General features: G+C 35.4%; 9 protein-coding genes across 15 annotated transcripts in view; 6 read left to right on the top strand and 3 right to left on the bottom strand.

The window, feature by feature from the left end:
• LOC117927252 (phosphoenolpyruvate carboxylase, housekeeping isozyme-like) overlaps nucleotides 1–721 on the bottom strand; it is a 7,399-nt gene extending 6,678 nt beyond the window's left edge. Inside the window, exons 1-2 of the mRNA XM_034846705.1 lie at nucleotides 528–721; nucleotides 114–319 (exon numbers count right to left, since the gene is read on the bottom strand). Of these exons, the coding sequence (XP_034702596.1) occupies nucleotides 114–281 (168 nt within the window). The 5' untranslated portion in view covers nucleotides 282–319; nucleotides 528–721. The remainder of the gene's footprint in view (nucleotides 1–113; nucleotides 320–527) is intronic.
• Nucleotides 722–6,600: 5,879 nt separating this feature from the next.
• On the top strand, nucleotides 6,601–8,121 carry LOC117926086. The gene has a single exon (XM_034845170.1). It carries the CDS (start codon nucleotides 6,601–6,603, stop codon nucleotides 8,119–8,121), a length of 1,521 nt encoding a protein of 506 aa, XP_034701061.1.
• Nucleotides 8,122–19,090: 10,969 nt separating this feature from the next.
• Nucleotides 19,091–20,035, top strand: LOC117927198 (heavy metal-associated isoprenylated plant protein 28-like). Of its 2 annotated transcripts, none has more exons than XM_034846637.1 (3): nucleotides 19,091–19,185; nucleotides 19,317–19,392; nucleotides 19,473–20,035. In XM_034846637.1, exons 1-3 carry the CDS (start codon nucleotides 19,180–19,182, stop codon nucleotides 19,829–19,831), a joined length of 441 nt encoding a protein of 146 aa, XP_034702528.1. In that variant the 5' UTR covers nucleotides 19,091–19,179; the 3' UTR covers nucleotides 19,832–20,035. The 2 variants fall into 2 exon arrangements, with proteins under 2 accessions (XP_034702528.1, XP_034702529.1); XM_034846638.1 differs by having other exon boundaries at nucleotides 19,277–19,392.
• A 1,956-nt stretch (nucleotides 20,036–21,991) lies between these two features.
• LOC117927325 (14-3-3 protein 9-like) lies at nucleotides 21,992–23,344 on the top strand. Its single transcript, XM_034846812.1, has 5 exons — nucleotides 21,992–22,131; nucleotides 22,305–22,611; nucleotides 22,716–22,803; nucleotides 22,922–23,028; nucleotides 23,115–23,344. Exons 1-5 carry the CDS (start codon nucleotides 22,059–22,061, stop codon nucleotides 23,305–23,307), a joined length of 768 nt encoding a protein of 255 aa, XP_034702703.1. The 5' UTR covers nucleotides 21,992–22,058; the 3' UTR covers nucleotides 23,308–23,344.
• A 4,007-nt stretch (nucleotides 23,345–27,351) lies between these two features.
• LOC117927266 (bifunctional riboflavin kinase/FMN phosphatase-like) lies at nucleotides 27,352–39,422 on the top strand. 5 transcript variants are annotated; one of them, XM_034846719.1, is made up of 10 exons: nucleotides 27,352–27,594; nucleotides 34,778–34,964; nucleotides 35,636–35,766; nucleotides 36,008–36,077; nucleotides 36,350–36,415; nucleotides 37,392–37,543; nucleotides 37,633–37,710; nucleotides 38,090–38,226; nucleotides 38,450–38,542; nucleotides 39,005–39,422. In XM_034846719.1, exons 1-10 carry the CDS (start codon nucleotides 27,432–27,434, stop codon nucleotides 39,110–39,112), a joined length of 1,185 nt encoding a protein of 394 aa, XP_034702610.1. In that variant the 5' UTR covers nucleotides 27,352–27,431; the 3' UTR covers nucleotides 39,113–39,422. The 5 variants fall into 5 exon arrangements, with proteins under 5 accessions (XP_034702610.1, XP_034702613.1, XP_034702614.1 ...); XM_034846720.1 differs by lacking the exons at nucleotides 34,778–34,964; nucleotides 35,636–35,766; nucleotides 36,008–36,077; ... (4 more) ...; nucleotides 38,450–38,542; nucleotides 39,005–39,422 and adding exons at nucleotides 27,803–27,989; nucleotides 28,205–28,335; nucleotides 28,593–28,662; ... (4 more) ...; nucleotides 31,181–31,270; nucleotides 31,596–32,020 and having other exon boundaries at nucleotides 27,355–27,594; XM_034846721.1 differs by lacking the exon at nucleotides 27,352–27,594 and adding an exon at nucleotides 34,332–34,561.
• Nucleotides 39,423–42,927: 3,505 nt separating this feature from the next.
• LOC117927047 (ubiquitin-conjugating enzyme E2 36) lies at nucleotides 42,928–48,276 on the top strand. The gene is made up of 8 exons (XM_034846417.1): nucleotides 42,928–43,035; nucleotides 43,183–43,210; nucleotides 43,988–44,074; nucleotides 46,041–46,099; nucleotides 47,383–47,424; nucleotides 47,518–47,591; nucleotides 47,748–47,845; nucleotides 47,959–48,276. Exons 1-8 carry the CDS (start codon nucleotides 43,000–43,002, stop codon nucleotides 47,994–47,996), a joined length of 462 nt encoding a protein of 153 aa, XP_034702308.1. The 5' UTR covers nucleotides 42,928–42,999; the 3' UTR covers nucleotides 47,997–48,276.
• A 144-nt stretch (nucleotides 48,277–48,420) lies between these two features.
• On the bottom strand, nucleotides 48,421–49,666 carry LOC117927046. Its single transcript, XM_034846416.1, has 3 exons — nucleotides 49,561–49,666; nucleotides 49,277–49,321; nucleotides 48,421–49,072 (listed from the first exon to the last, which is right to left on the bottom strand). The coding sequence occupies exons 1-3, from the start codon at nucleotides 49,654–49,656 to the stop codon at nucleotides 48,644–48,646; spliced, it is 570 nt and encodes a 189-aa protein (XP_034702307.1). The 5' UTR covers nucleotides 49,657–49,666; the 3' UTR covers nucleotides 48,421–48,643.
• A 777-nt stretch (nucleotides 49,667–50,443) lies between these two features.
• On the top strand, nucleotides 50,444–50,854 carry LOC117926085. The gene has a single exon (XM_034845169.1). The coding sequence runs from the start codon at nucleotides 50,444–50,446 to the stop codon at nucleotides 50,852–50,854; it is 411 nt and encodes a 136-aa protein (XP_034701060.1).
• Nucleotides 50,855–54,471: 3,617 nt separating this feature from the next.
• Nucleotides 54,472–59,012, bottom strand: LOC117927101 (inactive TPR repeat-containing thioredoxin TTL3-like). 2 transcript variants are annotated; one of them, XM_034846507.1, is made up of 7 exons: nucleotides 57,592–59,007; nucleotides 56,688–56,883; nucleotides 56,412–56,593; nucleotides 55,995–56,328; nucleotides 55,646–55,850; nucleotides 55,458–55,564; nucleotides 54,472–55,156 (listed from the first exon to the last, which is right to left on the bottom strand). In XM_034846507.1, the coding sequence occupies exons 1-7, from the start codon at nucleotides 58,569–58,571 to the stop codon at nucleotides 55,004–55,006; spliced, it is 2,157 nt and encodes a 718-aa protein (XP_034702398.1). In that variant the 5' UTR covers nucleotides 58,572–59,007; the 3' UTR covers nucleotides 54,472–55,003. The 2 variants fall into 2 exon arrangements, with proteins under 2 accessions (XP_034702398.1, XP_034702399.1); XM_034846508.1 differs by lacking the exons at nucleotides 54,472–55,156; nucleotides 55,458–55,564 and having other exon boundaries at nucleotides 55,731–55,850; nucleotides 55,963–56,328; nucleotides 57,592–59,012.
• Between the last annotated feature and the right edge of the window lie 10,760 nt (nucleotides 59,013–69,772).

Below are 69,772 nucleotides of genomic sequence, written 5' to 3'. Positions count from 1 at the left end.
GGTTTCCTATAAATTTTCAAGATACCCACTAAATTTTAATACATGACTCAATCAATCACCCAAATTGAAAACAAACCCTTATAAGAAAACAGAAAGAGATATGAACCCAGTACCGTTTCTTTGAGATCTTCCCCATGTATTTCCTGAAGAATGTCAAGAAACCTATCCAACAAGAGAGCATCATACTCCACCAACTTGTCATCCTCAGACACCTTGGCAGGCGCCAACAGCCTCAACTGAGCATCAATAGAGGCCATCTTCTCCAAGTTCCGAGCCGCCATTTCTCCTCTGATCTTGGTTCACCCTTGTTTCAACTTATCTACCAAAGACACCCATCATCAAGCACGAGAAGTTCACCAATTCGCAACCATAAAGATAAAAGCTCGAATAATTTAAACCCAATTACTCACTCAAAGCCAAGTAAATAAACACAATTCTAGAAAGAGACAAAAAAAAAAGCGGGTGGTGAAGTGAATCTCGTGATACCCATGTAGAAAAGATAGCATAGATTTGCAGAGAATGGGAACCTTATGATCTTCACACGAGAAAGAGAGAGGGAAGCAATGCTGTGATCCAGAGAAAGCTTTTCTCTAGCTTTAGCTTCAAAGAGAGTGTGTTTTTTTCTGTGATTTGCTCTCTTCCATACAACTTTTTTTCTTACATAGAGTCGAGACCCCCGTTTTTATTTCAGTTTATTTTTCTCCTCATGCTCTCAGTCAACATTTAACACTCCTGACTCCTGAGTCCCCGATGAGTGGAAAAGGAATATGCCATGCAGGGTTGGATCTCCCTTTCTTTTCTATCTTAATTATCTTTTTGTTCTTTCCAAAAAAGAAAAGAAAAATGCCTATATATAGATATTTTGTGGTGAAGGAATATTTATAATTTCTAATATCTTTTACCATCTTTTTAATTAAAATTAAATATCCATTCTTAGAGTTTCGATGACATTAGTCATCTCGTTTACTAGTTTTGATGGTAGTGTCTAAATAGTCATATTTGTGTAATACAAAAATTCAAATATGTCAAATATGACTTACTTATCAGATAATATATTATGTAACTCATTTAACCTAAATAGAATTACACTTAATGTAATTTAAATATTTTAATTACTTTCAAGTTTTATTTATAAATAAACGAATATCACGATACAATTTAACTAAAAATTACATAAAAAGCAAAATCTTGTAAAGAAAAGTAAAATCTCAAAAAGAAAAGAAAAGGGAAATAAATGATACTTTTAATGAAGAATCGTAAAAATTGTGAGACATGATTTGACTTCAACAATTTGTGTGATTATTCGGATGCTTATTATTTTAATTATATTTTAGTTTTTAATTACTGAGGGGAAAACTATTTGCTATTTGCATTATCATACGGCAAAAATAATAATAATGAATAAAAGGAAGAAAAGGACAGAGAGAGAAATTTTGGACCATGAAATTATTTAGGCGGTGTCTAGTAGCAGATATGGCATCATTTTATGGTCCACATGAAAAGGGCCCATTTTGGCTTTGCCTTCAACATTTTTATTTTTCCACATCATTTATAATGTACCATTCCTGCAGGTTTGTCCTTCTTTTAAATATTTTTAATTATTATAATTAAATCTTACCTAAATGCAATTTTAATAAAACCCTTGATATATAAAAACATGATCTTAAAACCCCTTTTTTTTTTGGTACAAAACATGGAGTTGCCATTAGTGGTGAAGAAGCAACCTGAGAGGAAAACAGAGGTGGTGGTGGTGGGAGTCATTGCCCTTACAACACTTTGAAAAGGCAATATTTTCTTCCTTTGGTAGATGAACAGCTTCTGATTTTTTGAAGAGGCAATTTGGTAAGAATAATGTTTTTGGTAGTTGGAAAAAAAGGCAAAAACAAAAGGGGGTATTCATGTGAGAGTAGTCATTCTTTTTTATTAATATTTATTATTTGAAAATATTTTAATTTTCATAACCCATAAAAGGTAAAATGTTATAGATTTTGATGCTAATATTTAAGAGCACACAATTTGAAAGAAAAATGGCCAATTTGTAGGGTTGTAGTGTAAATTATAGAGTAAGATGTGACAAGAAATTGAATGGCTTGTCTATGCAGTCATTTGGAGCTTCTCAACAGAAGTGAGGAGAATCCCTTTCACTCTTACCCTTTTTGAGAAAGGGGAATCATTTTCATTTCCCATGTCCATGTGGGAGAGATGCCTTCTGCCCAAGGGAGGACATCTATCTAATAAATGAGCAAGTCTACCTTCCATTCCAACCTTTTTTTTTTTTTTTTTTTTGTCCAATCTAATAATAGATTAAATAAGTCATCCTAAATATAATTCAAATAATTAGGTTCAAAGAATGCATTCAATGACAACTAAATTATTAGATGGACGGCATGACACGACATTTATAACCGATTTCATGATCGGACAAAGTTAAGAGTTTGTTTTAAATCAGTAAAAAAATGCATTTTTATTAATATATTTAGAACTCAATTGACTTATTTATTTAAAATAAAATTTTAAACAAATTGCATATGGATTAAATAAGATTTAAGTTATAATCAATTTTACTAATACAATTATTAAATAAATCTATTTGGCTAAAATTTAGATTATATAATTTGACTTAAAAATCTAGTTATTAAATGAGTTATACTAGATAAGAGTACCTTTCACAATTATTTTTTAGGAAATATTTCTAACATTTTTAATAGGGATGGGTTACGTCATTCCCACCCTACCCAAAATTATTTTATTTATAAATTTTTTAATTACATTAAAACAAATATATTTTATTAATAATTAAAATATTATAATTTTTTATAACTTATTTTAAAAGTATTTATTATTATTATATATTGAAAATAGAAAAGTAAAAAATTAATTTAATTTAATTTTTTTTAAATAGATATAATAGGGAACCAAGTAGAACAATATAATACTAGAACCCGCCTCAGGTTAAAATTAAAAATAAAAAATAAAAAATCTTAAATCTACTTCTAATCCATTTATTTAAATTTCAAAATCGTTATTTAAGAAACAAGACAAGATGAATAGCCAAAAAAAACTCCTATTGTCCTCTATAATTTTTAATACTTAAAAAATTGAAATACTTCTTAAAATTACCTTAAAACGCTCAAATTTAATATAAAAAATGTGTTGAACTCGAGACATGTTAATGAATTTAATAATATTAGTGTTAGAATATTAGCTGCTTTTAAATTTATTTAATATATAAAGTTAATTTCTCCTTACGAGAAGAATCAAGACTCAAGAGGTGACTGTAGCTTAAGACATGAGATAGACTATTTTTATTGGTTTGCTTAAAAGAATGAAGTGACACCTCATTGCTTTCATGGATTCGACCACTTGCCACCCTATTACTAAAATAATAATAATAATAATAATTAAAAAAGCACAGCCGACTCCAATTAATTATGCTAATAACTTTGAAAATTAATTATAAAATAAATAAATATAATATGCATGACTTTAGATTTTCTTACCTTATCTTATAAATTTTTTATGTGTCTTAATTCAAAATATCTTCTTTCCCTCTACTAGTGGAGTCTAATCATATCATAAAGGATTATTTTTATGTCATAGGTATATACATAAGAAGAAGAAATAAACAACCCATAGTGGGAGATATGTGTCTCGTGCTTATTTTGATATGTAGTTTATTTATATATTAGTTTATAGATTGACAAGTGAATAAAATTTGAAATCATGAAGAGGCTTTGTATATGATACCAAAGCAAAATACTAGGTAATAGATTTGGTAGTAATTGTACATATGATTTTGATAAAGTATATAATAAAATTTAATTCGTTCGATAATAAAATAAATGTAAATTTGAAATGTTATGATTGATTGTTCTTTTTAATCGATTTGATAGTGTATTGGAAATTTGGAACTAGTAACAAATATCAAAGTAACATTTCTGCATTTTAATATTTAAATTTTGATGATGATATACATCAAAACTTACCCAAAATTATGTATTAATAAAATCATTGGACTTCGATTTTATGGTAAGACTTTTAACTGATAAGGATTTAGAACTTTTTATCTTCTTTGTTTGCTTGTTTGTTTATTTCTCCTTGTGAAAAATTCAAACACATATTATATGATGGGCATAAGAATTTTCGAATTCAGTGATGTCATGTGAAGGGAGAATGCTAATTCACCAATGGTTAGTGAGTAATATTTATAAAATTTATGGTGTAATTTTATGGAGAATAATCATTAATATGAGTTAGATATCCTCTTTCTTTTTCTTTTTCATTTGCTTCAAAATGGAATTGTAATAGAAGTTTATGTGGGGTGTCAAACATATTTGGTAATCTTACTTAGGAGCTATTGCAACTATTTTGTAATTAGTTAAATGTATTTGATCCAAATTGAATATCAAGATTTGGGAATTGATATCATCTTTAACATATTGAACTCCCTTGGCCATATCTAAAATATTGCACCTTGCACATTAAGATAAATTTGTGATACAATAAAATATTTATTTATTTTTTGGTTATCATTTGAGTTTTGAGATAGCACATATATCAATTGATCACTTTTTATGTCTGTCAAGTTTAAATTTACAATTGCACCTATATCTATTTGTCACATTTAGTTGGTATTCACTTTTTTCTTAGTGTTAACATTTAAAGTCATATTTTCAGTTTTAGCATTCAGAACTCTTTTTTATATAGTTTAGATGTTCATAGCCGTTGTTTTTAAGTGATAAAACGAAGACAAAATTGTCATCCAACACAATATCTATTATTTTTTTGGTTAAGTGTTGAAATCATTTTTTCGAAAGTTATTAAAAGTAATTCTCAATTGCTGTTAAAATAAATATGACAGACAGTTTTCTCAATTTGTTTTCTATAATATTACTATATATTTTTATATAATACAATTATTATTCACAACACTCTATAAAAAGTAACTAAAAATATTTGAAATCTATTATAATTGTTAATCTATTTTTAAAATAAATTCTCGTAAAACCATTTCCACCAAAAGTTTGTCAAAGATACTTCCAAATCATAATTGATTTACATCTGAATTTGAAAAATAGTATCCTTAGAGCCAACCCCTGCCTTACCCTTTCTTGGTCACCTTCATATCTGAACTCATGATTGTAGGGACCCATCCCTGATGACACGTGGCACGCGTCCCCTGACGACACGTGGCACATGACCCTACCCGGAGTATCCACATCCGGATTTCCCCAAGAGTACACGTGGCGCGCTTCCCTATCCGGACCACCGCCATTATTCATCCGGCGACCTTTCATATTCCACCCGGATGTGTTCATCCGGATCACTGGCCAAACTAAGCGTGCCTCACTACGTCATTCTGACATCCTGTCACAAATCATATTCCGATACCTGCAGAGCGAAAAGACAGAAGTGACAGCTGGTCACTTCCCACGATCTCTGACAGCCGTTCGCAGGATAAGGATGTCCCTGCCACCATCTAGTGGCAATCATGGTAAACCAAAAAGCCTTCCATCATTTATGGAGGAGAGAGAGAGTTTCTAAATGGTATATATATGAACCTTCGCACAAAGCAGAAGGTAAGCTTCTCAATACCTAAAAAAAGGCCAACTGTGCCATCTGCTTTTATCTCTTTCTATGGCTGACAAAACCATCGGAGGGTGTGTCCGGACACCCCGTCCGGACGCCTTTTGCAGGAACAGCTGAATCAGGAATGTGTATTCGTTGAGATCGTATTTTTATCCACTTGGTAATCACGTGGATTGCAGAGAATACGAGGCCTCAACATTGGCGCCGTCTGTGGGAAGTTTTTTTCACTGATTCGGTAACTGGCAAAAATGGCCACGCCTTCCCGAAGCCATTCATCTGACAGAGGAGAGGAAGATAATTCCGAATGGCGCCGCGCCATCGAAAGAAGGCAGTTAGCAAGCGAGCGACAACTACAAACTCTCCTCCAGGAGACGACAAGGTTAAGAGAAGAAAATGCGATATTACGTATCCAGGCATCGTCGACAGGAATTCCCCGTCATCAGCACTCCAGGGGCCAAGTGGCCAACTCAAGGCCTCATCTAGAGTCAATTTACCCTGGAACAGCGGAAGCAATCCCTGAAACACGCAGCGCTAGGCCGCATGAGCCACGCACACATATGCCTCGAGCTCCCCGTGAGGAGAGCTCAGATTCCACCCACTTCTCGTCAAAAAAACGACGTGACAGAAGATCCCAGTTATCGGGCGCCATGCGTGCGAGACTGGGTCCCCAGCAAGTTGGCAGGCCCAAGCCACCAATGACCACCACAGGGGAGTGCACCATGGTCCTACGGTCACCCCCATACCGCAGAATGTTCTTTCGCATCGTGACCCCTTGGTCACCCCCATGATGCAGAACGTTCCACCACACCAAGCGGTACGAACCGTTGGGAAAAATCTCCTGAGCGAGCCGCCCATGGGCTCCATTAGCAAAAGGCTGGATGACATGCTCTCCACACCTTTCTGCTCTCATATCATCCATTACGAACCCCCAAGGGGTTCCTCGTACCAAAGTTCTCCACATACGATGGGTGCAGTGACCCCTTCGACCATATCATGCACTATCGACAGCTCATGACCCTTGATATAGGCAACGACCCGCTGCTGTGCAAAGTATTCCCTGCCAGTCTGCAAGGACAGGCTCTCTCATGGTTCCATCGCCTGCCTCCTAACTCGGTAGATACCTTCAGAGACCTTTCAGAAGCTTTCGTGGGACAATACCTGTGCTCCGCCAGACATAAGCAAAACATCAGCACCTTGCAAAATATAAAAATGAAGGACAATGAATCCTTGAGGGAGTTCGTGAAACGATTTGGCCAGGCTGTCCTGCAAGTAGAAGCTTGCAGCATGGACGCTGTCCTACAAATCTTCAAGCGATGTATTTGCCCAGGCACTCCATTTTTTGAGTCACTGGCTAAAAAGCCTCCCATGACGATGGACGACTTGTTTCGACGTGCAAACAAATACTCAATGCTCGAAGATGACGTACGGGCAGCTACCCAGCAAGTATTGGTTGCCGGACAATCGTCCAAGGGTAGCACAGAGGGAAGCACTAAACCTCCGGACAGGCCAAGACCATCCGATCGAAGGCAAGAGGGGCCAAGCCGCCCGGAGATGCCACCTCTCACACCACTCTCTATAACTTATGAGAAGCTTCTCCCTATGATCCAGAACTTGTCCGATTTCAGGTGGCCCAAACCCCTCGGATCGGATCCATCCAGGAGAGATCATAGCAAAAAATGTGCTTACCATAAGGAGCATGGCCATACAACGGAGACGTGCAGAAGCCTCCAATATTTGGTGGAAAGACTTATAAAGGCGGGTCATTTAAGGCAATACCTCCGTTCAGATGCTAGAGATGGGGATGCCTCCCGGGGTCGCGACTCTGGGGCCCCCACGGCTCCAGCCGCCCCCAAAGCCGTCATAAACTACATTAATGGAGGCCCGTCGGATGAAGAGCTCAATTCCAAGCGAAAAAGGCAGAAGTTGTTACGGGAAGCGATGGTGCGTGAGCGTATCAATTCCATCCGGCCAGGGATAACCGAAGGGGGCCCTCACCCCATAGACGGAACAATCATTTTTCCTCCAGTAGACCCCACGCGGATATTACGTCCGCACCGTGATGCCCTCATTCTATCCTTGGGGATAGACAACTTCGACGTAAGACGCATCCTGATTGACCCAGGAAGCTCAGCTGATCTGGTGCAGGCATCAGTCATAAGCCACATGGGACACAACTTAGTCGGCCTCGAAAACCCTGGAAGGATTTTATCCGGATTCAACGGGGCATCAACTATCTCGTTGGGAGACATCGTGCTGCCAGTCCAAACTGGCCCAGTCACTCTCAACGTTCAATTCTCGGTGGTACAAGATCTGTCACCCTTCAATGTTATCTTGGGACGCACATGGCTACACTGTATGAAAGCCATCCCCTCCACATATCATCAGATGGTAAGCTTTCTCACTGAAGATGGGCAAATCAATCTATATGGCAGCCAACTAGCCGCTCGCCAATGCTACCAGATAGCAAGAGAAGCAGGAACCAGTCGGGAGAATGAACCCCTCCCCGAATCCACCCATGCACGCGATCAATAGCAGTCACTGTGCCCGGCGGATAGAGATCCCCGGCAGCAGATCCCTTACAAACAATCCAAATTTCAGAGGAAGATTCTCATCTTACTCATATCAGTTCCCTTTTAACGCCCGAAGAAGCTCAGAATATTCAAGACGTCCTCCGGCAAAATCACGACGTTTTCGCATGGGCACACTCTGATATGAAGGGAATTCACCCCTCGATAGTCTCGTATAAGCTTAACATTTTACCAATGGCAAAACCCATCCGGCAAAAGGTTAGACGATTTCACCCGGATAGACAAAAAATCATCCGGACGGAGATTGACAAACTGCTAGAAGCCGGATTCATCAAAGAAGTGGAATATCCGGACTGGTTGGCAAATGTAGTAGTGGTACCCAAGAAAGAAGGCAAATGGCGCGTCTGCGTCGACTACACCAACCTCAATAAAGCATGCCCAAAAGACAGTTTCCCTTTACCACGAATAGATCAGATTGTGGATTCCACCGCTGGGCAAGGGATGCTCTCCTTTCTGGACGCTTTCTCCGGATATCACCAAATCCCCATGGCCCCAGATGATCAAGAAAAAACAGTCTTCATAACGCCACACGGACTTTACTGTTACAAAGTCATGCCATTTGGTCTCAAAAACGCTGGCGCCACTTATCAAAGACTGATGACAAGGATATTCAAACCTCTAATTGGCCGCACAGTAGAGGTATATATTGATGACATCGTGGTTAAAAGCAAAACTCGTGAAGAGCATGTTCTCCACTTACAAGAGGTTTTTCACCTCTTAAGGAAGTTTGACATGAAGTTGAATCCTTCCAAATGTGCCTTTGGCGTAAGTGCTGGAAAGTTCCTGGGCTTCATGGTCAGTCAAAGGGGGATAGAGGTGAGCCCAGAACAAGTCAAAGCAGTCGTAGAAACCTCACCCCCAGGAACAAGAAGGAATTGCAGCGCCTCACAGGCAAGCTCGTCGCCCTAGGGCGTTTCATAGCCCGTTTTACCGATGAGTTGCAACCCTTCTTCCTGGCAATCCGCAAAGCAGGACCAAGCGGATGGACAGACAGCTGTCAAAGCGCTTTTGAAAAAATCAAACAGCGCCTCATGCAACCACCCATCCTAAGCAGCCCCATCCCCAGAGAAAAATTGTATATGTACTTGGCTGTCTCAGAGTGGGCAATCAGCGCTGTCTTATTCCGCTGCCCATCGCCCAAAGAACAGAAACTCATCTACTACATCAGTAGAGCGTTAGCAGATGTAGAAACCAGATACTCAAAAATGGAGTTAACGGCCTTAGCTCTTCGAAGTGCCGCCCAGAAGCTCCGCCCCTATTTCCAAGCACACCCAGTGGTCGTACTAACTGACCAACCCCTTCGCAATATCTTACACAAGCCGGACCTAACCGGAAGGATGCTTCAATGGGCCATAGAATTGAGTGAATTTGGAATCGAGTTTCAGCCCAGATTATCCATCAAAGGCCAAGTAATGGCTGACTTCGTGTTGGAATACTCTCGAAGGCCCGTCCAACATGACGAAACAAGTGAAAAACAATGGTGGACATTGCGGGTTGATGGAGCCTCACGGTCATCCGGCTCCGGAGTAGGGCTCCTACTGCAATCCCCAACCGGAGAACAGCTGGAGCAAGCCATCCGGCTGGGATTCCACGCCTCCAACAATGAAGCAGAATATGAGGCCATCCTATCCGGATTGGACCTCGCCCTGGCTCTATCCGTCTCCAGGCTTCGAATCTATAGTGATTCCCAACTTGTGGTAAGACACGTTCAAAACGAATACGAAGCCAAAGATGAGCGTATGGCGCAATACTTAAACAAAGTAAAAGATACTTTGCAGCGGTTCACCGAGTGGACAATTGAAAAAATCAGACGGACTGAAAATGCGCGTGCCGACGCCCTGGCAGGTATAGCTGCCTCCCTCCCCACCAAGGAAGCAATACTACTGCCTATATATGTACAGGCCAAACCTTCCATCACGGAAGCCTCCACTTGTAACACCATTAAGGCAGACGAAACGGATGACGAGGGTTGGATGAAAGATATCATTGAATACCTCCGGACGGGCACCCTGCCCGAAGAATCTAAGCAAGCGCACAAGATCCGGGTGCAAGCCGCCCGCTTCACCCTGGTCGAAGGGCACCTGTACAAGCGATCCTTTACAGGCCCCTACCTCAGATGCCTGAAACATTCAGAAGTACATTATGTATTAGCTGAATTACATGAGGGTGTATGTGGAAATCATGCTGGAGGGCGATCACTGGCACACAGAGCCCATTCGCAAGGTTATTACTGGCCTACGATGAAAAAAGACGCGGCAGCATACGTCAAAAAATGCGACAAATGTCAAAGGCACGCCCCCATACCACACATTCCATCGGGAGAGTTGAAAACAATCTCAGGTCCCTGGCCCTTTGCACAGTGGGGCATGGACATAGTAGGACCTCTACCAGCCGCACCTGCCCAGAAGAGATTCCTGCTTGTCGCCACAGACTACTTCAGTAAATGGGTAGAAGCCGAAGCATATGCTAACATCAAAGACAAAGATGTCACCAAATTCGTATGGAAGAACATCATTTGTCGCTTCGGAATTCCCCAAACAATCATAGCAGACAACGGTCCACAGTTTGATAGCAAGATTTTCCGAAATTTCTGTTCAGAACTCAATATTCGGAACTCATATTCTACACCACGCTATCCTCAAAGTAATGGGCAAGCAGAGGCCACAAACAAGACTCTAGTCACGGCCTTGAAGAAAAGACTCGAGCAAGCCAAAGGGAAATGGGTGGAGGAGCTACCCGGCGTCCTGTGGGCTTATCGAACCACACCCGGACGTCCAACAGGAAATACTCCCTTCGCCCTCGCATATGGAATGGACGCGATCATTCCCACCGAAATTGGCCTACCCACTATCCGAACCGAAGCAGGAAGGCAGGATGATGCAAATGCAGAATTAGGAAGAAATTTGGACTGGGCGGATGAAATAAGAGAAACTGCAGCCATCCGGATGGCAGACTATCAGCAAAGGGCATCAGCTCACTACAATCGCAAAGTAAGGCCCAGAAGCTTCAAAAATGGTACGCTAGTACTTAGAAAAGTTTTTGAAAACACTGCTGATATAGGGGTAGGAAAGTTCCAAGCCAATTGGGAAGGCCCCTACATAGTATCTAAAACAAGTGAAAGAGGAGCCTATCATCTACAGAAGTTGGATGGAACCCCATTGCAGCGACCATGGAATGTATCTAATTTAAAGCAGTATTACCAGTGAAAGACGAGGCAAAAGATAGAAATACAAAATGAACAAATGTATTTTTATTGATATTTGGGGAATAAATCATATACAAAAAGGCCTCCGGACTACAAAAGTACAGAAAGAAGATAGCAGATTTTCTTTTACAAAAGGAAAAGGCTGTCATTGAGCAGGTTTGCTGTGCAGCTTCTCCAATTCACCCGGGGGAATTGAAGGAACGTCCGCTTGATGCCATGTTTCTTCATACAGCAGCGATAGCCGAACAAGTACATGTCATCAACTTGTTTCTGGTACTCCGCTTCAAGTTCCCCCCTCTCCGCAGCAAACTCACCCTCCAGCTCTTCCTTTTGCGTTGACAAACGCAACTGCAACTCTTCTCTCTGCCGTCTCTCAATAGACACCTCTGTCCGGAGGTGCCTCACCTCCCTCCTCAAAAGAGCCATTTCATTCTCCGCCTCAAACAGGCGAACTTCCATAGAGTCCTCCCGGTTCTTCGCCACAGCAACCTCCTCTCGAAGAGCCTCGTTCTCCTCTCGAAGAACCTTGTTCTCTTCTCGAGCAGTAGAGGAACTGGCTTCAGCCTGCTCCAGTCTCAAACGCAACTTCTCCTCATCACCTTTTCGCTGAGACACGAAGGATTTTGTGTACTCAGCAGTCTCCAACAGGTGAGAAAGAAGATTACGTTGAAGAGCCATACCGCGAAGGCCACTTACCAGCTGCAGGAAAGTACTCAAACAAAGAAAAACCAAGTTACAAATCATATGACCGGCGCATCAGTAGGACAAAAGAATCAAACGCAAAGTATACCGTCTCTACTGTCTCGAACATCAGGGCTGAAGGTACTCCAGCATCTTCGCCAGAAGGAATCTGATTTAGCTTCTCTTCCATCTCCGCGTAGCTGAAAGGGCTAGCAGGGATGAAAGTGGCATCATCAAAAGGACCCTCTCCCAAGGAAGCATTGGAGACTGATTCCTCCTCTGGAGCCGCACCTTCAGCATTCTCAACCGGCTGGGCTTCTTTGGGTGGAGCCTCAGCCGGCGCCAGCATTGGAACCTCAGCCGACGACAGCACTGGAGCCTCAGCCGGAGCCAGAATTGGAGCCTCAGCCGGCACCAGCGCTGGGACGGCCGGGCTCTCTTCCGCCATCTCCGCTGCATCCCCTTCCGGATGACCCTCCGGGACGGATGAACAGCTGACTTCGATGCCTTCCGTGAACCGGTCCTGAAGCCGCCCAGCGAGGCCAGACTTCAAGTCGCGTACCAGACGCAACCTTCTCCGAGTTGGCCCCTTCACAGTACAAAGGGACGGGGGCTTGGCCCATGCACAGGCAACTCCTGGCTGTCAGCCCCCATTTCTCCCGTTGGGGGTGCAACAGGAGCCAAGTCGGCAACCTCATCCGGGTGAGCTGAACCGGGTTGATTTATCGAAGCTGCTTCCTCGGCCAGAAGAGCCATCCGGACGTCTGTGCCACCGAGGGCCCTGAAAGATTAAGGCCCCTAATAAATTCAAAAGTGGTTGAGACAGAGGCCGGGAGAGGATTTTCCGGCTCTTCAATATAGCATTCCGCTTCATAACCAATGGGAGGCGGTACAAACTCCTTAGGGGGAGTTGGGATTTTAACGGCCTTACCCTTACTTTTCTTACTCAGCTTCTTCTTCTTCTTCGCTGGAGTACCAGCAGGTGGAGAGGATGCGGGCCGTTTCCCACCCGGAGCCTTCCGCAGAAGCCCTTCTTGTCTCTTCTTCTCCCGTTTGTTGAGACGGGCCTTGCGCGTCCGGGCATCCGCCTTTCGCACCCCCTCGTAGAAGGGAAGATCTTCCAGAATGAAATGCTCCCCAACTACCACTTCTTCAGGCAGCCGCCTGGGAAGTATGTTCAGCACGTATGACTGAGGCTGCTGGACGACCAAGCGGAGGTTCTGCGCAGAAAGAAGCAGTTCGCATCTCCGCTCGGCCGAAGTTATCTCGAAGAGCTTGTTCAAGCGGTCGAACGAAGCCTTCTCCACCCACTCCACCAGTTTTCCCCTCTTATCCTGGTCTGCACCCAAACAACCAAAATATGTCAGCCGCCTAAAAACAATGCTGACTTACGAACTATGCAAAAACATAAAGTAGCTTAGCTATACCTGGAATCTCCAGTGACTGATTGGGAACAAAGGGCCTATCCGGATGCTCAGACAAACCTGCCCATACGCCCTTGACCAGCACCTGCCCTTGGCGGCCTTCTTATTCGAATCCGGTAGGTTTGTCACCAGTTGCAGAGACGGAAGGCTGGCGACGAAGCTGAAGATGTTACTCTTCACCTTCTTGATCGAGTAAACGAAAAGAACCTCCAGTAATGAGAGGTCCAAATTAAACAACATGCTTAGGATGCTGCACCCCATCAGCACCCGGATCATGTTGGGATGTACGTACACTGGAGGAATTTGGGTGAAGTGCAGAAATTCCTTGAGCAGGGACGGGACAGGGAACCGGAGCCCAGCATTAAACTGCTCCTTGGTAAAGAGTATCGCGTTATTTTCCAGCTTCTTAGGCAACACGCCCTCTCCATCAAACAGTTCCACAGACACGCCATTAGGAACGCAAAACCGGTCGCAAAATTCCTTCGCATTCAACTTTTCCACAGACTTTTCAGCGCGAGCGTCACCAGACGGGCGAGATGAGGCAATTTCCTTAATAGCAGACATTTTCTAGCCCAAAGACAAAGCAGAATCTGCATGAAAGGAATCCAACAAGTCAAACAAACAGAATCGACCCCACAAAACCTCAAACCCTACCCCACAGGAGATTCGATGCCCCACCAAAAAAGCAAAAGCGCAGGGGGGCAACAGAAACCCCAAACACACCCAAAACGCAGAAAAAGCTAGCACCGAACAGTCAAAACGCCCAAAAGCTTCCTCAAGCAAACCAAAGGCAAACCAAGAAAAGAGGAAATGAGAAGGAAAGAAATCAGAATAGAGTTGCGTACCAAATGTAAACTCGAAAGCAGGGTCGGAAACCGCAAATACAGTCACCGTCACCACCTGAATGCTGCCGGTGCACTCACAAGCGAAGATAAACAGCAGGCAAATGAAGCGATTGCAAAGAAAATGCAGTAAGAAAAAATGCACAGGGAGGCCACAGGCTGCTATTTATAACAGACAGCCCCTCGGTATTCAAGCGTTCAGCAAAACGATATCATTAAACCGACACATTGCCTAGGGAATACCCAGAGACGGCGGCTCGCCATAAATGCTCTCCTGTCTCTTCGCCCCCGCTCGCCACGTGGCCCAGTGAGAACAAAAAGCAAACTTCGGTTTTCAAAAAGCAATCATTCTTTTTTAACCCGCCCATTTTGCTAAGGCAAAATCGGCAAGTTAAAAAGGGGGCATTGTAGGGACCCATCCCTGATGACACGTGGCACGCGTCCCCTGACGACACGTGGCACATGACCCTACCCGGAGTATCCACATCCGGATTTCCCCAAGAGTACACGTGGCGCGCTTCCCTATCCGGACCACCGCCATTATTCATCCGGCGACCTTTCATATTCCACCCGGATGTGTTCATCCGGATCACTGGCCAAACTAAGCGTGCCTCACTACGTCATTCTGACATCCTGTCACAAATCATATTCCGATACCTGCAGAGCGAAAAGACAGAAGTGACAGCTGGTCACTTCCCACGATCTCTGACAGCCGTTCGCAGGATAAGGATGTCCCTGCCACCATCTAGTGGCAATCATGGTAAACCAAAAAGCCTTCCATCATTTATGGAGGAGAGAGAGAGTTTCTAAATGGTATATATATGAACCTTCGCACAAAGCAGAAGGTAAGCTTCTCAATACCTAAAAAAGGCCAACTGTGCCATCTGCGTTTATCTCTTTCTATGGCTGACAAAACCATCGGAGGGTGTGTCCGGACACCCCGTCCGGACGCCTTTTGCAGGAACAGCTGAATCAGGAATGTGTATTCGTTGAGATCGTATTTTTATCCACTTGGTAATCACGTGGATTGCAGAGAATACGAGGCCTCAACAATGATGCCACAACAGTGGATCATATCTTTAAAAAGAAGAAGATGAAAAAAGGGCTCAGCCAACCAGCCAAACCCAATAAGCTTCCATAGGAATATGTATCTTCAAACATTTTGAAATATGATGTAATTTTATATAATTGAGTTGACAAGTTGATTTTCCTAGTAAATGAAATGGGATTTCCAGCAGGACTATGAAGAAAAATTTTGGACCTAGACCCAAATTTGACCTGCCACCACCTTATCAATTGGGTCCATCAATCTCTTATTGTGAGACAAGAAATGCCAAAGTTTGAGTTCAAACCAGCTAGTTTAGTGATTGACCCACACCCAACAAAATGCTATGTTGAAAGATGGGATGGAACCCTTAGTTTTGAAGAAATTTAATAAATTTTACGACTAGTAACAACCCATTGACTTCCATACCATTATTTTTGAAATGTGATTTGCATTTGGTAGAATTTTTATTTGACATGTTTTTTGTAGGAGTGGTTTTTTTTTTTAAATGTTTTCTCAAAAAAATGTTTTCAAGAGAATTACCTATTAAGTGTTTTTTTTTAAATATAAAAAGTGATTTTTCAAAATTTAAAAAGTGTTTGCTAAAATTTAATCACCAGTTGATTTTTTTAAAAAAAAAAAAACATTTTTTAGGTTGAAAACACTTTTTAAAATTATCGTCAGGCTTAAAGTATAGCCGTTAGAATGAAATTTGTGAAGTCACATAGCATATAAATATTTTTTATATTGTGAAAAATAAAATAATATTTATTATTATTTAATTATTGATAATTAAATAGTTAATTTGTGTATAGTAATACTAGTTTAAGTAATACTAGTTTAAGTAATAAGTCAAACATATCCTAACTTTTTCACAAAAATAAATTATGTTCCCATTTGAAACTATTTTCAAAAACAATTTTATGTTTTTTAATCTGTTGCCAAACTCAAAAACAGTTTGGTAACCTTTTGGTATAATTATTTTTTTTCTAATAACAATAAATGCAAAAAGTTGAGACATTTATACTACTGTCTCAACTTTAAATAGTATTGTTTGTCCAAACATTTTGAAAATCAATACTATAATTTTATTTGGTAACTATTTTTTAAAATGGTTTTAAAAAAAAAATAAGAATAATTTTTGAAAATTACTTTATAATGTTTTGTAAAACAAAAATCTATTCGAGAACTTGAATCGTTTTAAACCTACTTTTAATATTTTTAAAAATAATTTTTTATATTTAATGCTTTATTTTCAATCAATCTATTTGCTTGTATAATTGTTTTTTAAAACAGTCTTAGAAAATAATTGAAAACAAAAAAAAAAAAAAAAAACAAGCTAAACAAGAGGAAAACAGTTTTTTATTATCAAACATATTTTTCTAATTTTTTTATTCTGAAAAATAGAAAATCATTTTCGAAAACAGTTGTCAATGATTTTCTTAGAGAATTACTAATTAGTAACGTGTCTTAATCCCATGCTAAAGTGAGATGGCAAACACTCGTGATAGCAGCCGGAACCAAGGAAAGAGAGACGTTTGAAACTTTGTAGATGGTTCTATACACTGAACCTACGGAAAGAAGCAGGTGTTTGATTAAGAGTTGCAGGTTTTGTCATAGTCATGGTGGGCTCATACCCTCCCAATGGAAAGTGACAGTCAACCCACTTTTCTCATACACCCCTTCTGCCTGCTTCCTTGGTACATATACTCGATTGTATAGTGTTCTATGAGTGTAAACTTTGAATAAAAACCATCCTACCTTCGTGGGAATTATCATGGTTTCCTACTTTGTCAAACATTCTTGTCTTTCTTTTTCCTCGTCTCTTCTGGCCATTGTAAAATTAAGGTAAGAAGTTGTAAAGAATTGAAGGAAAAAGGGTAGAAGTTGGTGGCCATGGCCTTTGGTAGTTGGTAGTTCACCTTGTATTGATAGGTAATCCTTTTGTAGGGGAGAAGGAATTTTCTTTTTTTTCTTTTTTCTTTTTTCTTTTTTTCTTTTTTTTGGAAATTAGGATAAGGTGTGACAAGATATAAATATTTGAAAGATACAATTTTTTTAATTTAAAAATAAAAATGAAACACGTTTTATTTCAAAAAATGACTCATCATCATAATTCAATCTTTTATTTGATAATAAGAAATTTTCTTATTTTTTGAATATAAGATGTCAAGTAATCAAATAATAAGTAATTAATATATTGATATTATTTTTAAATTAAGTTGTTAATATGACTTTTCTTTTCCTCTCAAAGAATTCTATTTTGTTCAAATATTTGATACTAATTTTCAATATCATATGTTACTTCAAGTTATTGTCCATTTAAATTTGATCTAAATTTTTTGGAGAAAAAGAAGATTTGGTGGAAGCCAAAGGTAGGGTATCTAGAATCACTTTGGACCATTTCAAGAACATTTAAAAAAAAATCAAAATATTTTTTAAGGAAATATCTTTCAAATACTTCTCGAAGAATCACTTCAAGTATTTTTTCATATTTACGAAAATATTTTTAAAAAAATATTATCAAACATCTATTTTTAATCTAAAAGTCACTTTTAAGTGCTAAAAATACTTCTAGGAAATGGGCTCTAATGAAAGTGTTAAGGTTAGGTCATTGGGAGGCTAAAGTCTGCATCTTCTATAATTGGTAAAATTTACATATATCTTAAAAGTTGTTCCTTGAGCTAAAAATCCTAACTCCGTCATTGCTTGTAAATCCCCTATTCTCACTAGAAAAAAAAATAATAAAAAAAAAATGAAGAAAAAAAATATATTGTAAAGAAAAATAGGAGTTAATTTGACTATGTTTCTTAAAATAGTTCTCAAAAATTAATTTTTAACATTTTTTTAACTCTTTTCAACATTAAATTCTTACTTGGCAATTCAAATATATAAAAAAAAAAAATTAGTGTTTTCATTTTCATAAAAAATACTATACATTAGTATGTAATGTAAAAGTTTGAAAAATAAATTTTTTATATTTTTAATATTTTAAATTTAATAAAAATTTAAAAATATAACAAATTTATTCTAAAAATAATATATTTTCTCAAAAGGTTATTTCGATTAAAAATCTATCCATAGCGTGTTTTTAAGCTTGAAAAGTGCTAATATTCCTTAAAAAGGGAAAGTATTTTCAACAAAAGTTCCCCAACCGGCCTAGTTTTGCTTGCCACACAAACTACTCATGCACTCGTACGGAACCTCCAAATTACATAAGCCACCTGGCCGCCGTCTTTGCCACTAGTGCCACCAGCAGGGCCATCGCAGATGGAAGCTCCGAATGCAAGGCAGGCATTAAAGGGGACACGATCCGATAGGGTCGCTGTCACGTGAATTCCCCAGACGCCCATTACCGCCTTCGACGCTCCACTGTCCCGCCCATCCCTCCCGGATCTTCATTTCCAACCTCAATCCCACCCATGTGAGCCTCACCTTCATCCACCCCGTATTCACTTGCAGCCTTGCAGCGCGCGTATCACAATCTGCTACCGAATCGAGTGAAGGAAAAGTCAATGCCCCGTAACGTCCAGGAGTTGTGAGTTGCAGCATTTAGACTAAAGTATGGCAGCCCATTGTTTTTAATGCATAGGTGGCAGAACTGCATTGGTTGGGGAAGAAGTCGGTCCTTAAAATAAAATTAAGAGAAGACCGTGGAGTCCATAAATACCAGAGTAGATGACCCCAAACTTCATATTCATATTCATATCCCATCTGCTGAAAAGTTCGAGCTACATATCAGCTTAATTCTGCACCGGATTGAGGAGAGTCTCTCTTGTATATTTCTCAAACAATATACCCCAGCATGACGGTAATTCTCTTCATTCTTTCTTCACAATCACAGTATCTCTGCAAGAGACAGGAAAAGATTGAGAATGGTCTTTTTTTTCTTCTTTGTTTAGAATATTTCTGAGAATTTAGAGGAATTTGTTTGTGGGTCAGACAATAGAGATGAGGGTACACATGGACTGCGCTGGATGCGAGAGCAAAATAAAGAAAACCCTACAAAAATTGAAAGGTACATACTTAGGTCTTTCATAATTCTTGTGGTATATAAATGCCTGAAAATCATGGAACTTTGCATGTATGTATATTCAGGAGTTGACAGCATAGAGATAGACATGGCGACACAGAAGGTGACAGTGACGGGATGGGCTGATCAGAAGAAGGTTCTCAAGGCCGTCCGTAAGACGGGGCGAAGAGCGGAGCTGTGGAGCTTACCCTACAACCCAGAGCATCACAACGGCACAGACTATTTCAATATCAGTCAACATCATTGTAATGGACCGTCAACTCACTTCACCCCACAGCCATCTTCTTACTACAACTACTACAAGCATGGGTACGACAGCCATGATGGGAGCTATTATCATCGTCCCCCGCAATCCACCATCTTTGGGGAGCAGACTGGTGCTGCTTTCAGCGATGACAACCCTAATGCTTGTTCTATAATGTGACCAATTGACATTTTTTGATCTTCAATTTATCTTTATTCCAAGTGTTGATGCATGATTTCACAACTGAATCGGTGGCCGAGTGCCCGTTATGCTTTATATTAGATGCAGGCACATGTGCATAGGTCACTAATCTGATTCCTTGTTAATATGTTTTTATTCAACTGAAAAGGTGGTGAATATCAAAAAATCCTGATACAAGCAAAATCAATTAGTCCCAGTTCAATTTTCAGCATGTCCTATCATCCTAACAACGATCTCAAAAATACAAAGTATGGGCCTTCCAGGCCCGATTAAATGTACTATAGACATCATACAAGCCCATAATGGGGTTGCCCAATCGTCAACAGTTGTATACATGCCTTTTCAGTAACTACCTTGGACCGGTAGTTATTCACTTCCAGGGCCCCTGAACCGGTTCTTCATCCTGCACATTTCACTACTTAAAAGGTTTCACTTTCACTTCTTCATCTCTCTGGAACCAACCGCAAATGACTCATGGGATGCGACACTCCGCCCCTTCACCGGAATTTTCCTCGGCTTCATCTGTCACCTACACCCCACCAAGAAAGCATCATCGCAAAATCCTTAAAGAAAAGTTTTATGATGATTATACTGAACAATCTCCCACCCAATCTCCATATGAATTTGATGAGGAGGAGGAGGGTGAACAATCTGTATACACTGACAATGAATCTGCGTCTGGGACTAATGCACCTGGTGACCAATTTTCACTGCCTGCCCTTGAATCCATCCCCAAAGGCAAGAGTTTCAGGCCTTCTTCCTCTTCGAATTCCTCGTCAAACTCTCTCAATCCCTTCACACAATCCTCCTATATTAACATAGCGCCTTTACCCATCTTTAGAGGGTCTTCCGATGAATGCCCGGTCACTCATTTAAGCCGGTTCACCAAAGTTTGCCGAGCAAACAATGTGTCCTCAGTTGAGATGATAATGAGGATTTTCCCAGTTACACTTGACGGTGAGGCTGCTCTATGGTATGATCTAAACATCGAGCCGTACTCTTCGCTGTCTTGGGAAGAAATTAAATCCTCATTTTTGCAGGCATACCATAGGCTTGGACTTACAGACGAACTGAGATCAGAACTTATGATGATAAATCAAGGCACTGAAGAATCAGTTCGCTCCTACTTCTTGAGACTGCAATGGATACTAAAGAGGTGGCCAGATCATGGCCTCCCAGATGGTCTGCTTGAAGGCATTTTCATTGATGGACTGAGGAAAGATTTTCAAGATTGGATCATCCCGCAGAAACCCAGTTCGCTGAACGAGGCGCTGAGGCTGGCCTTTGGGTGGGAGAAGGTGCAAAGTATTCGTGGGGGTAGGGAAAAGGAGTGTGGGTTTTGCAGTGGAGGGCATGAAGAGGAGGGGTGCGAGATAAGGGAGAGAATGAGGGGGTTGTGGATTAAAAGTAAGAAGCAGATGAGGGATTATTCGGGGAGGATTGTGAATGATGAAGAAGGAGAGAAGGAGTTTGAGAGGTGGGTTTCAGTGGGAGGAGAGAGTAATGATGTTGGGAAGAATGAAGAAGAAGGAGAAGAAGGGGTGATGGGTTGGAAGAAGAAGAGGCAGTGTCAGTGTGGGAAGCATCAGTGTTGGAAGAAGTTAGAGAGGAACAATAGTCACCTCACTGCAAAAAATTCTAATCCAGGCTGAGATACTTTTGTGCCTTGTTTGGTTGCCATGAAAATTCATCAAACTTTTGAAAAATTTTCTAGTTGTATTCGGATTCCTGTATTTTGCTTTGATTATGCTTGTGGGTTGGATTTTCCTCAATGAACCAATCATGTGAGTTACAGAACATCTCGGACTGATGTATTTGGTAGCAAACCTCTAACTTTATTTGAAATTTATGAAAATATTTTATGTTTCTTAATTAAAATAATTTCCTTAAAAAGTTGCAGATTTAATTAAAATTCCCTTTAAAATTTTTAAAAATTTAAATTTTAAGGAATTTAAAATTTAACCCCACATTCTTTTCCAATTTTAACAGGCCCCAAATTTGAATTGGACACGAAATTGAATTTGGAAAGGGTAACGTCTGTTTTCTAATTGGATCTAAACGATCCCTTCTCATATCTTATTCCGAAGATTCTGTGTCACTATCAATGTGGATCTCCATCGAGCAATCCGATAACTAAATCTATAAATAAGTCCAATTAAACCCCCCATTCTCTGCAAACCCAATCTCTGAATTCCAAATCTTCCCCATGGCTTCTTCTGCAGAACGACACGACCTCCTCTTCGCTGCCAAGCTCGCTGAACAAGCCAAGCGATATGACGGTAGGTTACGGTTTCGACTACGAGTTGTTTGGTGCCCTAGAAAATCGACTATTTGAATTTTCAGCAGATTTTTACTGGTTTTTTAAATCCCCTAGAACTTTTTCTTTTTCTTTTTTTATGTTTTTGGTCGATTGAAGATTGAAAGTTTCGATTTTTGCATAAAAATCTGGCAGAGATGGGGGATGCAATGAAGAAGCTTGTAAGGATGAAAGTTGAATTAAGTCCAGAGGAAAGATCAGCCTTCTCAATGGCGTACAAGAAGGCGATTGAGCCTCTGAGATCATCATGGGGAATCCTGCAACAGGGAAAATCAAACGAAGAAATAAATGGGGCCAAGCAGAAGGTGATTCGGATTAGGGAGTTTCAGGAGAAGATCGAAAGCGATCTGTCGAGTATTTGTGACGAGGTGATGAGTCTATTAGATAAACACCTTCTTCCTTTCACCACAAACGATGAGAACAGAGTATTCTACCTTAAAATGTGAGTGAGGACTGAGGAGTAGGGTTTCTGTTTCTTCAAGCTTTCAATCCATGGGATTCAATGTCGTTAATTTCCCTGAGTGTTTGGCATTTGAATTTTTGCAGGAAAGGCGATTATTACAGGTACATGGCGGAGTGCAAGACTGAAAGTGAGAAGAAAAAGGCCATTAGTAATTCCTTGAAAGCATATCAGGTCACTAACTTCAATGCATATTCATCAAATTCCTGGAAAAGAAAAGAAAAGAAAAGAAAATATCATCTGAATCGAGTATTTTAAAGTTTTTTTTTTTTTTTTTTGGGTGTGTATGCAGACAGCCATTGTTGAAGCAGAGGGTCTTCCTCCTTTGAATCCCATTATGTTGGGTTCCAACTTGAATTACTCAGTCTTCCTTTATGATATTGTGAAGGCACGTAGAAGGTTCGTACTTGTATCATATTCAGAACCTGCTCTATCCCCATTTGATTCGAAACATGCTTTTGATTTGATTGATACATATTTGACAGGGCGATGGCGGTTGCAAGGCGAACTGTTGATGCAACAGTGGGAGAGATTGAAAGCAAAAGGCTGAATAAGGAAATGTATGAAGATAGCATGACAATTTTGGACCTTATAAAGGACAACCTCGCCCGGTGGGCCGCGGACGTGCCTCTGGGTTCAGATGATCTATTTTTCGTATTGAGGCGTTTTAGTTTATAATTCCCCTCTAGGGCCTCTACTTTACTTCTCTTATCTTCCTTTTTTTTCAGACATTTTATTTTTATAATTTTTAAGTTTATAGTGAAATTTAATATGTTTATAGTGAAATTTATTTACTTCCCTTTTTTTTTTAATATTTGGAATATTATTTTTTTTAAGTTAATAATTACGTGGGTGTTTAGTAAATCAACTTAATAACTTAAAGTGATTTAACAACTTAATTTAAGTAATTAAATAAGCATGTTTGATAAAATAATTTAATAACATGACTTAAAATTAAAAATAATTTTAATTAATAAGTAAAAATAATTAATTTATTCATAAATTCATATCATTATTTTATTTTATTTTACCATAATTTGCCTTAATTACCTATACAATTTCTTTCGTTGCTCCACAATCTTCATTAAGTTGTTAACTTTAATATAATTTGATTTAAAAAGTCAATTTAAGTAATTAAGTAATAAGTATTAAGTTTTACCAAGCACCCTTTACTTATATTTTGTTTCATGATACGGTGAATTGCATTATTTTTGTAAAATAAAAATTATCTGAAAATATTTAAGTATAGGATTGAGAAAATAGGTTGGAGATCCCAACTATTGAAATCTTCATTTATGAAAAGAGTATTTGATAACTTAATGATTTAAGTTATTAATGTAAAAATTATTATTTAATTTTTATTTTAGGCATTAATTCTATTTGAGAAAGTTAGTTTAAAAATTATTTTAAATCATCAAATTAACATATTTACTATTATTAATTTTCACTAATAGTTATACTTTTAGAAATATTAAGTAATAAATTTATTTGTCAAATATTCATATTAAAAATATTATAGATACATAATAGAATTAAAAAATATTTATTATAAAAAAATGGGTTGTAAATGGAAAGTCATAATTATCAAATATACTCTCATTAAATATAAATAAATGAGATAAAGATACTCAAATTAAAAATAGCAGTTAATAAAACTTAATACTTATTACTTAACAAATTAAGTAAATTTGAAGTTAAATTATTATTAAGTTATTAACTTAATGACTTAAAAATTATTTTAAGGTACCAAAAAATTGACATATTTACCCTCATTAATTATAATTAAAATTGATGATCATTCATTTTAACTAAAATTCATTTTCATTCATATTAAACAATAAACTTATTTATTAAACATTTATACTTAAAGTAATATAAATGTATAAGGTAACTTTAAAATATTTATCTTAGAGTCATATGGAGTCATAGTTGTTAGATATATTCTCATTAAATGTGAGTAATAAGATTAAAAAAATTTGAGATTAAGAATAAGTTAACCATTTTACCTTAATACTTAAAGTCATTTTTAATTTTTAAGTTATTTTACTAAACATGTTTGATCTACTTAATAACTTAAATTAAGTTATTAAATTATTTTAAGTCATTAAGTTGATTTACCAAACACTATGATTAACTATTTTAACTTAACACTTAAAGTTATTTTTTTATTTTAAGTTATTTTATTAAACATACTTAATGTTTTGTAATTTAAATTAAATTTTTAAGTTAAATTAAATCATTAAATCGACTTATCCGCGCTTGTGAATCATAAACATTTTTTCTTTGTTTGGATATTTCAAGTATTCATATTCTACTATTTTATATAACTTTTGGCAATCATGTCTTAATTTCTGTCACAAGAATTTCCATTATGAGTGTTTTTGAAAACAGAAAATTGTTTTCAAAAAAATAATTTTTAAACTAATAAATTAATTAGTAACTTGAATTTTTGAAATATTCTTAATCTATTTTCTATGTTTCGAATATTTCTTCAAAATGATTTTAGGGCGCATTTTGGTAAGTAATTCAAAGATAGGAGGATTCTTTCAACAAGTGAGCATATTCTTCCCCATAAAGTTAGGGTTTGCAGCAAATTGGAGAAGGAACAAACCCTCTCTGGAATTCTGATATTGGAATAAGTTCCCAACCATGTTTATATGAAATCTGAAAAGCCGAATATGCCCATGGATATAACATATTCCTGTTGCTAGTAAATGGGCAATGCGGTCATTAACCAATTTTGAAATTCCCACTTCAATTATGGCCAATTTATGGGCAAGCATATCCTTGGGATATCTAATTTAGTTAGCAAGGTTCCTAATGTTTGAAAACATATTTCTTATAAAAGCTAAATGTTTTACAACGTTGTAGAAATCATATTTGTGAACACAAACCTAAATGATTGAAGCTCACATGAACATGTTAATAAAAAAAATTATTATATCCAAAAAAATAGTAATTATTTTCATAATGATTATTTAAATGGAAAATATTAAATATTGAATCAATGTTTACCGATATCTATATCGTAGCTATTGATGTATGTGATGAAATTCAAACCGTTGAATGATGGTACAAATACATGAGACTAAAGCATAAAAATCCAGACTCGGGTATAAAGTCATGAGACTCAAAAATGTACATGTAACATCACATAATTGATGGTACTTTTTTTATGTGCATCAAAATAGAATCATATTTAAATTTACTAATAAGGTCGAATTCATCGTTCCTACTTTATTTGAATTTCATACATAGTTTAAATTATTTTTTTATGCCACAAGCTAAAGTTTAAAATTTTTTGTATGTCAATTTTTTAAATAAGTTTTAAAATTCATTATTTTTAAGATAAATTTTAAAGAGTTTTTACATTTTAGATAATTCTATGCTCATAAAAACAAAAAATAGAAAATGTACCTACACCTAAAGTAAATAATTCCAAAAAATTATTAAAAATTATTTTTTTATAAAAATCATTTTAACAATGGTAAGAAAAGCTTAGGTACAAATTTTTAATAATTTCAATAATATAAAAAATCACTAATAGTTTTCAAAAATTGTTTTAGAAAAATCACAAGGAGTATACAAATGTTTTTAGTAATTTTTTTATTCAAGCAATCCTATAAAAGTATAAAAGAAAAAAATTTAAAAGATTAATTCCACTACAAAAGTTTAAAATTATAACAAAAAATTTTAAAATCACTTTATATATATACAATTTAAAATACACTTGACTTCAATGCCATATATTTTAATTATGATATCATTTGTTATATCAAGTTTTAATCATCTCATTTAAAAATCAATCGTTGTTCAATGAATATCGGGTCTTGTTTTAAAGGTTATAAATTTAAGAATTACCGTATTACACCCAAATATATATATATATATATATATATATATATATTATAATGTTTAAATAAATTAATATAGAGGGTATTTTAATAGCGTGACGTGCACAGCCGCGGCCGGCGGGGATGCCAAAAGCAGTTTCCTTCAAATAGGGCGGCTCTTTGTATTCTCCCTGTCACATGACCAAATTCATTGGCTCTAATTTAGACTTATACTGCTGCTTTTGCTTTTCTCAATTAGGACTTAATTTTCAGAATAATATTACTACTTATAATTAACCCAATGATAATACATTTTATTTATTTTAATTTTTTTATATTATCCCATTTAGGATGGTATGCACATACAATCTATCGATCAATCCTAATTTTACTTTTTTATTGAACTTACGATTTCAAAAAAAATATCAACACTGCGTTATAAAATTCCTCCGTTGGCTTTTCTCCATTCACTCCCGAGTAATATGAGACATTATAGTCATGCATGATTCATGAAGATGAGTTCTTATGGAATTCAAATTGAGTTTCCGAGTTGATTAATTTTATTTTTTTAATGAATTAGAAGTCTTATTTTATTTTATTTTTTCAAATTTCAATTTTTTTTATTTAGTTCTCTAGAGTTTTTATTTTAATTGGAAAGTGAATTGTAATTGAACTTGTTGTCCTAGTATTTGTTGGATTGGGAAAACATGTGAGGGGAATCTTATTAAAAAAAAAATTATTTTAATTGGAAAGTCTATTGTAATTAAAATTTCATCAAAAAATAAATTCTTAAGGAGCCCTGAGAATTTTTCTTATTTCTTAGTCCTCAAATCTTGTAATTCTGATTATTTATCAAAATTAAAAACAACACAGCAGTGAAAGCACAAAGCCATTGACGTCTGTTCTATTTCCAACTATCTGGAATTGTTCTGTTCCTTGTGAAATTCCCTCTTTGTTTTTTTATAAATAATGCCTTTGCCTCCTTGTTCTTTCTTGAATTCAATTCCTCTTAAACCCATATCTCCCTCTTCCTCCCTCTCTGCCATGAACGGCTGCTGTGGGCCTCAGTGTGATGGAGCTGCTTATATTCAAGCTGTTATCTTTGATTTGGACGGTACCCTTTTGGATACAGGTATTTTGATTTTCTGGGCTTTGTTTGGTTCCTCAGAATGTGAAGCAAAACGAAAGATAATGTTGTATCAATGCTGTCAATGTTGTGTTGTTTTTCCTTGTTTGGGACCTGATAAAATAAGAATGAGATTCGAAATCATTGTTTTGTTTTTATGGAGGATTTACTGGCTTATCTTTCTTATGAGTTCTCTATTGTGATTAATGTGCAGAGAAAGTTACGAAGAACGTTTTAAAGGAATTTTTGGAGAAATATGGGAAGGTTATAGACAGGGAACAGGAAGATACGAGGTTGGGGATATCCCAGCTAGAGGCTGCAATTGCTGTCATCAAGGAATATGACCTTCCATTGACACCCCGACAATTTATTGATGAAATCAGTCCTATTTATAAGGAGAGGTAAGTAATTTGTGGGTCTGCTTGATAACATATGCAGAAGATGAAAGAAAATTGAGGGTAATTTTAGAGAAGAGCAAGATATCATTTTTCATGTTTCAAAATATGGAAACACTTAAAGAATTGAATACTCTCTGAATATGCCAATGCTATATGCTTTGAGTGTGCAATCTGCAGAGTCTGTGAAAGTTTTTCTAACTCTATTGCTGTTCCATTAGGTGGCCGACAGCCAAACCACTTCCTGGTGTTAATCGCCTCATGAAACATCTCCAAAAGCATGGAGTGCCATTTGCTCTTGCTTCAAACTCCAAGAAGGAAAATGTGGATGCAAAAATCTCTTACCATCAAGGTTGCCTTTTCGGTTTTCTTGAATTTGTGTCTTTTTATTGAATCATTTATATTCATCATGATAGTTTAAAGAGATAGCCCATTATTCTGATACATTGATTATTGGTATTGTATTAATTGGGAAAAAATGTTTCATGGAGTTATTTTGTTAAAAGGTACAAATTGACCTGCGTTCTAATTTGGTTTTCCTTAAATCATCTGTTGTTGTCCACATTTCCCTTATTTCTTAGTTTAATTTTGCTTGTGTTATTTGTTTAGGTTGGAAGGAAAACTTTGTAGCAGTTCTGGGAAGCGACCAGGTTAAATCAGGGAAACCGTCTCCAGATTTGTAAGTTTTGAAGGCCCATTACCGATTTTATGGTATGGAGCCATCACCGTAAATGACCAAAACATGTTTTCATGAAATCCTAAAAATATTCATCCATGTGCAAGAATAACACTAGTTCTAGTTGCAATGAGATCAAAATGGTCTTATTACAAATGCTATCCAAAATGCACTTGGAGCAGATCAACTTTTAGAGGGCTTAACTTTGAACTGATAATTTGAATCGTATCCTTTTTCTTTATCTGACTCATGAAGTTTTAATTGGAATCAGATTCCTGGAAGCTGCAAAGAGGATGGGTGTAGATGCAGCTCACTGCCTAGTGATAGAAGACTCCTTGTAAGTGTTTATGAGTAGCGGCAACCTTTTTCTACTTCTCAATGCTGCCTTTAGGTTTCTCTATGACTTAGTAGATATTGCCTTGGTCACTATTTTGAAATAATAGAGTGATTGGAAGATGGAGAATGTCTGAGGGAATCACAAATCATGGGATGCTAGCAAACTTCCTCAGTCTTAAGACCATTTTCCCATCCAGTATGCATGTAACACAAGTAATTAGAAAACACTCTGTAACTGGGGTTGATCATATGGCACTCGGTAAAGACCTCTAGACACTGCCGGGGATTTAGTTCTGGAATTAGATAATAACGCTAAACTGACTAATCATAGCTGTAGACCCTGGTTGTTTGAGTTGGATGACAGATTTTGGTTTAGAGATAGATCTGTTTGGGTGGAGTACTGCATCAGTAGCTAAAGATGGTCACTCAAGTTGCAATGTCAATTTTTCTTAATTTTGTGTAGAAGCATGTTGAAGGAAAATAGCATATGTTGCTGAGTAGAATGGTTCCTGATGGTTCTTTATAGCTTTTTTGTGATTTTTTAAACTATAAATTTAAGCATGCCTTGTTGTTTGATTTTTTCTCTTATATAGACAGATGATTTTATCAGAATTTGGTTGTAGATGCACCCAAAAATGGTAGGACATTATGACTTATGAGTGATACATTAACTTGACTTTAAAGGCTCACACTCCACCCATTTCCTGGTGAACCACCAACTAGTATGTCTTTCCCTACTGATAGAATTTATATTGTATCCATATGACCTTCTATTAGCTTTTTACACAAGTGGTTGTTTGAGTTGAACTTGAAATGTGAAGTTCAAAGACAATTTCTTATAAATATGTTTGTCATTATTGAAGAATAATCTTCAAATTTAATAGTGCTTTAATTTTAACAAAATGAATTTAAGAATATTAACACTAGAATTACAGCGTAATTGAATGTTAACTGATATATTTTTCCACACACATGGATCACTGACCTGAAATCAGTTCTCAGTATTTAATGGTTTTGGGATGTTATCAAAACAGAACTTAAGAAATTATTGATATATGTCCATTCTAATTTGTCTTGGGCATGTATTTGGACAGGGTTGGTGTTAGAGCAGCAAATGCTGCTGGAATGAAGGTGGTAGCCGTTCCTTCACAAAGCGAAGCTGATTATGCTTCCATTGCTGATTCTGTGCTTCATTCACTTCTAGAATTCCAGCCTGAGCTTTGGGATCTTCCACCATTTGAAGACTGTAAGTATCTCTGCAAACCTAACTTACTTTTGTAGGCATAAGCTTTGCTTCCCCCGATTAGATGGTTGAGTTTAATTTAATCTTCACAGGGGTAGATAGTGCATTGCCAATTGAACCCATTTATGCAAGCGGTCTATTTAGCAATGGGTTTTTGTGTGAAGCTGAAGGTCGGTATATTCTTTATCTTCTTCTGTGTTATTTGTTTTGGAGATTACATTAAGAATTTTATTAAACATGTTTATAAGCACATCATAGATCACCACGTCAAAGCACAGTGATGCAGTTCTGATCTTTGAATGACAAAATCACCATCTTTTAACTGCATTCCAGAACTGCCACTCCTTAGTGTTGTGCTGCTCTGTGTTTGGAAACCTGAAGAATCCGATGCTTGTCAATAGGATGTAATATTATGCCAATTTGGCAATTTGATATAGAGGCTTACTGTTTCCATGTGTGAATTTGGTATTCGATTCTGATTTGTTGTGTTCTGTTTCAATGAAAAATAAAATAAAATAAAACCAGATGATGAATCATGTACTTTTCCCAGTCAAGTTTGGGGACTTTATTTTGGTTGGGCCAAACTCAACATGGATGGGATCTTCAAGGTTTTGGTTGGTGTTGGAAGAGGTCATTGTACCTGCACTGCCAAGAGAAAAATTGTGAGTAATTCATCCTTGAACTGTTTAATTCAACTGCCCAAGTTTTTAATTCTTTAAAGAAGCAAATAGCAACCACATGAATCCTATTTTATCTGTCACAGCATTTGAGATGAATGTATTTAATTTTGTTTGTCTCTTTCTTTGTCTGTTTTTCTTGTCTTTTTTTCTTTTCATTCTACTCCTACTGCTTCTGGGCTATTAACAATGAATGACCTCTTTTCTTAGCCTCTAGTTAATTAATTCAAATTTATTAATAGAAATTTTTGGTGCTCTTTTGCAGAAACCATGGATCATTGATGACAGTGATGGCCATATAGCTGACCAGCACATGCAACTATCACTGGTTGGCTTCATCCGAGGATTGAACAAGGTAATCAAACTTTTGAGGAAGAAAGCCGTTAAAGTAACAAATTTCAAAACATAGCATAACAAACAAGTTGGGAGTTTATAGAAATATTATCCACCAGCATTTTCTTATTTGCATTGCCTCCAAGTCTCCACCCGACCTGTCATACAATTCTAAGTTTTCATTCAAATGGATAATAAAACTGATAGAAGGAATCTGGCTGGTTTTCTGAATTCCAAATATAAAAGTTAATGTTGAAGAAACTTATTGCCATTAGAGACTATGTTGGTTGCATCATACATATCGAGACATACTTAACCTTCCAAACTGAAACATTGTGTGTGTGCAGGAAACATTAATGGATTTAGAAGAGGTTGAAGAAGAAAAGTCCATTGCAAGTGCTTCTTTGGACCTGCCTATGTTTCTCCACCATACAAGGGCACCACTCTTTCCATGAGCTTGTCTTTGTCAGGCCCTCTGCGGCCTCCAATGAAGAAAGAATAAGGATGCAATCTATTCTTAGCTTATAATACTTCACTTAAAACAGTTTGGAGTTGATGTTGTACTACTATAGATATTGATGAATTTGCACTAAATGCTAATGCCCAAAGCAATATTTCGATGTACATTCGCAAATGGTTTGCAGGGTGTTGGAACTGTTGTAGATTCCTCGGGTTTTTATTCATCAACTCTTTGTGTAATGCCTACATCACTACCCTGGCTTTACTGCATGGGGCTGTCATGAAATCCAAGTGCTATATCCCTTCATATAAAGTTTGTTTCCAGGACTTGAACTCCTTCAGCTATGTTCTTGTAGTCAGTTTTATTGGTAAAGAATTTTATTTTATAACTATTTGGAGGTAGGTTTTGAAGATCCTTATCAATTGACCATGCTCACAAGTTTTTACTAAGGCTATGTTTGGTTCCCGAAAAATATGAGGGAAAATGCGAAGGAAAAAAAATAAAAAGGAAAAGTAGAAGGAAAGAAAATGTAAAGGAAAAGAAAAAGATTTAAAATCAATAAATTATTTTATATCCTATTTCAAATTCATTTAACTTATTTTTCTTTTCTATGATAATTTTTAAATGTCTAAATTTCTAACTAATTTTAATTATATTTGATTTTCTTTCCTATTTTTCATATTGAAATCAAACATGAGAAAATTATTATTTTTAATATTTTTTTCCTTAGTATTTTTTAGGAACTAAATATAACTTAATTGTTTTTGAATAATGATTTTCAAGGTGTAAACAATTTTTCTATATCAATTCAATTAGCAAAAGATTTTATTTGGAAGTAGTTCTTATACTAATACAAAATAGATGTTTTTTCAAAAAATTATATTTTATTAACACCCAAAAACATTATAGAAGCATTTTCTTATCTATATCCAAATATTATGTAATGAAATCCTTTCTAATAGAAATGATATTAATAAAATAATTACTAGAATCACTTTAAAACTAGCACCTAATGACCCGTTAGGGTAACCCTGTGAAAATATATACTCTTGGAGTTTTAGATTCATCTATAGGAAAAGGAAATATAACAAAGCTGACAATAAAATATGATGAAAGAGTAAAGTATAATGTAAGAAAATATATGATACAATATTAGTTTAATATACATAGAAATTAGAAGAACCTATAAAGATATTTATTTTTCTCAATCTCACGAACAAGATACGAGAACTTGGTGAATTAAAATATCTTAGTAGCTAGAGGAAAAGAAAGCAAAAATGATTCTTATAGTAGTAGCGAGTGAAATGGGAGTAGCCTAAACCATGAAAGCAGGGTTGTAGTAGCAATACAAGCATTGTTAAGACGAACATTGAGAAGTGCAGTTACAGTAAGTAACATATGATCCTATGTTTGAATTTTATCACTAATGATACCTTAAATTTATCAAGTGTTGTTAACACCTCGAGATTAACTCCCCGTTGAGAGTCCTAAGGGCTTGATCATAAAAGACTCCTTGATTATGAAAAAAAAAAACTAGTACTTAATGATTAAGATTTTAAAATATTTAATGATTAAAATTATCAAGATATGTAGCCTCTAAGTTTATAGTACAAGTGTTCCAATTGGTTTTATTTTTTTATATGAATGTTAAGAAAGAATAAGATAAAAACTTGCCACCACAAACCTAAATGATTGAAGCTTGGGTGAATTTCTTAATATAAAAATTAATTATATGCAAAAAGTATTAATTGTTTTTTATAATGACTATTTAAATATAAAAAAATTAAAGTACCGAATCAATATCTATTGAACTTCTCATCTTAATCATTGAACGTGTGTGGTAAAATTTAAACTATTAGATAAAAATATAATTAAATGACATCGAGGTGCAAAGATATAAACATGAGAACAAAACCATGAGAACTTAATATATATATATGTAACACACTTAATTAAAGTAGAATTGTATTTAACTTTACTGGTAAATTTAAATTGATCATTCCTAATTTTATTTAAATTTCATACATACTTTATTATTTTTTTGTCATGCAACTAGGTAAAGTTTTAAATTTTTTTATATCTAAAAAATTTTAAATAGTTTTTAAAAATAATTATAATTTTTTGTTTTTAAAATAAAAAATAAGATTACAAGGCTTCAAATAAAAACATGCAATCGAAAACAGTAAAGATACTTTTATTTTTATTTTTTTGTAAAAATTATTTTAACAATAGTAAAAAAAAAAAAAAAAAAATGTTTCTGATGCAAATCTTGATAATTTCAATTATTTAAAAATCATTAATAATTTTAAAAAAACTTGTTATAAAATTCAAAAGAAATTTAAAAATTAGTAAAAAAAAAAAAATTCTTAGACAAAAAATAAAGAAAAAAAATTAAATAAGTCATATTAAGTTTCTAAAACATCTCATAGAACAATACACTCAAATTCTAGTTTGTTATATGAACGGATGAATCCATGAAAGAAGATGAGTTCATATGGAATTAAAATTGAATATCCAAGTTGATTTTTTTTTTTTTTTTTTCAAATTTCATCTTTTTTATTTAGTTCTCTGGAGTTGTATTTTAATTGGTAAGACCATTGAAATTAAAATTTCATTAAAAACAAATTATATTCTTCTCCAAGAAAATGAAGGGTGTCCTGAAGCTTCATCTACAAGGCCGTTGACGCCAGTTCAACTTCCATCCATTTGGAATTGTTCCTTGCGAAATTCCCTCTTTGTTTTTCATCTGTTCCTCCCTTTCTGCCATGAACGGCTGCTGTGAGCCTCGGTGTGCTGTTGCTTCTCGTATTCAAGCTGTCATCTTTGATTTGGATGGTACCCTTTTGGATACAGGTATTTTGCTTTGCTGGGCTTTGTTTGGTTCCTTAGAACGTGAAGCAAAACAACAGATAATGGTGTATCAAGCTGTGAATATTGTATTGTTTTTCCTTGTTTGGGGCCTGGGGACCTGATAAAATAAAACTAAGATTTTGTTTTGTTTCCCTACCTTTTGTGGAGGGTTTATTGTTTTATCGTTCTCATGAGTTATCTGTGGTGATTTATGTGTAGAGAAATTTGCCAAGAGCACTTTGAAGGAATTTTTGGAGAATCATGGGAAGGTTTTAGACAGTGAAAATGAAGATAAGAGGTTGGGGATGGGCCCACAAGAGTCTGCAATTGATGTCATCAAGGAATATGACCTTCCATTGACACCCCAACAATTTTTCGATGAAATCATTCCTATTTATAAGGAGAAGTAAGTAATTCGTGGGTCTGTTTGGTAACATATGGAGATCAGGAAAGAAAATTGTGGGTCAGATCAAGATGTGGTTTTTCATGTTTTAAAATATGAAACACTTTTAAGAATTGAGTACTGTCTGAAAATGTCAATGCTCTATGCTTTGAGTATGCAATCTGCCGGAATAAAGGGTCCTAGGATCCTTTAGTATCATTGCTTTCTTTAATTTAATTTCATTGAGTTCCTTATTTTAATTTAGTTTCCTTGTCTCATTAATCCTCTGTAAGTTACCGAGGGCCTCGTTTCAAAAAAAAACGCCGTCTGGGGGCTTTACCGGGACTAACTAGTAAAAGGCCTAGAGCCGGAAGTGATCTTAGAAACCAATCGCGTTCCGGGAAAAGATCTCAATATCGTATTCGTCTAGAAGAAAAACAAAAATTGCGTTTTCATTATGGTCTTACAGAACGCCAATTACTTAACTATGTTCGTATCGCCGGAAAAGCCAAAGGGGCAACAGGTCGGGTTTTACTCCAATTACTTGAAATGCGTTTGGATAACATCCTTTTTCGAGGAGCCTTATGTAAAATAGGGAGAGTGTAATGGGAAAGGTAGGAAAAATAATCTCAATAAGAAAAATCCTCTCTTGGGTTTTGTAAATGTTTTTCTTAACTCTATCACTCTTCTATTAGGTGGCCAAAAGCCAAGCCACTTCCTGGTGCTAATCGCCTCATTTCACATCTCCATAAGCATGGAGTGCCCTTTGCTCTTGCTACGAACTCCAAGACAGCAGCTGTGGAGGGAAAAATCTCTTACCATGAAGGTTTCTTTTTGGCCTTTCTTGAATTTCTGTCTCTTTATTGAAACATTTATATTCATCATGATATCTTAAAGAGATAGCTAATTAATTCGATACATCGATTATGGGTATTGTATTGATTAGGAATCCTTTTTTTCATAAAGTAAAATTGTCCTGTATTTTAATTTGGTTTTCCTTAACTAGTCTGTTGTTAGCCACTCTTCTCTTATTTCTTCATCTAAGTTTGCTTGTTTTATTTGTTTAGGTTGGAAGGAACAGTTTTCAGTAATTCTAGGAAGTGACCAGGTTAAATCAGGGAAACCGTCTCCAGATTTGTAAATTTTCAAGGCCCATTATCTATTTTATAGTAGGGAACCATAAATGATAATAAAAAACCGAAACACATTTTCATAAAATCCCACAAATATTCGTCTATGTGCAACAATTACACTAATTGTAGTTGCAATGAGATCAAAATGGAATTACTACTAATGCTATCCAAATTGCATTTGGAAGGGATCGATTGTTAGACAACGTACCTTTGAATTAATAATTTTAGTCTTATCCTTTTTCTTTATCTGACTTATGAAGTCTTAATTGGAATCAGATTCCTGGAAGCTGCAAAGAGGATGGGTGTAGATGCAGCTCATTGCCTAGTGATAGAAGACTCCTTGTAAGTGTTTATGAATTGCTGCAACTTTTTTGTTTTTTTTTTTTCAGTTCTCAATTCCGCCTTTTGGTTTCTTTATCTATGACATAGTAGATATTGCCTTGGTCACTATTTTTAAATAATAGAGTGATTGGAAGATGAAAGAGACTGTTTGAGGGTATCACAAATCATGGTATGCTAGCAAACTCCTCTAGAATGACCATTTTCCTTTCCACCATGCATGAAACTTAAGTAATTAGCAAACACTAGAACTGGGTTGATCATATGACACCCGGCAAAGACCTCTGGACTCTGCCAGGAATTTAGTTCTGGAATTAGATAATAATGATAAACTGACTAATCATAGCTGTAGACCCTGGTTGCTTGAGTTGGATGACATATTTCGGTTTAGAGATCTGTTTGGGTGGAGTACTGTATCAGTAGCTCAAGATGGTCACTCAAGTTGCAATGTCAATTTTTCTTAATTTTGTGTAGACGCATGTTGAAGGAAAATAGCTTATGATGTTGAGTAGAATTCTTCCTGATAGTTCTTCACAGTTTTTTTGAGACTTTTTCAACCATTAATTTCAGCATGCTTTGGACTGTTTAATTTTTCTTCTCATATAGACAGATGATTTTATTAGAGTATGGTTGTAGATGCACCCAAAAATGGTAGGACATTATAAATGATGCCTCAACTCGAGTATAAAGGCCCAGACTCTACCCATGTACTTGTGAACCCACCAACTAGTATGTCTTTCCCTACTGATAGAAATTTATGTTCAAATTTAATAATGCTTTACTTTTAACAAGATGAATTTAAGAATATTGACACTAGAATTACAGAGTAATTGATTGTTAAACGATGTTTTTTTCCGCACACATGGAACACTGATCTGAAATCAATTCAGTATTTAATGGTTTTGGGGTGTTATCAAAACAGAATGTTAGAAATTGATATATGTCTGTTCTAATTTGTCTTCGGCGTGTATTTGGACAGGGTTGGTGTCAGAGCAGCAAATGCTGCTGGAATGAAGGTGGTAGCCGTTCCTCCACATAGTGAAGCTGATTATGCTTCCTTTGCTGATTCTGTGCTTCATTCACTTCTAGAATTTCAGCCTGAGCTTTGGGATCTTCCACCATTTGAAGACTGTAAATATCTCTGCAAACCTAATTTACTTTTGTAGGTATAAGCTCTGCTTCCCCCAATTAGATGATTGAGTTTAATTTAATTTTCACAGGGGTAGGTAGCACATTGCCAATTGAACCCATTTATGCAAGTGGTCTATTTAGCAATGGGTTTTTCTGTGAAGCTGAAGGTCTATATATTATTTATTTTCTTCTGTGTTATTTGTTTTAGCAATTACGTTAAGAATATTATTGAATGCGTTTATAAGCCAGTTGTTCAGAGGTTCACATCATAGATTACCACATCAAACCACAGTGATGCAGTTCTGATATTTAAACAACAAATCACCATCTTTTAACTGAATTCCAGAACTGCCACTCCTTAGTGTTATGCTCTGCTCTGTGATTGGAAACCTGAAGAATCTGATACTTGTGAATAGGGTGTAGTATGCACTTTATGCCAATTTGGAAATTTGATACAGGGCCTTACTGTTTCCATGTGCAAATTTGGTATTCGATTCTGATTTGTTGTGTTCTGTTTCAATGAAAAATAAAATAAAATCAAACCAGATGATGAACCATCTGGTTTCCCTGATCAAGTTTGGGGACTTTATTTTGGTTGGCCCAAACTCAACATGCACGGGGTCTTCAAGGTTTTGGTCGGTGTTGGAAGAGGTCATTGTACCTGCACTGCCAAGAGAAAAATTGTGAGTATTTAATCCACAAACTGTTTAATTTTGCTTCTGAACCTTTTTATCCTTTAAAGGAGCAAAGGCACCCACATGAATCTTATATCTTTGTTGCAGCATTTGAGATGAGTGTATTTAATAGCTCTTGTGCCATTAACCATGAATAGCCTCTTTTCTTAGCTTTGCCTCTAGGTAATCAATTCAAAGTTATTAATAGATTTTTTTTTTTGCTCTTTTGCAGAAACCATGGATCATTGATGATGGCAAAGACCACATAGCTGACCAGCACATGCAACTATCACTGGTTGGCTTCATCCGAGGATTGAATAACAATGTAATCAACTTTTGAGGAAAAAAGCCCTAGGTTACAAATTTCAAAACATTTACATTATGAACAAGTTGGGAGTTTATAGAAATCTTGTCTACCAGGCTACCAGCATATCTGGGCATTTTCTTATTTCTATTGCCTCTGAATATCATATATCAAAGCTTTAAAAAGGGGGTGGGGGAAAGAATTGCTGAGAAGGTGTAGGAAAAGAAAAGAATGCTTGGAAACCTAGAACAGTCAGCATCAAGTGTCCACCTGACCTGTCATACAATTCCAAGTTTTCATTCATTTTCCTATATGTTCTTGGCGATCAAATGGATAATAAAACTGATAGAAGAAATCCGGTTTTCTGAATTCCAATTATAGAAGTTGATGAAGAAAACTTATTGCCCTTAGAGACTATGCAGGTTGCATCATGCATGTCCAGACATACTTAACCTTCCAGACTGAGATGTTGTGTATGTGCAGGAAACATTAATGGATTTAGAAGTGGTTGAAGAAGAAAAGTCCATTGCAAGAGCTTCTTTGGACCTGCCTATGTTTCTCTACCATACAAGGGCACCGCTCTTTCCATGAGCTTCTCTTTGTGAGGCCCTCTGCAGCCTCCATGAAGAAAGAATAAGGGTGTAATCCATTCTTAGCTCATGATAGTTCACTTAAAAACAGTTTGGAGTAGATGTTATACTACTACATATATTGATGAATTTGCACTGAATACTAATGCCCAAAGCAATATTTCAATGTACATTCACAAATGGTTTGCAGGGTGTTGGAACTGTTGTAGATTCCTCAGGCTTTTATTCATTAACTCTGTGTAATTCCTACATCACACCCTGAAATCCAAGTGCCAAAGTCCTTAATATAAACTTTGTTTCCAGGCCTTGAACAGTTGAACTCCTTCAGCTATGCTTTTCTAGTCAATTTTATTTGTAGAGATTTGACGGTAGGTTTTGAAGACCCTTATCAATTTAGGTGTAAACAATCCTTCTATATCAATTCAATTGGCAAAAGACTTATTTGGAAGAAGCTTTTGAAGATTTTAGAGGTCACTGTCTGGTGGGGAGTATAGGAATGAAAATTAAATACAAATTAATCAAAAACTCATGAATTTTGAAATTTTTTACATTTCTATATAGGAAGAAAAAGAAGATCAGTAAATTTGAAAAGATGGAAAAAAAATATAATATTTGTGGGCTTCATGGATGAATGTCAATATTATAGGGTGGTTGCTCATCATGTCCTGCATCCTGAATTCCTGAAAGTAATAAATATATTTTAAGGTTATCTTATATATTTACAATATTTTAAATACAGATCTTTAATAAATAAATTTATTACTTAAAATTAATGAAAATAAATATTAATGATGATAATATTGATTACAACTAATAAGGGAGGATAAATATATCAATTTGATAACTTAAAATAAGTTAATTTTATCAAGTAATCTTAATACTTAACGTAAAAAATAAATAATAAGTTTTGACAACTTAAGAATAATTTAACTTAAAATCAACTTAAGTGGTTAAGTAATAAATATTAAGTTTTACCAAATACCCATTTAATCATTAAAGTCTCATATTTTATAGGCCTAAGTAAATATATTAATTATTAAAACTTTACTAAACATTTAGTGTAAGCTAAGGTTTGGGACTAGACATGAGATTCCAATGCATAAATAAGTGAATCCAACAAGAAGCTTTCTGTTGCCTGGTGACTACTTAAGCGAGTTGAAGTACTTTAATGAAACAAACTACTACAAACAAGAATATTTGGGAGGTTCTCGACTATTCTCCTTTGACTATTACATCAATATGAAGCTCCACAATAAAGTTTATTGACTCAATGTTGATGTTTCAACTTGAACAACAAGTGTGGCATTATATGTTGGAGATGAGTTATGGCTCCAAAGGATACAAACGAGTTTGCATTTTTTAGGACTCAAACGTCCATAGATAGCCTTCATTGACCTAGTGAGGTCAAATTAATTAATGTTTGGTTGGCCTACAAAAATAGAGCTTGGTTGTTATTGGCTAGTTGACTCTAACGTTAAGGTCATTGTGTCTTAGTCACCATTGGCCGGTTAGTTTTCTACCTCACATATCGAAAATGTCTCCTACTAATGAAACAAGACAAAACTTGACGCTCTCCTACAATGTCAACTTTGAGGTAATTAGCCTAATGAAAGTCATCAAAGCAAGACAACAAGACAACCTCTCATGTCATGGTGATACTAGGTAGTGCACACTTGGGTGTGTTCAATAGGTTATAGTTAGGCACTAACACTTGAGTCCTAATGATGGTTAGGTCTTCTTTTGGTTGGGTCATTTCCCAACCACTAATGACAAAAAGATAGAGAGCACATGTTTAAGCATATGGACTTGGGCCTTTGATTTTAGGGGCTTATCTAGACCTAGATTCGTTTAGGTGAGCCTATTGATCATTTAGTGTTCAAGGATAATTTTAAAGGATATGCTTAGGTTGTATAGTCAAGGATTATTTTGAAGAATATATATTAGTATATTACTTCAAATAGGGTGTAATATTGTCTTAATTTCCGCAATTAAATAAAATTATATTAAATTTAATTTGATCTTATTGCAAATAGGTCTAGTTAGGAAACAATTACTTATTTTAATTCAAATTGGATTTATCAAACGTAGACCAAATTTAAAGATTATCACCTTATAAGCAATTCATGTTCAAAACTTTCAAGCCAAAGTCATTGCCAATTCCATAATTACTCAAAGAAAATGATGATGAAGTTCACCAATTGATCTCATGAAGTTTGAGTGAAGATTGAATCAAGTAATGACAAAGGAAACCTGAGACTCGAAAAAATTTCCCTCCAAGCTCTCTCAATTTCTTTTAGAATTTTCCTTTAATGTAATGGGAAGGATTATTTATATAATAGGTAGACCCCAAAAGGAAACTTAGTTTTCATTCAAATTGGTTTGTAAGTAGGAGAGAAAATAAAAAAATATTTAATATTTATAGAGCAAGCACACCTAATAAGGTCAAGAAAAGCTTAGCCATCATTCAAATTGGCTTCAATTATGAAAGAAAACTTAAAAAAGTACTTCACACCATTGGGAAGATTAAACAATTGGTCAATTTGGTAATGAGTGAACAAAACTTATGCCAAGTATCACTTAGAATTGGGTGATGAATCCACATTGAATGAGTCAATCTATCAAACTTTTGATTTTGGGCCCTTTCATTTTACTCTAACATCAATCAATCTAAATGTGGATCTCTTGGTATCTTGGAAAAATTGAGAGTTATACTTTCTACAATTTCGTCATTCATCATGTAACTAATTACATTTGAGAAATTAAGAATTCCCTAATTCAATCTTGATATAATTGTCATTTAGACATAATTGTACTCACGTTGCTTTACTTTTAAACATATTGACCTTGTGAAGACTTGACTTTAATCCCCAATTCTACATGAATAGTTTTCAAGATAGGTCATTGATTAATTTTTGAAATGAGAAACATGTAAAGACAATGGAACAAAATTATAACAATATTCAAATGGTAAATTTACATTTGCATAAGTAAATTTTATTATTATAGAATAGATAGCAAATAACCATTCGAGGAAGTGCTAAAATACCATATTGCAATCTTAAGTCCTGGGATAATCACCTAAATAATGTTGAAATCGAATACCCTAAAAAGCTTGACCTATCTTTATTATATATTAATTGATTTTCCAATGAAATGATTAAAACCCGATCCAAGAAAAAATTTAGATAAATACTTCGAAAACCCTTTAGATGGATCAGGATTTTGATGACTCTCATTAATTGATTTGAAATTATAAAAATATTCTTTAAAGTAGGAGGAGGGTTTCAATTATGGATGCATTATTAGGAAAATGTCAATCAAATAACTTGAAATTTTGATTAGAGTGCATAAATAATGACCAAAATTTAAGCCAAAAAATCATGTAGCTATAAATGAGATTTTACATTGATTGTAGAACACACTTAATGACACCTTTACAAGATTATACCCCGTGAAAATTATCTTAATATATTTTATTTTTGATAATCAATAAAAACTATTTATCTAAAATTTAAAAATAACAATGAGAAATAGAATCTTGGTAGCTATGATGAGATCACATGAAATGGTTATGATGAAAAATATTAATATAACAATTTTAATATATTTTCCCAATTTTTGAAACAAGGGCCAATCATTATGCCCCTTCACATGCACCAAGCCATAATATGATTGGTCATTCACACAATTTGCTAAAGCGTGGGAGAAAAATAATAAAAATAATAAAATAATAATAAAAATGAAAAAAGGGGGAGTATCAAGTTAGCTTTAAAACCCCCCAAATTCCACCTTTTCCTTCTTCGTGTTGCCAAAATACAACTCTTGACTCCCTCCCTCCCTCCCTCCCTCCCTCTCACCCTCCTCCCTCTCTCTAAAATCTCAGAGTCAATGGCCAATAGCAATCTTCCTCGAAGGATTATCAAGGTACCCTTTGATCTTCTCCCATCGATCCCTCTTTCAATTTCTTGTGATCACTCCTTTTCTATATTCGTATTTATGTGTATGTGTTTACGTTAATTCTGGTTTTGATTTTTGTGGGTTTTTTTTCTCTTGTTGTCTACGACGGAACAGGAAACACAGAGGCTTCTCAGTGAACCAGGTCTCTCTCTTTCTCTCTCATTTCTTGGGTGTCTGTGCGTATATATGTGTTTGTGTTTGTGGGGGTGTGAATTTATTATTATTTTGTTTTTGTTTAATGATTGTTTTGATGTTTTGAGGGGTAAAGCATCTGAAACGGGTGGATTGAGTTGGGGGCCTCATGGGGTTTGTTTGATCAATGCTTCGTTTATGGTAATTAAGGAGTGGGTTTGTAGAGATTTGGGTTGGGAACGGGAACCAAAGTTGTTTTGTTGTGGTTAGATTTTTCTTGCTGATGACAAGGAATACTGTGCATTTCTTTGCTTGATGTGGCTCCTTACTTTTCCTTTTTATTTTACACAATGATTCGCCTGAGAATTTGGGACAATTTAATTGTGAAGAAGCTTGAGATCATTTGGATTTTGTTATTTACCACTATCAGATGGCTCATTTTAGGGTGGGTAGCTTGCTTCGGCTTAATGTCAACATTATGACAGCTATATCAATTCCAAGTTGTAGCAAGGAAAGTGGGTAGGGTTTATTAAAAAAATGTTATATATGTCCTGATGGACCAATGCCCTAAGTTTGATGGGATGTAACAAATTAAGTATTTCAAAGTTTTATTCCCTTTCTTTTTCATGAGAGGGTGGTTAGTTTTTGTTTGGTGGAATTTCTCTTCAAAGATTCTAAAATTGTTCCTTTATAGTGGTACTTGCATTTCTTAATTGCTTTTATGAAATTTTAGTTTTTAATGTGGGTCTTTTAATTTACTGATATTATTAGTCCTCTGTGAATACAGCTCCAGGAATTAGTGCTTCTCCTTCAGAAGAGAACATGCGGTATTTTAATGTAATGATTTTGGGTCCAACACAATCCCCTTATGAAGGTAAATAGCTAGTTGACATTGTTTCTTGGAGTGAATGTTTTACCAAAGGAAGTTCTTTCTATTTGTGATTTAGTAGAAATCCATCATTTTTTTTTTGTGTTGGACTGTTGGAAAATAATTTTTTATTTGTAAGAGTTCTCTCTTATGGATTCGGGGCTCAGAAGGTATGTGATAGGATTTTGGTGGAATCACTGATTGATAAGTGACTCTTCACCAGAATCCACTTGCTGGTGTGCACAAAGCGAAATGGTAAAGCATTTCATAATTTTGCTATGTTCCATGAGAATCTATATGGATGTATGGGTAACATTTGGTTAGAGTAGAAGGTTAAGGAGAATTGGATGGAAATGTCGTGGATAAATAGGGTAAGGACTGAAAGTAGTGGTTTTATCAATCATTTAACTAACGATGTTCTTTTTAAGGAATGTTACACCATCTCCTTGGAGTTTTCCCAACAATTCTAGGGATCTTTCTTGAGGTTTTAAAGTAACTTTAATTCCCTTATGATTTAGTGATCATGTTACTTCCTCATTTTTTGACAAAAGAATAACTTTCTTTTCTCCTTAATTATTTGTGATCTCCAAGATTTTTTTACCAAAATAGCCTCTTGTTCCCTTTATTTCCTACATTTTATGTGCAATCAAAGAAGAGATAAAACCAGATTGAAGGTAAGCACTATAACGGAACGTGTGATGCCAAATGATGGTGGTAGTTTTGTATGACAATGTTTTAAGTCCCTTTAATGGTGGAGAATGCCGTTCCTGATGATAGATAGGAGAGTGGAGGTGCATTGCTGATATCAATGGAGAAGTTTAAGAGAGAAAGATTGATTCTTGAGGAAGATCACACCTTCTGTTTCTGGAAAGATTAGGAGAGAGTGAATTTTGTAAGAAAATTCCAGTAAAGAAAGAGGGGATGGTTCAGTTCATGGAGGGAGAAAGATAAATGAGGTGAGGGAAGAAGGCTACATTTTAAGCGACAGTAGGTGTGAAGAGACTCATTTTGACCAGATACTGATAAAGGGCTTTTCTGATGAAAGAAAAGTACTTTTCTTACCATAAAAAATAAGTATTAGCTTGGATTCTCTTGCATGCTCTCTCTTTACAAGCATTGTACTACATATGAATATATTAGCAGAAGACTTTAAACTTTCTGAAATTCCATTGATATATTATTGATGAGTGTTGCTGTTGTTTGGGTTATGGTTATATTGTCGCTGGCATTTTGTTGTTCGCTGGCATTTTGTTGTTGAATCTTGAGGGAAGAAAATGTTCTCTGCATGTTTTATAAAATCTAAATAGATCTCTGATTAGATTAATTACTTTTAGTCCTGGTCTGTGTTGGCTTTAGGCCTCTTTCTGGATGCTGTTATATTATGATCCTCTTGTGTTACCTTGGGATTATTTTTGTGCTTTGCACCTACAGGATCTATAATGAGATCGATTACTTTTGGTATTGGTCTTTGTTGGCTTGAGGCATCTTTCTGCTGATTGGATGCTGTGGGCTTTTGTTCCTAGTGAGGTGCCAGAATATTATGTTTGAATTTTTTCGCTCCTATTGGCTATTGAAGACTCTGTTAACTGGCATATCAGATTGTCTTTTCTCTTCTTCCTATTTAATTTAGTGAAAGGAAAAGAAAAAACTTGCTTTTTCTATGTTGTTGAGTTTATTTATTGATTTAGTTTTGGAGAGTCCATTCTGGATGGTATATGTATAGTCAGCATTCTTTTATCAGGAATGTTTGCAAAATTAAGAGCAAGTATTGTATGTTGAAATAACTTGGTGCTAGGACTATTCATCTCTAAGAAACTTCTATGCATGTTATTCTGTAGTCAACAGCTGCCTACCTTAATTAATGTATTTTTATGAAGTGGTTAATTCTACTTTGTGTTCCCCATTTCTGTTCTTTCACTTACTGCTGACTTATATTTCAATTCTTTTCTTATTTTCTTATCCATTTATGAAGGAGGGGTTTTCAAGTTGGAATTATTTCTCCCCGAAGAATATCCAATGGCGGCTCCCAAGGTATTTTAATAAATCTTGATACATTTCAAGCTCCTGGTTCTACATGTTTCCCTTTATCATAACAGGGGAATTCATACTCTTTGTGTTTACTAATAGTTCAAGTGACATTATATTCCTGTTTCCTTTGGCTGCTTAGTTTGTAAATGCATTACATTGGCTACATTAAACCTGTATTCATGCCATACAAAAGTATAAAATTGAGAGTGGATACCTGTGCAGACATTTAATAATATCTTCCTATGAATCTTAAAGCAGGTGGGGTATGTTGTTGCTCACTTCTTTGTTCTAAATTGTTTTCTTTTTGTGATTGATGAAGTTTAGGATGACAATATGACACAGATGCTAATTCATTCATGGTTAGATCCTATCTGGTTGGAAGGGGAGAATCAGAATGCTTCTGATACCTAGGAATGAAAATTAACTAGGAATTTCCATTCCAGCATTTGGATATGTTCAGGGATCAGAGACTGGAACAAACATCCAAACCTCCATTCCTGCTTTGTGTTATTATTGATCTCAGGACTAGTGCAACTTAAAGATGTGGCATAAATGTTGTGGAAAATTATTCAGATGTTTCATCTGATTGTCCTGTAATTACCCTTTTTTATCAAGTTAGTTTCTCTAGTATGTTGTTGCAGTTTGTCTGTTCTTCTATGGCTCTCTATACAGGTACTTGGTTTTAATGATGATATATGTTGAACTGTTTACTCTTACTTTACATTCCACCCTTTTCTCTGTCATTTATAATGGTGTCATCTGTGTTGAAAAATTTTCTTGTAGCACTGAAATTATTCCAAGTACGGGAAACTGGAGCTATTAATTAGTGGAATTGTTGTTCAATCATTATTCTCTCATCTCGATCTTAACTTTTAAGAAAGTAGAAATGTTACTGTGCTTTGCCTGAAAGACATGGTTTATTCTGGTTTTCCACTTGATCCTCACATGACTGTAGTTTTGTTCATGTGTATGGGTATGCTACTGGTTTGCTCTTTGTAAAAATTCTGTTAACCATCACATTCCTTTATTTTCTGTAGTTAATGTTGTTGGTCTGTAATGTGAATCAAGTACATGGTTGAGGGTATTACATTCATTTTCTCTGTTGCAAGCACTAGGACCCTTTCTCTTTGTATTTCAAAATTTTGAATATGGAGGGGCTGAGTTCAGTTTCTCTCACATTTGCTTCTTAAATTTATGCCCTCTCATCTGTGGTCTATACTTTTTGTACTGCATGTAGTAAGGTTGGTTTTTGAATGCATATGGTTGTCTGTGTTTCGTCATTACAGGTTCGCTTCTTGACCAAGATATACCATCCTAACATTGATAAGGCAAGGGACCTCCTCCTCCCCCTCATTATTTTCACTAACTTTAAAACTGAAATTTATGAAGTCGATGAACATAAAATTGATTTCTTCATGCAGCTTGGAAGGATATGCCTCGATATTCTCAAAGACAAGTGGAGTCCAGCCCTCCAAATCCGAACGGTGTTGCTGAGGTGACATATTTGTGCTCCCATATAAAAGCAAAATATAATTGTTTTTGTTACCAAACTGATTTGGAAATTCAAAATCATGTCATATGAATAAGGAAAAATAAATGTTAGGAATAATACCTGAAGGGTGTTAACAATAATTCATTATTCCCTGCCCAGCATCCAAGCTCTTCTAAGTGCTCCAAATCCTGATGATCCGCTTTCTGAGAACATTGCAAAGCATTGGAAGAGCAATGAGGCTGAAGCTGTTGAAACTGGTAACGTTGCTCATTTCCTCTAATTTGATATTGTTGTTAGCGTTCAACCCAGATGCTTTCTGACGTTAAATTATTGTTTTGGCTGATGCTCTTACTGAATGGAAACCTTGCAGCAAAAGAATGGACCCGCTTATATGCGAGTGGCGCATGATGGGAGTTGTCGTCTGGAAATACTATTTCTGCATTGTATGTTAAACCGAATGCTTTTCCTTTGGACTTTAATCCAAAAAGAAAAAAAAATGGGAATGATCCGATGGATCATTTAGAGATGAATCTTCCTGAAATGGGAATGATCCGATGGATCATTTAGAGATGAATCTTCCTGAAATTGGCGGACATGGATTTGGTTCTATTTTTTTATCTTCTGGAAGGGCATGTTTTAAGACCGTATGGTTATAAAAGTTGATGGTTTTTCCATTTTATGTTTCTCACCAATGAGCTACATTTTTACATTTTCCTCCTATATTACTTGCATTTTTTGGGTTTTTTTTTTTTTAATTCCTTTTTCCCCAAGGGAGAAAAATAAAGGTTTGATGATCATGAAATTCTAGTTAAGGCCAAGTTCCACGGTTGAATTGGGAGTCGGACACTCAAATTCTACTCAACGGACAGAAATCACTGATATGCAACTGACTTTCCCTTAGAAAGTCAAAAGACTAAGCTGCCCTTGCTTTTTGAAACGCCCTCTCCATGACTCCCTCCAAAACAACAAAAGAATACAAAAACACCACACAGAAAGGACTAACAGACGTACCAACACCACACTTCCAAGTCCTCAAAAAAACAAAAAACTTCCATTCAACAGGATCCAAACGAACACGCAGCTGAATCACCGCCAGCTTTGTCCTTCAGTTTTCTCTTCCGCTTTTTCACCAACTTTCCCGGACATTCGCCAATTACAGAAGAGTTCGACAATGAATTTCCATCGAACAATGCATCATTGTTATCAGTAGTAGCATCAACGGTCTTCGATTTTGAACCTTTTTTTCGTGATTTTGATTTCGGTAATTCCACATTCTGGAGGCCTGACTCCTGTGCTAAGTAGTTGCTGTTGGATGAACTTATGTTTTCGAGTGAAGTGACACAGCATTCTTGCCAATTAAGGTCCCTGAGATCAGAGATCACTTGTTTGAGCGTCATGCCGGCGCACGACTTGGTGTTTTGACTCAGCGTGGAACGGCACGGATCGATCAACTCAATCGTGTTCACAGCATCCACCATTGCCTGCTGCAAACGTGAAAAACCAGCCAATTTAATAATTTATTAAGCTTCGTTAGTAATTTCATTTTTTTCATAAAAAAAATCCATGGAAAAGAACAGAAAACCTAGTTTCCTTCTCGTTTTCTTTTCTCAGCAACCAAACAAAGAAACAGAGAGTAAGAGTTTACTGGTCGTGAAAGAAGCGAAAGTAACAAAGGATGGAGATGATACCTTCCGAGCTTTGTAGAGATGCCTGAATCCATGCACAGCAATGATCTGCTGCATTAGAACATAGCATAAAACGAAATAAATAAGTGTTCTAAAAAATGCTCCGTTTGGTTTCCAAGAAAATAAAAAATTTCAATCATATTCTAATTATTTAAACCTTAGCAAACAAACACAACGATTTTATAAAAGAGAAAAAAAAAGAAAAAAAAAAAGAACAAAAAGATTTTTCTAAAATGCTGCGTTTGGCTGCCTAGAAAATATAGTTTGAGAGGAAAGAAAAGAGGAACCTGATTAAGATTGTAGACAGAGAGTGGAGTATCGTTGCGAGATTCAAAGAAATCAAAGTACTCCTCGAGAGACATTTTTCTAGATGATCTTCCCATTTTCGATTTTTCTTTGGGTCTCAAAAGAATGGGATAGTATGATTCAAGAAGGGCTATTATAATAGGCTTTCTCACTCTCTTCTCATGGCGCTGACTGCTGAGATCTTCAGTCACGTGAGGTCGTTACGTCACGTGCTCCTTCAAATAAAATTCCATCTCTTAACAACCTTGCTAAGAGACATGAACTATTTGAATTATTTTTTGAATGAAAATTTTGGGGACTTGGAGGACTTAATCCTAATCCTTCAATACACGTGGCATGATGAATTTCACATAAATTTAATCTTTTGTTGTTGTAAGAATGCATTAGTAATGTTACTAAACATTACTAAAATACAAGAAAAAAAGTTTTTATAATTTAATATTAAATGTATTAATTTACATATAATTTTATTTTAAAATAAAAAATTAAATATAAAATTAAGAAATTAAAAACAAAATCAAGATTCATCTATAGATACGGGGAATTTATTTTCATAATGGGGATTCCCATGTGAAATGGGACAAGATTTTACCTTCTTTTTTTTTTTCCCTAAGAAATATATGTTCACGTCTTCTAATACAACAAAAGTGAGGCTTGATATATATATATAGACTTGGTGACAAAACTGAGGAGAGCAGTGACTGAAACAAAGCAGTTGTCGAAGATTACAATGCCCCAAGACTTTGATTTATCCCCAGATGAAGCTTGTCTCACTCATCTCTTCCTAGTGTATAAATGAAAGCTTCACTCTCTCCTCCACTCCCATCCCCTCTACTCCCCTCTAAAGAAATTTGATCGATATCAATGGCACAGAAGGAAGGAGGCATTGTGAAGAAAGGGCATGAAGAAGGCATGAGAATGGCAGCATCTCTTCTAGAGGAATTCGAGCTGCCTCTAGGGCTTCTGCCTCTGGGCAACGTGCTGGAAGTGGGGTTCGTGAGAAGCACCGGGTACATGTGGATAATTCAGGAGAAGAAGGTGGAGCATCAGTTCAAGATGATCAGTAAGCTAGTCAGTTATGACACTGAGATAGATGGTTATATTGAGAAGAAGAAGATCAAGAAGCTTAAGGGTGTGAAGGCTAAGGAGCTGATGCTATGGCCCCCAGTGAGCCAGATCAAGGTGGATGACCCTCCAACTGGGAAAATTCACTTCAAGAGCCTTGCAGGGATTGTAAAAACCTTCCCAGTTGAGGCTTTTGCTGCTGGCCAGTAGCTTGGCAATGGGCTTTTACTTCTTGTTTGGTGATTCTGCATGGTTCCCTGTACCTTTCATATATATATATATATATATATATATATATGGTAGTGGCCTTGACTTGGGGTTGTATTGGAATCAGAATAAAACTTACATGTACAATGCAGATATTCTTATGAATCATATTTGAGCATTGTTTGAACTTCATTTTCTTGTACATTTACTTTGCTACAAGAAGAGAGCAATTGACTATAATAATTTTTTGTTTCCATCATTTTGTCACCATCCAAACAGCACCTAAAGACACCCCATTTCACAGACAAGCCATTCCATTTCTCTCTGGTTATATAGATTTCACAGTAATAATTTTAATAGGATGTACGATTTTTCACATGTAAATAAAATTAAATAATAAAAATTTTCTGCTTAAATATTGTATATGTTTCATTTAATAAAATAAAAAATATCAATACATTTATATTCTTAATTTGATAATATAGAAAAATGAAATATGAAATATTATTAAGGTTTTCAATTTATACATATATTCTTAGTTTCTTATGATTATTTTTAATTTTAATAATATTATAAAATATATTTATGAAGTAACGTTGCCATCACAATTCAATCATGGTTGAACTACTAGTTCAACTAGTAAATCATGAACTGGAATCAATAATTTTTTCAATTTATTTATCGATTCAATCATGAAAACATTATAAGTAATAAGTTATGAGTAATAAGTTAGAGGTAAATACGTTATAGTTTGAATAAAAGTTTTTCTTCATTAAAATTATCAATCATATCTTGTCTTTTATTTTATTTTTTATTTTAAGAGTAAAAAATTCACAATATTTCTTGTTTTATGAGTTTCTTAGTTTACATACCTAGTCATGCATATATCATACCTTAATACACCTTATGCATACGTACCTCAAATGAATTTGATTCTCAAGCCAGATGAGTCGATTATAACCAATAAGACCCTTGAAATGTACGATATCTAAGATTTAGTAAACTAATAAAACAAAATTGTCAACATATTTTAAGGCACCAACAATATGGAGCATCGATAATAGCAATTGATGTTATTGGTTGCCAAATTCTAATAAGGAGGAAAAATTTGGAGTCGGGACAAAATTGATTCCTTCTTTTATTATAAAGTTAAATTTTAAATTTCTTTGAAATGTATATGAATTTTCTTTTGATTTTTCTTTGAACCAGGCATAAGAAACCGGCCTTTAGCCCGTTGAGAGGCCAAAACAAGAAAACTGAACTATTGAAGCATACAAGCCGGCCATATAGAAATGCACCAAACTTTGATTTCTCCCATGAAGCTTGTCTCACTTTTTGGTCACTCGTCAAGTGCACATGGATAAATTAAGACACCCCCTTTTCTCTCCAACTGGCCTAACTGAAATCAAAGATCGAAAGCTACCTTTGAGAGAATTTCATTCATGACAGAGAAGGAAGGTGGCATTGTGAAGAAAGGCCATGAAAATGGCAACTTCTCTTCTCAAAGAATTTGAACTCCCTCTAGGGCTTCTCCCCCTAGTCGATGTTATCGAAGTGGGGTTTGTGAGGAGCACCGGTTTCATGTGGATTGTGCAACAAAGAAAGGTCGAACACCAGGTCAAGACCATCGACGTGCTAGTGAATTATGACACAGAGATACATGGCTACATTGAGAAGATGAAGGTCAAGAAGTTGAAAGGAGTGAAGACCAAGGACCTCATTTTCCGGCCACCGGTGATTGAGATCAAGGTTGATGAGACATCAAGTGAGAAGATTCACTTCAGGAGTGTGGCTGGTTTTTCAAAGACCTTGCCTGTTGAGGCATTTGCCACTGCCCACACTGCCAAGAAAAGTACATTATGTAGGATTTTTTCATAGTATATAGAAATACTAAAAGAAATGGACATGTTATAGCATTGCCATAGAAATTATTTGTTGAATTTAGTTCAATTTTCAAGAGGCTTGCTATTTGTCAACATTTAGTAAAGATGTGAATTTGATGAATTTGAAAATTGAGTAACGGAGACGAAGAGTTAAAGCAAATTTAACCGAGACCTTTTATAGCACCGAAAGATATTTTTTGACTCACACCTAAAAAATATTATCAATCAGATGGTGTCATGTGTAGACCTTCCAATCTAATGATTTTGTATTTGAGTATCAATAGTTTATACTCATATATTGATTCTATATATTTGTACCCTCGTCTAATGATCTAAATTTCTCGATGGATATCAGTATCTTTCTATTTTCCTTCACTATCATCTATTAATGATCGGAACAGCAAAGCATGCAGACAGAAAGAAAAGAAAAAGACCCAGGTCAGGCCTAACACTTTCACATCCTGAAGCACCTTAAATTGGCCGTCAAGTTTAGGAGAGTCATGAAGATCTGGGTAGACTTGAATTGACTAAAATCTCATATGCACTTTGTTTAACAGCACATTACTCCAAAAAATTGAACTCTCGGAGAATAGACCAAAATAGTAGTTTAATTCCAAAATCACTGCCACATAACCCAATTCAACCTGCCCCAAATTGCAGTCTTATATCTATAGCCAGTTGATAAAGGGGCAGCTACATTAGGGTTGATGGCTCTAGGCAAGAATGATCAGGAAGGAGGCGTGTATGGTCTGTGGAAGAGCACCATAATTAAACTATATGCAACTGCAAAAAGCTCTCTAACTTTACAGCTTTCCAGCTTTCCCTATCTGGAATAATCACAAACAGCTATCTCTTATCAGCCTGAGGCCAGGCCCCAGCAAAGGGGTATGGTTAGCGTGGGAAACTCAAAGACATACACGGATACCACAGCACACAGCGTACATGTAGACAAGTACAAGGCGTACATGATTGCATTGGATCGATCACCAAAGGCGAAGGGACTTAGGGACCAAGCGGGATGGGTGGGTAAAGGGTTTAAAGGACAGGTAGGAGCAGGGCCATTAACTCATTAGGATGCAAACATTAATGCCCCACATGTTAACTCAACTCACCCCACTCACGGGGGATCCACTTTTGAGGCCTTACATTATAGTTTTTGTCTTTGGGTTTCAGAAGTTGGTGCCCTTTTAATTGTCTTGTTATGTTTTAATGTATGTCATAAGACTTGATGTGCAAAATCTATACCCAAAACACAAAATCCATCATTAATTCAGATGTGTAATCCCCCCAGCAGAGATGGCCCCTTGGGAATTTTCCTTCTTTTTTCTTTTTCTGCAAGGTACGTGTACATCTCTTTTTCCTCTGCAGTTGTCTGCCAGCCCTTCAACTTTTACCTATCTGTGCAGGAAAATGCTATTGAGGGAAATGATTTTCCAAGCAGCCAAACACCCTTTAAACAAATGCAATCATTCACGAGATTCTTGGTTCAAAATCAACCCATGATGCTTCCCAGAGAAAGAGGGAGAGGGGGAGGGGGAGAGAGGAAGGTTCCTGAATGAGTTGTATTTAAAATCTTATAGATTGAAATGGTCCCAATGGGATTTTTCAGTTCTGCAGGTATCCTGTAAAAAAAATGATTAAAAATAGGAGAGTTGAACACATACACAATTTTTTGTTCTTTTAAAAAAATGGGCAATGAGAAAGTAAGGGAAGTGAAAAGGTCAATGGGACTATTGGTAGAGATGTAAAGAAGAATCATTATCACCAATAATTCACTACACTTTCCAGTCAAGAATTAACCTGCCAGGCATTCAACATCTCATTGCTCCCAATACTTGTAACATATCAAGTTTGTACACAATGTCATCTAACAGCCAACTCTCTCTCTCTTTCTCTCTCTCATTCATTCAACTAAGGAGACAATATAATTGAATTGTACACTTTTTTTTTTCAGCTTTTTTTTTCTTTCTTATAACAAGGAAAATGGGGCTGGCATATTGAAAAGAGTGTCAAAAAGGACAAAGAATGGACGTGAAGGAGGGATATGAAACCAGAGAGAAATTGAAATGGAAAGAATTAATAAGACAGCAAATGTGAAATAATAAGCTATTCTCTTTCTGAGGGTCTCCCTGAGTCTATGAAATTATTATGTAGCGGTTGAAACTGGTAATCCTTGTATGAATTGAGGCGGGCTGGGACCTGGGGATACTGGGAAGAGCCCAATCCGAAGTGGGGTTGGGCAATGGGAGGACACAAATGCACATCTATTTTAGAGACTGTAATACCTCACTGAGTACTCCAAGTATTGATGGCTGGGACAGATCATTTCATTAACCTTACCCCCGTTCTTGTAAATCTTGAAGGTTGGAACACTTTTTATGCTCTCGGCTTTTGCTACTGCTGGGCTCTCCTCCACATCCACCTTCAATCATACAACAAATACAAACTCTTTACATTCTTTTTATTAACAATGTTATGATAGCAAAGCAAAAGATTTAGTGTGTGACTGAAACTATTCTGTTTGCTTTCTAGCATTTGAAACTAGTTTGAATCCTCAACCCCAAAAGAGACGCTAATCAAACAGATGAAAATGGTATATTTTGTGAAATTTTAATTTTGGTTTATACATAGCATCGCATATCAACTCTCAACCCGAATGCTATTTAAAACAGTGGAATAGTCTGAGTCACATTGGGACATGGAGAACAACCTGTGTTACTGACCTTGAGAAATTTTATGGATGGATATTGAACACAGAGCTTATCCATGATGGGGGAGACCTGTCCACACTGGTAATTGGATGCCACTTTGAAGTGAACCACCGAAACACCTGAAATTTCAAGTTTTAATTAGCAGGAAAGGAGAAGATGCATGTAGATAAGTAACAATTTGATGCAGTAAGAAGGCTCACCAGGTGAAGATATTGCAGCTTTAAACTGGTCGACACCAGAAACCTCCTCCACTTCACCACCAAACTTCACACTATGAGTTTCCTCCTCCCATGATTTTGACAATGCAGCCTGTGCCTGGGATAGAGATTCAGCAACCTCAATGTCTCCAGGAAGTTCCCTCCTCAAGACCTCATAATCTTTCACTGCCTCTGCCCATCGTCCAAGCTACAATATCCCACAAAAAAATGCCAACAATTAATATAAAAGTAATCAAAATTTAGAAAAAGAGCACTAGAAAAGAAACAAAAAAAACAAAAACAAACGCATACACACGCACACACACGATGCGAAGGGGGAATGCACATGCACCTTCCCATTTGAGACAGCTCTGCGAAGAAGAGCCTTGGTGTAATTTGGTTGGATCTTGAGGGCATGGTTGCAGTCCTCAACAGATTTTTCCCATAGACCAAGTTTAGACCAGCAAACTGCTCTATTGCAATATAGAACAGAGTTCGATGTATCATACTTGAGGCCTTCCCCGTAAGCTGAGCAGGCTTCTGAAAATCTTCCAGAACTGAAGAGTTCATTGCCACGGGCACGCACTCTTGCCACCAATTTAACATTGTTCAGCAATTTTCCAACTTCAACATTACTGTAATCAATCAATCCCGCCTTCTCTGCTGCTGCAACTGCATTCTCAAACCTGCAAGAAATCCATCATCCATTCTCACTCCCCTCAAAATCCATAGTTATTTTACAATTGGAACACCATATTGCGGAGCTCACCTTCCCAGTGCCATCTCAACCTGAGCTCGGACATAGAGAACATAGGTTTCAGCAATCATACCGAAGAACTTGGTTGAGCAGGAAGGAGAATAATGTTCAAATTTTGGAATGCTTGATAGGCAGGAATCTGCATCTTCGATTTGGTGGAGCTTCAACAGGGCCTCTGCTCTACAAGAAATGAGCTGTAAATTCCATGCAAACAGTTCAGGTGGTTTGAAGTTCTGTTCCATGTTGACTAGGAGAATAGAAATATAAATTTTACCCCTGGAGTCTCACCTGAGGAGAAGAATCTGCCCCGGCTGCAATGGCTGCATCACATTCCCTTAGTGCACTTTTCCAATCACCAATTTTTCGGGCATCAACACATCGGTTCAGATGCTTCTCCAAAGAAAGCAACTTCTGAAGCTCGGATGGATCTGGTGGTTGCCCAGGTAAAAAGAGATGGCGTCGGGCATTTTCAACCTGCCCTAACCTGGGAAAGAAAACATAGGTTAAATTGACATCAATGGACAGCCACTTGAAATGATTGCTGTGAGCAGTTACTACTATAAAGGAAGAAAACTAAATGCTTCTAACTGTTAATAAAGGTTCTAACTTTGAATCAATAACCCATGAAGGCCATACACCCTGCAACTGTGATTCCAATTGAATCCAAGAAAGCAACACTGGTAATGAAGATTAGACTAAGAATACCTAATCAAACAAACAGAATAAATAAAAAACCCATGAACCTAAACAACTCAAATCCCATAAATAAGCAAAAGAATCCTTTCACAGGCAGGGCTAACTACTTTATCACCCACCAGGACAACTAACCTCCAAGAGATCCACCAATGTCAACTTGTTCCCATAAACAAACAACTAAACCCGAGATCTAAGATTCTATCACCAATCAAAGCAACAAAAGCATAGAACAGAAATGAACAACAGCCATAGCATAAACAAAATTCATTCAGACAAAGACAGTCATCCAAGATAAAATGGATCCATTCCACCCATCAACACCAACGAGAAAGACAGACAAACACAATGCAGATCATTACAACAAACCCAATCACATTAATCTAAGAAAAAATCACCACTTTCCTAAAACAAACATGAACAAATAACCAATACAAAGAAAAAAAACGAAGAATTAAGAAATATAACAGAAAATTCACTTGTAATTTTCCAAAAGTACCTGAGATAAAGAGAGGCCAATCTTTGATGAGCCCTTCCATATCCAGGGTCCAACCTCACAGCCTCCTCACACTCCTTTACCGCCTCTGCCAACTTCCCGAGCGCCGTCAATGCCGCTGCTCGGTTACTCCGATAGGCTGCATTGTCCGGTGAGAGTGAAATAGCTCGATCATACAACGATAAGGCCTCAGTGAAACTCCCTCTTCTATACAACTCATTGCCAGCTTTCTTCACCTCCTCAGGATCAGAACTACCCATTGCCCTCTTTACCATCACAGATTCTCCGGCGAATTGTATATTGCCGGTCATATTTACATCGGCAATGCGTGGACTGCTCAATTTAGCACCACCACGCATTATGCTGCCGTGGCCGTAGTGGCCGGTTCCCGAACCTAACACGTCGGACCTGCCGGAGCTCCGGCATGGCATTCCGGCCTTCAGGATCTTCCCCGATGGACAAATGTTGCCGCTGGGAAGCACATTTGCGTTTGGGTTGGACGAGATAGAGCTTGCACCCCCACCACTACAACCACCATTGCTGCTACTAACGAAGCTTGCACCTGAGTAGATCAATGGCGGTCCAGCCGAGCTCGATCTCCGGTGACCCGGCCTCGAATTCCGGGTGCCGGCAACGGATCGAAGGGTTTCAGAGGCGTAGGGGCTGGTCTCGCTGGAGGCCGAGAGCTCCCCGGAGTAGTTGTTTAGACTACCATCTGGTCTTTTAACCAAATGGGTACCACCAGTTTTGCCAGAAACCGAACCGGAGGAGCTTGAACTGCTGCTCATAGCGGCGGGACCACCACCACCACCGCTGCCGCCGCCTCCGCCGCCGCTGCCTCGAGTCATCAACGGCGAAACGGGCGAACCCAGATCAAGCTCTCTGAAATCAGGCTTATTGCTCTCGCAACTCAGCGTGTCCCGCACTCTATCTGAAAGCGAATCAATGCCCATTTCTTGTATCGATTTCGACGTATAAGGCATTTTCTCTAGAGATAACCAGAAAAGCTAATACCAAAAATTGCTGATTTCAGAGTTTTAGGCTCTCATCAAACTATAACAACATGGAAGACAGTACAAAGAGATATAGTAAACAAGGAAGGCATGAAGAGGATAGATTGCAGATAGAGAGAGAGACGAGAGAAGAGAGGAAAAAAAAAAAAAAAAGAAGAGATGGGGATCTCGTGATATAAAAGGAGGAAGCAAAGAATGAATGTGAGTGATGGAAAGTGAATAGAGAGAGAGAGAGAGCTTGTTGTGGTGGTGGTGGTGCTGGTGCTGGTGGCGTATGAGAATGAGAGAGAAAGGGAGAAGAGGCTTTGTTTTTCCTCCTTATAATTTTATTTTATTTGTTTTTTCTCCTACTACTCAGTCTACTCCTCCTTTTGCTTACCTGCTCCTTCACGAGACAACTTCATTCTCCCTCCCTCTCTCTCTCTCCCTCTCTCCCTCCCTCCCTCCCTTTGTCTCTCCTCCTTATTTGGTTTCTTGTAAACGCCTTTCATTTTCCCACAATCCATACGCCCAAAATAACAACATTTTCATTCCTTCAAAACTACCTCTGCTTTAACAATTTTATAATATTTTCAAAATAAAAATTTCTCCCTATTTAATATTTTAATCGTAATCAATAAAATAATTAAAAATAATTAAATTATGTTCTCCAAAATAGCATATATTCCAAACAAGTTTTGAAAAAATTATTTTTTAAAATATTTTAAAAAAATTAAAAATTTTAACTCTTTATCATTATTTAGCTTTATTTACTATTTCCTTATAAAAATAATATTTTTCTTTTTAAAATATATACGTAAATACTTAAAATAATGAATAATATTTATATCAAAAATTGATTATTTTTTAAACAAAAATATAAAAAGAGTTAAATTCATAATTTTAAGGATTATTTTATGACCTTTAATCAATTAAGATTTCTTAACATTTAAGATTTCAAGAAATGTTTCTTCAAACATATGAATGAATTGTAAATTCCTCAAAATTATATGCTGATTTTTTTATTTTTTTATTTTTAAAAAATGGATTTTTCATTAAGTTTAAAAAAGTGAGGAAGTGGCGACAACTTAGTATGAACAAGGGCCAACTCTATACCTTAATGCTTAACTAAAACATCCAAAATTTGCATATACTCCGAATATTCTTAATAATTCCAAAAAAACAAAAGGAGGAAAACAAAAAAAGAAGTCATAGTTTGATTGATCATGCAACTAAGTATATGCCCTTTATATTTCATTATTAATTTGTACTAATTTAGAAAATCTTATATTTTAATAAGTGTGATTATAAGTTTTGGATATCAAAAATAGAAAATTACTCTCATACTAAGAATCCCGTTGTGATTACGATTTGTGATGTATGATTACAATTGCTTGACACATTCGTCATTTCTTAATTTACTTGTATTTTTACCAATTTATATAAAAATCATAAGTGATATTTGTTTTTTGATCAAACAGAAAAAAATCAAAATAAGTTTATTTTAATTATGAGCATTTTATGTTGAAAAAATAAACGCTACCTTTTATTATTGATTTTTTTATATATATTTTTCCTATAAATAAATAATAATAATCCATAAAAGCCAATATTGTGCCAGATGCATCCTGACTAGGGACAACTGGGCAAGGTTGTTTTTTTTTTTTTTTTTTTGGGGGGGGTTGGGGTTTAAGGTTAATGTATGGGAGGGTCATTATCAAATTTATGGGACCAACAAGAAGATCAAATCAAAGCATTCAATTTTGGCTTGAGGGAGAAGGGAAAGAAAAAACAGAGGGTGCGTAGTTTAAGGGGCAGCGGCATCAGGGCTGATGTTAGAGTCCGCCCCCTTTTATTTATTAGTGTCTTAATGCGCCCTTACCTCTATTATCTTCTCTTATTGTCACCCCATATTTGGATTTATCTACTTTTGTCATTTTTTTTTTTTAATTTTTGAGGTGAGTATCGTAATTGTAATTAACCGTAACCAATTATATAAATATTGTCTGTTTTAAACCCAAACAACTTTCACGACTTTAAAATATAAGTATAAAATTAAGGTAAGTTTTAAAAAAATTTTCTGTAACACTGAACTCAGAACTTAGAGAAAATAATATTTACTTAGAGCAAATAATATTTATTACAGACATTCTCATTTGTTTGTTTGTGTTTTTTTTTTAATTTTTTTTAAAACATATAATTTCTTAATATTAAAAAAAAAAGAAAAAATAGATAAAATAAAAATATTTTTTAAACTTTATTTTTAATAATTTTGAAAAAAGGCAGTCATAACTTTTTTAAAAAGTAAAAGTAAAATAGGAGGACAATTATGGCCTTATTCAATTTACCTAATGTCAAAAAAGGGAAAAGGGAAAACAGTAATCATCCTCCTCCCATCTAAAAAAGGAAGAGTAATTATCCATGCTGACCATTTCAACGCTTGATATTAATGAGTAGATTCTTAGCCCTCGTAACCTTTATTGCAACCACTTCCCCTTCATGCATGGTTCTTTTACAATTTTCATTTTTTTTAAAAAAAATTATTTATTTATTTATGCATTTTGTCACAATTTTCATATGCCAACTTTCACTTATTCAATCTAACATTGAATTCAATTAAAACAATAAGGACTTATTTGAAAACTATTCTAAAAACAATTTTATGTTCTTTAAAAAAATAGAGAAAACACTATTGATGATTAAAAACAAAAAACAATTTTTGATTACCAAAAACTGTTTTTATTTTTTGATCTTAAGAACATAAAATATGACATTTTCAAAAATATTTTTTTAGTTTTTTCACTTGTTTTCTGGAATTGTTTTAAGAAATAATTATACAAAAATGTTAATAATTAATAATAAAATATTAGATATAAAATTTATTTTTAAAAAATATTAAAAATATTTTAGATTTTCAGATAGACTTTTATTCTACAAAATTCAGAGAATAATTTTCAAAAACTGTTATAAAAATTATTTTTGAAAACATTTATCAAGCAGACCCTAAGAATTTATATATATAATTTTATTAATTTTCAATCATACTATTATTTAAGATAAAATTAATCACATATTTTGTACTAATTAATTAATAACTACATAAAAATACTTTCATTTTTTAGCTATTGACTTTCACTTAAAACTTATGAAAATGTAAATAAATGCATCATCAAGTGAGTCAAAGGACTACTTTAATAACTTTCAAATTTCTATGGATAATTTTTTTATAATTTTAAAAGTTAAGAAAAGAAAGAAAAAGGAAAAGGAAAAAAAAAACAAGATTAATTATTACTTATTAGGTATTAAAGTTGTGATCAAGGACTAAAGCAAGATTGAAGGAAAATGCGAAAGAAAAAAGGGAAAAGGGCATAAATGTAAATAAGGACAAAAGATGAGGGGTAAAATGGGGAAGAATGGCGATAATGTGGACAGGGGAGCAGCTGGCCATGTGCAGAGTGCCATGCCAGCTGGGCCATTCAGGGAACCCTAAGCACTCCCACCGCCTTCCAGCTACGCTGCTTACGTCATCTCCCTCCCAAAATAAAGAATATTTCCTCCACCTCATTCGCATATTCTATTTCCAGCCGATCCCAGCCGAGCCGATGTCTTTGACCTCTAAAAGTCACTGGAAGAATCATCGTAATTGTCACCGCGTATTGTTCCGCCTCTTAAGCCGAGTTGCAGTAGGCTCGGCTCGGCTCGGCTTGACGGCCATCCATAGTCTAACTTTTTGGCACAGCTATTTTTTTAAGGGAATTTTTTTTTTTATATTTGTTTTGGTTAAAATATATAGATTTAGGCGAATTATTATTAATAAAATAATAAATTTGAAAATAATAATCAATGATTGTAAAATGGCATACACATGATGTTATAGAATAAGAAACTAGTAATAATTAATTGATTGAAAGGACAAAAATCACACCATCAACATTATTGCTCTCAAAAATGTCAAAATTTCAAACTTCCCCCATCATGAGAAATTTTAATAAAATATTTTTACAAATTATTAGGAAATGTTAAAAATTATATTATTTTATTAAATATATTTAATTAAAAAAAGTAGGAAATTCTAATTATTTTGAATTGTATGTATTAAGAAGGGCCACGTGGAGTCCATGAGGAAGAATGAGGTGGAAAAGGGTGTGAATTTACAGGTCATGCACTAAAAAGAAATACTTGTTGGGACAACTCAGAAGTAGGGTGTAGACAATGAATGGGGTGTTGGCCCAAATCAATGGTCCAAAAATAGGAAACCAATTAGCCTAAAATGATGGTGTCTTTATCCTTGGGAGCATCAAGATATGAAATATGTGTGCCATCTAACTATATCTCTAAAAGGCAATTTCTCCCCCTCCGAGGCACCATGCCTTATTACTACCTTACCAAAAGTCTTTTTTACTTTTTTTCTTATTTTATTTTCAATTTTTGGACTTTGGACTTTGGACCTCCGATCTCATCATTCTTTACCAACTCATGCTAATTTTTTTTTTTTTTTTTGGAATCTTGGTTTTAACAAATTATTTCACAAAACTTAATTTACACAATTGTTTAATTTTTTTCAAATTAATTTTTATTTATTAATAATCCCCTTTTAAATTTATTCTTCTAAAATAAAATAAATCAAATAAATTTCCTTAAAATTATACAAATCATAAGATTCAGATATTAACAAAATACTATAAGTGTATATAATGTGTGGGAATTAGAATAAAAATACGAAATGAATGAAGATGAGTCATGATATCAAGAGTTCAATCGAATCAATATCCCAATAAAAATGGGTCCTTATTTTTACATTCGTGAGTTTTTTACCTTATTCTAATGAATGAAAAATCATGACTAGTGTTTTCACCTGTCGACAAGTTGAAAATTTTGAGCATTTAATTTCGACTAATCATGATTAAAAAAGTGTAAAATGCATAAGATATTTCCATGTATAGCAAACAAATCATTATTCAAGATGGGCATGCTATAGGTGCATAGGGAAGCAATTAGGGTGCATTCGTGCATTTTTTTTAGAGATTAGGTTTATTAATTATGAGATGGGACCATGTAACATAAATATTGTTATAAATTGGGACCTTATTCTAATCTACATGTCCAACAAATTTGCAAAAATAAAATAAAATTGCTCTTTAAATTGTTCATTTATGTTCCTTCTTATATGCTTTTAAATATTAAGTCTATAGTTAGCTTGTGAACTTTAACTTAATCTATAAGGTAAATTCTTCTACCCAAGAGGAAATTTGTGAATACATTCCCATTGAAAGTGGTGTAACAAAAATTCTTTCATGATAACCTCTTTCTACTATGGTGTTAGAACCCACACAATTATGGGTATTCAATTCTTTAATCAATATAATAACAAATTTGTGTATATATATATATAAATTAATTGTATTAGAACTATAACTTTAATTTGGACTCCTAAATAACATAACAAACATAAATAATAATTCCTAATATTTGTTAAATTACCAAAATTGTTCTACTTTGGATTTTAAGTTTGATTAATATTTTTAAATGATCTATATTAGCGGAACTTTAAAGTCAATTACACTAAATATCATTTTCAACTTCTCAAATGCATCTATTTTTAGTTGTTTTGTAAAATTATTTATAATTTGATTTTCTGATCTACTCAATCAAACTCAATTTCAAAATTTTTTGTAAGCTCTTTGATATAATGAAATTTAATTCTTATGTGTTTAATTACTTTTATCATGAAACATCAATTTTTTTTCCAATAAAATTGCAGACTAATTATCATAAAAAACCAATATATAATCCTTTATGTTGATGTTTTAATTCACTAAGCATTTTTTGAAGTCGAACTTTTTGATATATATGGTGTATCATGTATTCATCTTTTGCATTCAATAATGCTACAATTTATTGCTTTTGAAAAAGGCCATGAGAATTGTTTCAAGGTTCAAAAAAGCCAAAAAAAGAAAAAAAGAAAAAAAAAGCACCCACAATACCTTTTTTATTCTCTACATTACCTTTCTAATCTAATCCTTATCTATATAATCCACTAAACTGAAATTAGTTGACTAGGCATGAGTAGAAGATTTCATAATTACGAGTACCATTTATAAACCTAAATTCACTTTGTTACTCACAAGTGTAACTACTATGGTTTTTTCATAAATCCACAAAGATTTTTCATTCCATAAATAATATATGGTTTAGGAGAAGGTCAAATAGGAAAACTTCCTTATATGCCTTTGAAATATATGAATGATTTAATTTTAACGAGAGAGTATTAATAGCTGTTTGAAGATTAAAAAAAGATAATAACACAACAATTTGAGATTACTTTCCTATTTTCTTGGAATTTAGGTCAATAAATAAATGATAATAAATGCGTTTCATAAAAGAAGATTGGAGAAGATGTAAGGTAAGACAACAAAGGTGAAAGATCAGAGTATGCAAAATATAAAAAAAGTTATAAATTTGTTGGTGAAATTATGATTGCAAATAATAACTTAATTCAATTACAACTCTTAAAATTGATAAGTAAGAATTTTGATAATTGATACATTTAGATGTGTGCCTTGTTTAGAACACAAGATTTATGAGATCTGGTGAATGATAGGTACAACAAATTGGTTGGTCCCAAGGAAATACAGACACTATTAAATAGTGGAAAGATGTATTGAAAAATTCTTGAAACAAAGATTAAAAAACATTCCATGCAATCCAAAAGCAAAAAATCAAAGGAAAGTTAGGATATTTTACAAAATTGATAGAAATGTGATGATCGAGTCAAATGAATAAAGTTGTAGATATTAATAGGTAAATTCAAGTCTTCTTACATGAACAACTTTAAACTAATTTTAAATTATTTTGATTAGAGTACAAACCATTATAAACTAGATGTAGATTAATGATGAGAAGATTGGTAATCAAAGACCAGTAGAGAAAGCCATGTGATCTCTAAATGCCAAATTTGAATATGTTGTTACAATCATAAAAGAAGGAAATGATGTGTCACTATTATAGTTAAAAAGTCGATAAGTTCATTATGTTTGCATAAATAATTAATAAATTAGAAATCAATTCTACTAATTTAGAACAAACTTTAATTAGTGAAGCATTTATAAGAGGTCATGGTGACCAACAAGAAGCAAAGGTTATGGTTGTAATGAAGGTAAAGTAAGACATAAAACTCCATCAATAGAGGTGAAGATGATTACAGAAATTCTTCCAAAAGAAGGGGTAATACTCCCGGATCTAAAAATAAGTAACATATACGGTGTTTCGGATGTCAAAAGTATAAATATTATAAATTTGAATATCGAAAGAAATTACATAATGAACGAATAAAGTAAAAGAACATCATTGAAATAGATCAGAATTTGGTATTGGCTTGTAATATAACAATATAAAAAGTACAAAACAAAGAAAAATAGGGATTGGAGTTTACATATGAACAATAATTTCTATTAAAATAATAATTTATTTTATTCAATTCCTTTAATTAATATAATAACTCTAATTCATACTTAAGCAATGACTTCTAAATAAAGACTTCTAAAATTATTAAAATTTTCCTAATTTAACTTTATATCCTATTAATCTTTTCAACATGGGGAGCATGCAAGTGGCCAACAAACAAACATGGCATATATTTGGAACTTGATATATGCAGTTTCAGCCTTTTTTATTTCTAGTAGAATTCATCTGTCCTCTTGTGACAAAAGTCAACATTGTATTATTTTAGATGATTAGAATACACTTGGACGGTGGCACAACACCGTTTCAATTAAAAATTGCACTAGATTTTTATTTTCCTTGCTGGAAGATTTCATTAGACACTCTAATGGGATCCTATGTTTCCAATTACCATTTTTCTAGGGCTAGATAAATTGGTGTCTTATTTAGACTTTTTTTTTTGTCACTTTTAAATAATGTTTTCATGTGAAATATTCAATACCAAATAAGGGATTTTTTATCTAGAAAAATTATAACATCTTTTTATTATATATCATGAAACATATATAATATCGTAATGTAATTAGGTATCTCCTGAAAAATATGATTAATCAAGTCATGCTACATACACGCTTAGGTTTAATGCCTGATGACATTTATTTATTCCTTAATTCAAATTTTTTTGTTTATTTTCAACAATGAAGATGGGAATTTGGTAATTACCTCTTGGTTAACTTAATTTTTTTCCTAAGTATCATGTCTACATGGAGATGCCTAGGGAACAAGTCTTGAAGGAGTGAATGGAGGTGGACCATTTCCAATTTTCCATTACAAGTTACTTGTTAGGCTGGGAAGGGCGGCTAGTTGTTAATATCCTCCAAAGAGGTGGCAATTGTGGAAACAAATAGATGTGGGAAAGATTCTGCAGTCCAAGAATGGGATACAGAGGGGTCACTTTCCCTTGCCAAAGGGTCAGTGGCTACTGAGTTTAGTAGTTTGAGGGCTTCTCTTTTCATAATTGGACAGTCCTAAGCCCAAATATGTGCTATCATCTCCATGTTTCTGGTCAAATTCAGATTAGATTAGACTAGACTGCCTGCTTTTGCCTGCTTCTGCCTTCTTCAACTACTTTCCCATTGAATTTTACATATATAGACTATATAGTAATACTCATTAATGCAAGATAAAAAAGAACCCATCAAATTGGCCATTTTGATTTGTTACCGATTTGGCTAAGTTCGATGTTCCATAATGTGGTGATAATGGCTGCAGATTTGGTAGGTTAGACCCTGTTAAATTTTGTAGTGGGTTTTATTAAATAGGAGAGTTTCTTAGCCTACTAAGGCTTTCCACCTTTAGCTTGAGGGAGAGAGAGAGAGAAAGTTATTTTTGAACTTTAAAATCCAATATTGTATAGGAAAATAATACCAAGGCAACAAATTAGTACTAATAAACTTTATATTAATATTGTATTGAAAAATGTTAAGACACCGAATTTCAGGCCATGCAAATGGTGTATGGTAAAATATAAATTATTATATAAAAATACAAATATACGATATTCAAATACAAACAAATAAGATTATGATATAAAGTAATAAAATTATATATATGGCATAAATGAATGAGTATTAATGAGTCGACAAATACAAAGTAAAGAAACTTGAGTTGTACATGTAATATTATTTGATTGATGATACATTTTCGATATGTATAGAAAAAATATATTTTAGTACCATAATAAGACCTGATTATGTATCGGTATAAAATTATGAGTTTTCCATGACCCACTTTTAAATTATAATTTATTCAATGACCCACATTTATTCATATATCTATATATCAAGGGCTTAGATTAAAGCTCGCAAAATTTTTCTACAATTATTATTAATTTGCATTGCAAGGCTACTTGAGCAAAGATGTAGCAGAAAGTTAGTGAAAGAATGATGAGAAATTGATCAAACAAATTTGCATGGATTTATAACGGAAATGCAAACAATGTGAATCAAAGCCAAGAATGTTCCCAGTTGTCTGTATTCATTTAAATTTTTTTTTTTTTTTTTTTGGATTTTCAGATAATGTCAGATGTCTGCAAATTAAGTACCGTTTCAGAACAAGTGTTTTAAAGAGAGAAGTGTCAGCATGTTCTTAATTAGGGCCAGAGATGAGACATACTATCCAAATCAACGTGGTCCAAAGATTTGGCCATATCATTAAAATCCATACATAAATTTAGGGTGTAATATTATTTTGGGGATTGTTTACACCTCAAACAGCGACTTGCAGAGTTTGTAATGTCATTTTCAGTGGGAAAGAGACTGTACATGACATTAGGAAGAAGCACATGCCATGCTTGTGATCAAAATTAGTGACTTGCAACTTTGCATTGCCCATGAATGGGACTAATAAGTAGTATAAAGTTCCAAACCTTGTACTTTTCTCGAACTGTTTCTCAGTCTACATGCTGCTGCCTCTTTTATTTTTTCTCATTTTATTTTGCTTGCCTTGAGGGATAGGCTTCTCTGGGATCCCAATGCCTTATCCTTTTGATTCAGAAATTCATACAGCAACTCTACATTTTCATCCCAAAAACCTGTGGAACCAAGACTGGATGGGTGGCCTGTGGAGTGTGGACCTAGCCGGCCAAGTGGGGCTGGGGAGTAGTACTGATCCTGGATCCATAAGTGGGCGACTGGATGACTGGCTTCAATGCTCACACCAGGCCACTGCACCCATTGTGTTGGCAGGGTTATGGGCTCACATGTAGTGGGCACTATCTCAGAAGATGTGGTTACCACAAACTCTTCTCACTAACAAGGATGCATGCATGACTGTGCATACTGCTGATATACATTGACAATTTGACATTCACCACTACTATCTGGAACAAATTAAGGGAGTGGAAGGGTTGAAAAGGGAGGAGTTTCAACCCTTGGAAGACTAGTGATTTGGGAGAAAATCTTTGGAATTGAAAGCTCATTGATCTTCAATTTTTGTTGCTCTTAGGCCATTGAGACCCCACTATGACAAAAAGGAAATGATAAATTAAAATTAGCCAGCTATCAACAAAAAAAAAGTTTACATTATTAGTAAAACTTATGTGGTCTTACCACATAAAATCATAGGGATGGCAGAAGTGCACTCTCCAACTACTTAAGCCTTTCATCTGTTCATAAATAAGCTTGTTGCAGCCATTAGTCTTTCTAAAAATATAGAGTAACCAACTCCATCTGGCCTTAGCTGTTAGGGTCGGAAAACATCTCATTCATTGATATTTCCAGAGAGCCTCCGTATATACTTGTGAAACCCATTTTCTGGCTGGAAATTTGGTTTAGAATGTGACTCTACATTCCTAATTTGAATGGGAATTTTTAAAAATTATAGAAAAAAATTGTTTGGCAAGCATGAAAAAAGGCATTGACCCAATTTGTTTTGGAATCAAACATACCCACATGGAGTTCCGAGCCAAGATAAGAACTTATTGTGCATATGCAGAAAGGGGGACCCGACATGTGTGGCTATGTGAACCGTTCATGACAAATTTAAATGGTCAAAAAGAGCTGCCCCACAATTTCAGAATGAGTAAAATAATTAATTTTCCCAACCAATTCCTTGAAATATAGAGGTTTGGATCCAATGGCCGGCCTGGGCTCACCTTTCCCATACGGATGGTCAATGGGGGCACTCTTGCCTTGACCATAGGGCACAGCCGCGCAGTGGCATTGAGTCAGTGCTTATACATAATTTGAAGT

The sequence above is a fragment of the Vitis riparia genome, chromosome 12 (genome assembly GCF_004353265.1).
Source record: "Vitis riparia cultivar Riparia Gloire de Montpellier isolate 1030 chromosome 12, EGFV_Vit.rip_1.0, whole genome shotgun sequence".
Lineage (NCBI taxonomy): Eukaryota > Viridiplantae > Streptophyta > Magnoliopsida > Vitales > Vitaceae > Vitis > Vitis riparia.
Note: the sequence above shows the minus strand (reverse complement) of the source record. Positions and strands in the feature narration are given on the sequence as shown.

Coding starts and splice junctions, on each gene's coding strand:
- LOC117927266 (XM_034846719.1), top strand. CDS start 27,432: ATGCCTTTGCCTCCTTGTTCTTTCTTGAATTCAATTCCTCTTAAACCC. Junction 27,595..34,777: donor CGGTACCCTTTTGGATACAG/GTATTTTGATTT, acceptor ATTTATGTGTAG/AGAAATTTGCCAAGAGCACT. Junction 35,767..36,007: donor AAAAATCTCTTACCATGAAG/GTTTCTTTTTGG, acceptor TTATTTGTTTAG/GTTGGAAGGAACAGTTTTCA.
- LOC117926086 (XM_034845170.1), top strand. CDS start 6,601: ATGACCCTTGATATAGGCAACGACCCGCTGCTGTGCAAAGTATTCCCT.
- LOC117927047 (XM_034846417.1), top strand. CDS start 43,000: ATGGCCAATAGCAATCTTCCTCGAAGGATTATCAAG. Junction 43,036..43,182: donor TTCCTCGAAGGATTATCAAG/GTACCCTTTGAT, acceptor ACGACGGAACAG/GAAACACAGAGGCTTCTCAG. Junction 43,211..43,987: donor GAGGCTTCTCAGTGAACCAG/GTCTCTCTCTTT, acceptor CTGTGAATACAG/CTCCAGGAATTAGTGCTTCT.
- LOC117927325 (XM_034846812.1), top strand. CDS start 22,059: ATGGCTTCTTCTGCAGAACGACACGACCTCCTCTTCGCTGCCAAGCTC. Junction 22,804..22,921: donor ATTCCTTGAAAGCATATCAG/GTCACTAACTTC, acceptor GTGTGTATGCAG/ACAGCCATTGTTGAAGCAGA. Junction 23,029..23,114: donor ATTGTGAAGGCACGTAGAAG/GTTCGTACTTGT, acceptor CATATTTGACAG/GGCGATGGCGGTTGCAAGGC.
- LOC117927046 (XM_034846416.1), bottom strand. CDS start 49,656: ATGGGAAGATCATCTAGAAAAATGTCTCTCGAGGAGTACTTTGATTTC. Junction 49,322..49,560: donor CTGTCTACAATCTTAATCAG/GTTCCTCTTTTC, acceptor CTAATGCAGCAG/ATCATTGCTGTGCATGGATT. Junction 49,073..49,276: donor ATCTCTACAAAGCTCGGAAG/GTATCATCTCCA, acceptor TCACGTTTGCAG/CAGGCAATGGTGGATGCTGT.
- LOC117927101 (XM_034846507.1), bottom strand. CDS start 58,571: ATGCCTTATACGTCGAAATCGATACAAGAAATGGGCATTGATTCGCTT. Junction 56,329..56,411: donor GTTGAGATGGCACTGGGAAG/GTGAGCTCCGCA, acceptor GATTTCTTGCAG/GTTTGAGAATGCAGTTGCAG. Junction 55,565..55,645: donor AGCTGCAATATCTTCACCTG/GTGAGCCTTCTT, acceptor TTGAAATTTCAG/GTGTTTCGGTGGTTCACTTC.
- LOC117927198 (XM_034846637.1), top strand. Junction 19,393..19,472: donor AACCCTACAAAAATTGAAAG/GTACATACTTAG, acceptor ATGTATATTCAG/GAGTTGACAGCATAGAGATA.
- LOC117926085 (XM_034845169.1), top strand. CDS start 50,444: ATGGCACAGAAGGAAGGAGGCATTGTGAAGAAAGGGCATGAAGAAGGC.